Source organism: Hemitrygon akajei, unplaced genomic scaffold (genome assembly GCF_048418815.1).
Source record: "Hemitrygon akajei unplaced genomic scaffold, sHemAka1.3 Scf000037, whole genome shotgun sequence".
Classification (NCBI taxonomy): Eukaryota; Metazoa; Chordata; class Chondrichthyes; order Myliobatiformes; family Dasyatidae; genus Hemitrygon; species Hemitrygon akajei.
This window is the reverse complement of record NW_027331923.1, coordinates 5,978,470-6,050,558: the sequence shown is the minus strand read 5'-3', so window position 1 is coordinate 6,050,558 and position 72,089 is coordinate 5,978,470.

Sequence of the window (72,089 nt, the reverse complement as noted above, 5' to 3'; positions counted from 1 at the left end):
AAACTCTGACTAATCAAGAAGTTTACTTATCAACTTCTGCTTTAAAAATCAAACAGGAGTAAATCTGCAGATGCCGGTAATCCAAGCTACACAGGTCCTGATGAAGGGTCTCGCCAGATCTCTCTGACACCTGTCTGGAGAGAGTTGATGTTGGGGGGATGTGGGTGGGTAGAGAAGGGTAAGCACAGCCTCCGACTATAGGGATGTCCATTTAGGACAGAGATGAGGATGAATTCCTTTATCCACAGGATAGTGAATCTGCCACAGGCAGCTGTGGAGGCCAAATAATTGAGTATATTTGAAGAAGAGTAACACACACAAATTGTTGTGGGAACAGCAGGCCGGGAAGTTTCTACGGAAAAGAGTAAACTGTCGACGATTCAGACTGAAACTCTTCATCAAGACCTGTGTTGCTTAAGGGTTCCTGCAAATCCATCCCCTGTCCTAGTGAGGGGCTGCCGGTGATGGGGTTTTGGGAAAGGGGACAAAGGGATCCTCATCTCCCATCTTTGTCTCCTGCAGCTTCTCATTACGTCTACACACACAGTTCACCCACAGGCTTTCCACCCATCCCCCTCCTTGTTCAATCTGCCATTCATCTCTCCACTACTGGTTTCCATGATCACCTCCTTTACTCTCTCGAAGCCTCCACACTCCCGCACTTTCCACTCACAAATGAAAGTGAACATTGTATGACGGGCCTGTTCCTGTGCTGTATTGTTCTTTGTTCTGTGTTCCCTATTTAGAAGAACGAGAGGAGATCTCAGGGAAACACAAAATTCTTTCAGGGGTCAACAGGCAGGAGTGAGGGAGGATGTCCAGCGGAAAATCCACGGGGAGACATTAGTTGTCCATCCGCTTTCGTCGGGTCAAATCACGGGAAAGGTTCGTGTCGGCCACCCGACCGCGCCTGAGGCCCAGCGGCCTTTCCCTCGAACCCGAGTCTCCCCACGATCCCCGGGGACTCTCTGATTCTCTGCTTCTCCCCCCAGTCTCTGTCACCCTGGATGTGGAGACGGCGCATCCGTGTCTCGAGGTGTCTGAGGATCGGAAGAGTGTGAGATGTACCGAGACCTGGAGGAATCTCACTGACGCCGGGAAGAGATTCACATTCTGGGAATGTGTGCTGGGATCGGAGGGATTCACATCGGGGAGACATTACTGGGAGGTGAATGTGACGGGGAATCGGTTCTGGGGTCTGGGAGTCGCCGCAGAGTCTGTGGACAGGAAGGGAGGGGTCAGTCTGAGTCCAGAGACCGGATTGTGGGTCATCGGGCGGTATTATGACGTGTTATATCGGGATTGTGACGTGTTCGGTGATCTCAACTCCCCCGTGTCCCGTCTCCCTGCCCGTCCCATCCCCGGGAGGGTGGGATTTTATCTCAGTTACGAGTCCGGGACAGTTTCATTTTACAACGCGGAGACCAAGTCCCATCTCCACACCTTCACTGGGAATAAATTCACGGGGAAAATTTATCCTCTCTTCGCGACCTGGGACGTAAACCAGTGGCTGAGAATCTGCTCCGGTTCCCCTCCGGGTCTGTAAAAGGGTCGGGTCCCGGGACCGGCGTCAGGAGTAAAGTCCCTGTAAATATAAATGTGCGGAGAGTGCAGCTAAATACGTGGCTAAGGAGACGGTGCAGGAGGGAGGGCTTCATGATTCTGGACAAATGGGCTTTGTTCCCGGGAAGGTGGGACCTGTTCCGAAGGGACGGTTTGCCCCTGAATTGGAGGGGAACTAACAACCTTGCGGGTAGATTCGCCAGTGCTGCTGCGGGGTGGTGGGAGTTGGCCGGGAGAGTTTAAACTAGATTTGCAGGGGGAGGGGAACCAGAGTGTTAGAGAAGATAGTGAAGTAGAGGAGGATAAAGGTCATGCGAGGATTGCATGTATAGACAGAAATCAAAGGTTTATACATGATAGAAATGTCCTCAGGTGCATCTATTTCAATGCACGGAGTATTTTAGGTAAGGATTAGGGCGTTGATTGACACGTGGAATTACGACATTATTGCTATTAGTGAGACCTGGTTGCAGGAGGGGCAGGACTGGCAGCTTAATGTTCCGGGGTTCCGTTGTTTCAGACGTGATAGAGGGAGAGGGATGAAAGGGGGAGGAGTGGCATTACTAGTCAGGGAAAATATCACAGCTGTGCGTAGACAGGACAGCCGGGAGGCTTGTCTACAGATGTCATATGGGTGGAGCTGAGGAACGGAAGAGGTGTGACCACACTAATAGGGTTGTATTTTCGACCGCTCAATAGTCAGAGAGAATTGGAGGAGCAAATCTGTAGAGAGATAGTAGACCGATGTATGAAACAGAAAGCTGTAAAAGTAGGGGATTTTCACTTTACACATATTGACTGGGACTCCCACACTGTAAAAGGGCTAGATGGCTTGGAGTTTGTCAAATGTTTTCAGGAAAGTTTTCCAAATCAATATAGAGAAGTACCTAGGAGAGAGGATGCAATACTTGAATTCCTATTAGTAAACCAGACAGGTCGGGTGACAGAAGTATGTGTAGGCGAACATTATGGGTCCAGTGACCATAATGTCATCAGTTTCAAGTTAATTACGGATAAGGATAGGTCTGGTCCTCGAGTTGAGGTTCTAAATTGGAGAAGTGCCAATTTTGTGAAAATGAAAAGGGATCTAGGAGGAGTGGATTGGGATAAGATTTTTGTGGCAAGGATGTGTTCAGTAAGTGGAAGGCCTTCAAAGGCGAAATTTTGAGAGTGCAGAGTTTACATGTTCCTGCCAGGATTAAAGGCAAAGTTAAAAGGCATAGGGAACCTTGGTTTTCAAGGGATATTGGCGATCTGGTTCGGAACAAAAGAGAGAGGTGTATGGCAGGTATAGGCAACAAAGAACAAATTAGGCACTTGAAGAGTGTAGACAATGTAAGAAAATACTAAAGAAGGAAATCAGGAAGGCAAAAAGAAGACATGAGGTTGCTTTGGCAGATAATGTGAAGGAAAACCTGAAGGGTTTCTACAGGTATATTAAGAGTAAAAGGATAGTAAGGGACAAAATTGGTCCCCTAGAAGATCAGAGTGCTCGTCTATGTGTGGAGTCTCGCGCGATGGGGGATCTTAAACAGTTTTTTTGCATCAGTATTTACTCAGGAAACTGGCATAGTGTATATTGAAGGAAGGGAAACAAGGAGTAGTGTCATGGAACATTTAGAGATTAAAGAGGAGGAGGTGCTTGCTGCCTTACAGCGAATAAAGGTAGATAAATCCCCAGGGCCTGACTTGATATTTCCTCGGACCTTGAGAGAGGCCCTGACAGAAATATTTAAAATGTCCTCAGCCACGGGTGCGGTGCCGGAGGATTGGAGGGTAGCTCTTGTTATTCCATTGTTTAAAAAAGGCTCTAATAGTAAACCAGGTAATTACAGGCCGGTGAGCCTGACATCAGTGGTAGGTAAAGTATTGGAAGGTGTTCTGTGAGATAGGATATACAAGTATTTGGACAGCCAAGGGCTGATTAAGGATAGTCAATATGGCTTTGTGTGTGATAGTTCGTATTTAACGAAACTTGTAGAGTTTTTCGAGGAGGTTAGCAAGAAAGTAGATGAAGGAAAGGCTGTGGATGTTGTCTACATGAACTTTAGTAAGGCCTTTTACAAGGTCCCACATGGGAGGTTATTTCAGAAGTTTATACATTAAGTATCTATGGAGAGGTTGTAAACATGATTCAAAATTGGCTGTGTGGGAGAAGACAGAGAGTGGTAGTGGATGATTGCTTCTCAGACTGGAGGCCTGTGACTAGTGGTGTGCCTCAGGGATCTGTGCTGGGACCATTGTTGTCTGTTGTCTATATCAATGATATAGATGTGGTCAATTGGATCAGCAATTCTGCTGATGACAACAAGATTGGAGGCGTTGTGGACAGCGAGGAGGGCTTTCAGAGCTTGCAGAGGGATCTGAACCAACTGGAAAAATGGGCAAAAAAATGGCAGATGGAATTTAATGCAGAAAAGCGTGAAGTGTTGCATTTTGGAAGGAAAACCCGAGGTAGGACATACACAGTAAATGGTAGGGCAGTGAAGAGTACGGAGGAACAAAGGGATCTGGGAGTTGAAGTACCAAATTTCCTGAAAGTAGACAGGGTTGTAAAGAAGGCTTTTGCCATTCTGGCATTCATAAATCAATGTACTGAGCATAGGAGTTGGGATGTTATGGTGAGGTTGAAGAAGGCATTGGTGAGGCCAAATTTCGAGTCTTATTTGTTGTTCTGGTCACCTAACTATAGGAAGGATAGCAGTAAGATCGAAAGAGTTCAGAGAAGATTTACTAGGATGGTGCCAGGTCTTCAGGAGTTGAGTTACAGGGAAAGATTGAACAGGTTAGGACTTTATTCCGTGGAGCGCAGAAGAATGGCGCGGGGGGGTGGGGGATTTGATAGAGGTATATACAATTATGAGGGGAATAGACAGTAACTGCAAGTAGGTTCTTTCCACTTAGATTAGGAAGGATAAATATGAGAGGACATGGCTTTAGGGTGAAAGAGGAAAGAATTAGGGGGAACATTAGGAGGACTAGCGGAGTAAAGTTTCCGCAGAAACTCGAAACACCGAAGGGCCTGTTTTCTGTGCTGTCGTGTTCTATGGTTCTATGGAGTGAAATAAACAGGAGATGAGAATTAACGGTCAATTAATTTTAATTGACCGCATTCGTCAATCGAACAGAAACACCGGGGATTCAGCAGCAGCCGCAGGCGGCGGGTCCTGAGCTCCCCCTGGTCCTAAAGTCCACCCGTAATGAGACAGGTTAAATGGGACAAGTGGGGGCGGTGCTGACCGGAAAAGACAGTGCCGATTGTTCATTAAGTTCATTTGCCATTTCTTTGTTCCCCATTACTACTTCACCAGCATCATTTTCCAGTGGTCCAGTATCAACTCTCATCTCCCTTTCACTCTTCATGTAACTGAAAACTAAACTTTTAGTATCCTGATTTATATTATTGGCCAGTTTGCCCTCATATTTCCTCTTTACCATTCTTTTGGCTTTTTTCGTTGCCTTTTGTTGGATACTAAGAGCATCCCAATAATCCAACATCCCACTCACCTTTGCTACCTTATTTGCCATTTCTTTCGGTTTAACACAGCCCTTGACTTCCCTTGTCAGCCACGGATTCCTACCCCTGCCATTTCCTTCGGTTTAACACAGCCCTTGACTTCCCTTGTCAGCCACGGATTCCTACCCCTGTCATTTCCTTCGGTTTAACACAGCCCTTGACTTCCCTTGTCAGCCACGGATTCCTACCCCTGCCATTTCCTTCGGTTTAACACAGCCCTTGACTTCCCTTGTCAGCCACGGATTCCTACCCCTGCCATTTCCTTCGGTTTAACACAGCCCTTGACTTCCCTTGTCAGCCACGGATTCCTACCCCTGCCATTTCCTTCGGTTTAACACAGCCCTTGACTTCCCTTGTCAGCCACGGATTCCTACCCCTGCCATTTCCTTCGGTTTAACACAGCCCTTGACTTCCCTTGTCAGCCACGGATTCCTACCCCTGCCATTTCCTTCGGTTTAACACAGCCCTTGACTTCCCTTGTCAGCCACGGATTCCTACCCCTGCCATTTCCTTCGGTTTAACACAGCCCTTGACTTCCCTTGTCAGCCACGGATTCCTACCCCTGCCATTTCCATCGGTTTAACACAGCCCTTGACTTCCCTTGTCAGCCACGGATTCCTACCCCTGCCATTTCCTTCGGTTTAACACAGCCCTTGACATCCCTTGTCAGCCACGGATTCCTACCCCTGCCATCTGAGAACTTTTTTGTGGGACATGTCTATCCTGCGCCTTGTAATCTATTCCCAGATACTTCAGCCATCATCCCCGCAGAATACTTCTCCAATTCACTCGGGCAAGTTCCTCTCTCATGCCTGTTTAATTCCCTTTATTCCATTGCGAGACTGATACATGTGACTTAGGCTTCTCCCTCTCAAAGTGCAGTATGAATTCAATTATATTATGATCACTGCCTCCTATGGGTTCCTTTACTGTAAGCTCCCGAATAAGATCAGGGTTACTACACAACACCCAATCTAAGATAGCCTTTCCCTGAATAGGCCCAAACACAAGCTGCTCTAAAAAGCCGTTTCATAGGCTTTCAACAAATGCCTTCTTGTGATCTGACAACGTCTGATTTTCCCAATCCTCTTGCACATTGAAAACCACCAATGCAATTATGACACTGCAAATATGACATGACTTTTCCAGCTCAAACTGTGAATTAATTTAAAGTCAGTCCCATAATTTAATAAAGTTTTTATCTGAAAACTATCTACCCTCCCAAAGATTGTACTGAAGACTGCATTTGATTTTTCTTCAGCCTTATACACTTCACATTGAAATCAGAATCAGAATCAGACTTTAATTGCCAAGTACCTATGCACATACAAGGAATTTACTTCCGGCAGATGTTGTCTCTCTGCTCATAACAATAATAATGATAAATATAAATGAAAATATAGATTATACATACAGGTAGTGCAATCCAAGTAATAGTTAGCCGACAGTTAACCGGCAGTTAACTGTTCAGCAAAGTGACCGCAGTAGGGAAAAAACTTCTCCAGTGCCTATTAGTCTTAGTCTGGAGGGATCTGAAGCGCCTACCAGACGCAAACAGATCAAACAGTCCGTGCGCAGAATGGGAGGAGTCCTTTATGATGTTCCCCGCCCTCTTCTTCAACCTGGAAGAGTACAGGTCCACAATAGAGGGCAGGGAGGCTCCAATGATGCGCTCGGCAGTCCTCACTGTGCGCTGTAGTCTGGTTCTATCCTGCTTGGTGGCGGCTCCAAACCACACAATGGAGGTGCACAGGACAGACTCAATGACTGCAGTGTAGAACTGCAGCAGCAATTCCTGAGGCAGACCGTATTTCCTCAAGAGCCGCAGGAAATACATCCGATGCTGGGCCTTCTTCAGGATGGAGCTGATGTTTTGCTCCCACTTCAGATCCTGAGAGATGGTGGTTCCCAGGAACCTGAAGTTCTCCACGGTGGACACAGGGCTGCTGAGGACTGTGAGGGGAGACATAGCGGAGGGATGTCTCCTGAAATCCACTATCATCTCCTTTGTCTTGAGCGTGTTCAGCTCCAGATTGTTCCGACTGCACCAGAGCGCCAGTTGGTCCACCTGCTGTCGATATGCAGACTCATCACTATTCTGGATGAGTCCGATGACGGTAGTGTCGTCTGCAAACTTCAAAAGCTTCACATAGGGGTTGGAGGAGGTGCAGTCATTGGTGTAGAGGGAGAACAGCAGTGGAGAGAGGACACACCCCTGGGGGGTGCGGGGTTGGTGATTCGAATAGCCGAGGTGACCTGTCTCATCCTCACCTGCTGACTTCTGTTGGTCAGGAAGCTGTAAATCCAATCGCAGAGGTCAGGCGGCACAGTAAGGTGAGACAATGTGGAGCAGAGGGTATGAGGGACGATGGTGTTAAACGCCGAACTGAAATCCACAAACAGCATCCGAGTATAGGTCCTAGGTTGTATGTGTTTCGACAGTTTCATAATGCCAAAATGTACACGACACAGAATGACGTTTTCCAATTAGATACAAGGCATAATTAAGCATGCTGTGAGCATTTCTAAGTCGTGTCAATATCATTCCTTCCCTTGTTTAATGCACTTCTATAAACCGAACAGGTTTATGTATTCTGTAAAGATACCTGTCTTTATGTCCATTATCCTACAAGTCTTGCCATAAGCCTCAAATTCTTAACATTACCAACCCCTTAGCTTCTGATTTGCTAAGTGGAAGGTCTATACACAGCTTAAATTTAACAGCTTTTGTTGCTAAACAGTCAACCTCATCGTTTCCCTCAACAGTGTGATGTGCAGACATATAAATCAAACTTTATATATGAAATACCGTTTGACGAGTTTCCAACAGACAATCTGAACTACTGCCAGAATGACCTGTTTAAGACTCATCAAAACCGAAATGTATTCTGAGCAAATAATAAGGACCAATTTCCTCCACCCACTGTAAGCCTACACTGTTCGCAAAGAATCCTGCTTTCTATGCTGATAATTGGCTGTAAGTCATTTCTTTATCATTTACCTGCAGTTCAGGCACATCAAAACAGCCACACCAACCATCCCCAGTTAAATTATATTCTGATTCATCTATAAAAATGATTACTGTATGATAATAACTTTCATTAATATACTGATGAACCAACAGACTCTCAGGCAGAATCTAATCCGATCGTGTAACCTAAAATCAACTGAAGTCATTGGAAAAAACAAGGTGGGGTTACAGGGAAAGCTACAGTAGGACATATGGTATCATCAAATAGATAGATAGATAGATAGATAGATAGATAGATAGATAGATAGATAGATAGATAGATAGATAGATAGATAGATAGATAGATAGATAGATAGATACTTTATTCATCCCCATGGGGAAATTCAACATTTTTTCCAATGTCCCATACACTCGTTGTAGCAAAACTAATTACATACAATACTTAACTCAGTAAAAATATGATATGCATCTATGCATCTAAATCACTCTCTCAAAAAGCATTAATAATAGCTTTTAAAAAGTTCTTAAGTAGTTTACTTAAATACATTAAATACAATCAACCCCGGCACTTTAACATATCTTACTCCTGGCGGTTGAATTGTAAAGCCTAATGGCATTGGGGAGTATTGACCTCTTCATCCTGTCTGAGAAGCATTGCATCGATAGCAACCTGTCGCTGAAACTGCTTCTCTGTCTCTGGATGGTGCTATGTAGAGGATGTTCAGGGTTTTCCATAATTGACCGTAGCCTACTCAGCGCCCTTCGCGCAGCTACCGATGTTATACTCTCCAGTACTTTGCCCACGACAGAGCCCGCCTTCCTTACCAGCTTATTAAGACGTGAGGCGTCCCTCTTCTTAATGCTACCTCCCCAACACGCCAGCACAAAGAAGAGGGCGCTCTCCACAACTGACCTATAGAACATCTTCAGCATCTCACTACAGACATTGAATGACGCCAACCTTCTAAGGAAGTACAGTTGACTCTGTGCCTTCCTGCACAAGGCATCTGTGTTGGCAGTCCAGTCTAGCTTCTCGTCTAACTGTACTCCCAGATACATGTAGGTCTTAACCTGCTCCACCCATATTCCCAGTGTGATAAGAACCCAGCCACCCAAAACTTAAAACACTCTTCTTGTGATGTCCCCAACCGTCCTCCAGCACACCTTTAACAGGATGATCATTTCCTTGCCTTCTGAAAGTAATCCAACATGTTAAGATCAACCTCAACCTCTGTTACTGTGAGGGCAGTTGTCCCATTGCAATCAGTAAAGCCAAAACAGGAGACGACATTACTGCAGCAGAACACAATCTTAAAGGCTGTGATTGTAACACATACAAACATTTTTAATTTGAAGATGAAGCTGATCCATAAGCCACGCAGAAATAATCAAGAACAGATCAAATTAAACAAATATATTTGGTCAACAAAGATTTTCATGTTGCACCCAAGTATACCCACATAGATGTCAGAAGAAATTTAATGCTCCTTTACATTTACCAGTTATTTTACTGATAGGTGCTACCATTTTCATTTTCAATCTTTTTCTTAATTGTTTTTTTTAAAAAAGGATAAAGGCAAATCAGAGGAGAAGATATATCAAAGACATATTTCAATATGAATACAAACAATGAAAGGAATATACACTGTCAAAATCATGTATAATATTCAGCTAATATATAAAAGGAACCACAATTCCTCTGAACAATTCATAAAAAAAGACTCAAAGTTTCTATTATGAGAGTGAGAAAAAACATTAAACTGACCTAAAACAACAAAAAAAGACTGGGCTGACCATTTTAGGATATAATTACAAAAAAAGGGGGAAATCCTTCTGGTCAAATCTGAAACCACGGAGACGAAAAAAAAAAGATTACTAAAAAAGTAAAAAAAGAAGAAAATTCAAATCATGTGAAAATATTGAATGAAAGATCGCCAGGTTTGCTGAAATTTAAAAGATGTATCAAACATCCGACTTCTAATTTTCTCCAAGATTAAACACGACATAATGGAGGAGAGCTAAAAAAAAAAAAAAAGTGGATTTCGATCCTTCCAGTACAACAAAATAGCTCTCCTAGCCAATAAAGCTGAGAAAGCTAACATACGTTGAGCGGAAGCAGGAATATTTCTAATTGCAATTAGAAACAATTTGGTAGTAAATAGCAATTACTACCTCTAATCTATAAAGCTATATTATCTGCATATTGTCATTTACCCAGGGTATCCCATTTTCCCATCTCAGAGAAATTATCAGTAATCGTAATATTAAGTAATGAAGGGCTACAAATTCTGCCTTGTGGGATCCCATTCTCTATCTCATAGAAACACAAACATAACATGCCGAACAGTACTTGCACAGTTTGTCCAAATAAAAAAAACTCAGAAAAATTATACAATCTCCCCTCACTCCTAATTTCCATAATTTAATCAAAAGTCCTTTCTTCCATAACACATCACATTCCTTTTCCGTATCAAAAAATACTGCTATTACAGCATCTTTATTTGTGTTTTCCTAATATAATCTTCCAAACCTAAAACTGATTCTACTGTCATTTTACCCTTCCAAAATCCACTCTAATAGAACACTATATCACCACACTTTCCAAAATATAACTCAAGCGCTTGATTACCATACATTCCATCAGTTTACATAAATGAGACAATAACAATATAGGCCCTTAACTAGAAGGATCAGACGGGGATCTCCCAGGTTTTTGAATAGGCACTACTGCTGCTATTTTTCATGAGGAAAGTAGATGGCCTAACTTCCAAGCACGATTCAAACATTTAAGATTTTCACAAAAGAGAATTATATACAATTACAATTACATTTATTATACATAAATATACAATATATACAATTATTACAATTACAATTACAATTACAATTACCTTTCCCGGGGACACCTGGCCTGCATTATTAATAGACTTCTTAAATTCATACAAAGAAATCTCTACATCTGTGACACAACCATTGCTACAGCTGACTTCAGGGTATTCACTGAAAAATATTGTTTAACTTCTTCACTTCAATTATCCTGATTATGAATCTCAGCAAATGACCCAACCAGTAACACAACCTTCCCTGTTTCAGTAACAATCATTTTGCCCTCATTAATCAACACTGGATTATTATAATCCCCACAAATCCCCCCATTTTCTAAATCATATCCTAAACCTCTCCAACTGTAATATCCCTTCCTATATTATCTACATATAAGATCCAGAAAATCACCGCCTTCCACACCACGGCCTGTGCCCTTTTATTCTTAATAATGGCACTCGAAGACTGAGGCTTACAGTGGGTGGAGAAAATTGCTCAGACATCTCATCCTACGGTGGAAATTAAAATTATTGTTACAGCTGCAGAAAGGTATCTTGGTGTAACTGATGTTTTGTGGGAAGCTGTAAATGAAGTTTTGTTGAGTGGTGTATCGGTATCCTAGTCTACTTGGGAGCATAAATAATAGGATTAATATATTGCAATGAAATTCTGGAACTCTAATTTATAATGGTCAAGACTTTAAGGAGTTTTTTCTGATTTGCCAGATTCTTCCCATGTTATATCTGTTCAGGAAACCTGCACATTTTAAGTTTTCATTCCTGTGCAGGATTATATGTTCGTTAGGCTTGACAGGTTAGTTGGTAGAGGGGTGGTGTTGCCAGTTTTATAAGGAAAGGGGCAGAGTATAGAGTTGTGAATGGGAATAAAATGTGTGACACACGTAGCAGAAATTCGTGATTCAACAGGTATGTATGTAATTTTCTTTTGCGAAAAATAAACTTTTTATATCGTATTTAGATGTTTGGCCATCCACTTTCCTCATGAAAAATGGTTGTTGTCGTAATTATTCTAAAACCTGGATCTCCCCGTCTGATCCTCCTTGTGGTAGGCCAATGTCATTAACGTCTCATTTATGTAAACTTGTGGAATATATGGTAATCGAGTGTTTGGATTATATTTTAGATAAAAGAGGTAATTTCACGTTTCATCAGAGGGGAATACGGACACGCAAACAAACAGACACACAGAGACAGACAAACCCGCAGACAAACACACATACACACACACTTGCACTTTCTTCACCGCCTGTCTCGCTCTCCGTGTTCTTTGACACATCCGGGGTGATATGTTTAGAACATACTCACCACCCTCACTAGACCACTGAATCTGATGGCCATGTGCTGGAATTAAGAATGGTCCTGGAATATTCTGCCTGTGACTGAGTCATATAACCATATAACAATTACAGCACAGAAACAGGCCATGTCGGCCCTTCTAGTCCGTACTCACCTAGTCCCACTGACCCGCACTCTGCCCATAACCCTCCATTCCTTTCCTCTCCATATACTTATCCAATTTTTATTTAAATGACAATACCGAACCTGCCTCTACCACTGAGTCACTGAGAGGTTTTTGGGTTTCTTGGATATTGAAGTGTTTATTCATCATCACAAACGTACATTTTCTTGGGTCCTTCTCGGTTGAGTCCGGAACACAAACTACATCGAGAGCTTATACTCTTGAAGAGAATCATAACAGTAGGTGATTCAATACAATTTCACAAGCTACAATGACATAATTTACTTCAATATTCCATGTCTGACAAATAGTTCCCTTGAAGTGCATCTTTACATTGGAAGCACATTTAATTGATAAAACGTCTCAGAAGGTTCAATCAAAGTTTTTGGGACAGGCTATCTCCCACAAATGTTCTAAATATTAAATCATTAATTTCATCACATTCTGACACCGCAGGGATTACACCTGTCTGACTTAATCGATTTGTAAATAATTTAAACACGTTTATTTAAAAATCTTTCGAAATCAGTCCCTGTGGAGCCGCTGAATTGTATTTAAAAATCCCAGGCATGTGCTGCCTCAACAGTTCATTCCGAGAGATTGCCTGGAGCACAAAGGGACACATCCCTGGACAGAGAAAATGGCTGAAATGTTGGATAGGTACAAAAGTGTGGAGAGAATATTGTACGTGTTGATTGCTGTCGTTGGAGTTCCCGGTGAGTGAGCAGAATAATTCATATTTGCTATTTCTTTGTGCTTACTGGCGTGAAGCTGTTTATCATCATTTGACAAGCTTCCATCTTGATGATTATTGCAAAAATATCCGTCAGAGATATCGGTCCTGTCAGTTCAACACTCTGATATTGTTCATAGTTCATGACAAGCAGAACTAAACTTCTGTCTCTTCCCTAACTCATGGGACCGACTCTAATGTTTGTATTGCCTTGAATGGGACCTTGTCTGGAGTTTCTCCTGGGCCGGGAACAAGCAGCTCACCGGAAGGGTGTGTCTGGGAGGATTTCAATGGGACCTTGTCCGGAGTTGTCCCAGGGCGGGGAACAAGCAGCTCACCGGAAGGGTGTGTCTGGGAGGATTTCAATGGGACCTTGTCCGGAGTTGTTCCAGGGCGGGGAACAAGCAGCTCACCGGAAGGGTGTGTCTGGGAGGATTTCAATGGGACCTTGTCCGGAGTTGTCCCAGGGCGGGGAACAAGCAGCTCTCCGGAAGGGTGTGTCTGGGAGGATTTCAATGGGACCTTGTCCGGAGTTGTCCCAGGGCGGGGAACAAGCAGCTCTCCGGAAGGGTGTGTCTGGGAGGATTTCAATGGGACCTTGTCCGGAGTTGTCCCAGGGCGGGGAACAAGCAGCTCTCCGGAAGGGTGTGTCTGGGAGGATTTCAATGGGACCTTGTCCGGAGTTTCTCCAGGGCGGGGAACAAGCAGCTCTCGGGAAGGGTGTGTCTGGGAGGATTTCAATGGGAGCTTGTCCGGAGTTGTCCCAGGGCGGGGAACAAGCAGCTCTCCGGAATGGTGTGTCTGGGAGGATTTCAATGGGACCTTGTCCGGAGTTGTTCCAGGGCGGGGAACAAGCAGCTCTCCGGAAGGGTGTGTCTGGGAGGATTTAAATGGGACCTTGTCCGGAGTTGTCCCAGGGCGGGGAACAAGCAGCTCACCGGAAGGGTGTGTCTGGGAGGATTTCAATGGGACCTTGTCCGGAGTTGTTCCAGGGCGGGGAACAAGCAGCTCTCCGGAAGGGTGTGTCTGGGAGGATTTCAATGGGACCTTGTCCGGAGTTGTTCCAGGGCTGGGAACAAGCAGCTCTCCGGAAGGGTGTGTCTGGGAGGATTTCAATGGGACCTTGTCCGGAGTTGTCCCAGGGCGGGGAACAAGCAGCTCTCCGGAAGGGTGTGTCTGGGAGGATTTCAATGGGACCTTGTCCGGAGTTGTCCCAGGGCGGGGAACAAGCAGCTCTCCGGAAGGGTGTGTCTGGGAGGATTTCAATGGGACCTTGTCTGGAGTTGCTCCAGGGCGGGGAACAAGCAGCTCTCCGGAAGGGTGTGTCTGGGAGGATTTCAATGGGACCTTGTCCGGAGTTGTCCCAGGGCGGGGAACAAGCAGCTCTCCGGATGGGTGTGTCTGGGAGGATTTCAATGGGACCTTGTCTGGAGTTGCTCCAGGGCGGGGAACAAGCAGCTCTCCGGAAGGGTGTGTCTGGGAGGATTTCAATGGGACCTTGTCTGGAGTTGTCCCAGGGCGGGGAACAAGCATCTCTCCGGAAGGGTGTGTCTGGGAGGATTTCAATGGACCCTGTCCGGAGTTGTTCCAGGGCGGGGAACAAGCAGCTCTCCGGAAGGGTGTGTCTGGGAGGATTTCAATGGGACCTTGTCCGGAGTTGCTCCAGGGCGGGGAACAAGCAGCTCTCCGGAAGGGTGTGTCTGGGAGGATTTAAATGGGACCTTGTCCGGAGTTGTTCCAGGGCGGGGAACAAGCAGCTCTCCGGAAGGGTGTGTCTGGGAGGATTTCAATGGGACCTTGTCCGGAGTTGTCCCAGGGCGGGGAACAAGCAGCTCTCCGGAAGGGTGTGTCTGGGAGGATTTCAATGGGACCTTGTCCGGAGTTGTCCCGGGGCTGGGAACAAGCAGCTCTCCGGAAGGGAGTGTCTGGGAGGATTTCAATGGGACCTTGTCCGGAGTTGTCCCAGGGCGGGGAACAAGCAGCTCACCGGAAGGGTGTGTCTGGGAGGATTTCAATGGGACCCAGTCCGGAGTTGTTCCAGGGCGGGGAACAAGCAGCTCTCCGGAAGGGTGTGTCTGGGAGTATTTAAATGGGACCTTGTCCGGAGTTGTCCCAGGTCGGGTAACAAGCATCTCTCCGGAAGGGTGTGTCTGGGAGGATTTCAATGGGACCCTGTCCGGAGTTGTTCCAGTGCGGGGAACAAGCATCTCTCCCGAAGGGTGTGTCTGGGAGGATTTCAATGGGACCTTGTCCGGAGTTGTTCCAGGGCGAGGAACAAGCATCTCTCCGGAAGGGTGTGTCTGGGAGGATTTCAATGGGACCTTGTCCGGAGTTGTTCCAGGGCGGGGAACAAGCATCTCTCCGGAAGGGTGTGTCTGGGAGGATTACAATGGGACCTTGTCCGGAGTTGTTCCAGGGCGGGGAACAAGCAGCTCTCCGGAAGGGTGTGTCTGGGAGGATTTCAATGGGACCTTGTCCGGAGTTGTTCCAGGACGGGGAACAAGCAGCTCTCCGGAAGGGTGTGTCTGGGAGGATTACAATGGGACCTTGTCCGGAGTTGTTCCAGGACGGGGAACAAGCAGCTCTCCGGAAGGGTGTGTCTGGGAGGATTACAATGGGACCTTGTCCGGAGTTGTTCCAGGGCGGGGAACAAGCAGCTCTCCGGAAGGGTGTGTCTGGGAGGATTACAATGGGACCTTGTCCGAGTTGTTCCAGGACGGGGAACAAGCAGCTCTCCGGAAGGGTGTGTCTGGGAGGATTACAATGGGACCTTGTCCGGAGTTGTTCCAGGGCGGGGAACAAGCAGCTCTCCGGAAGGGTGTGTCTGGGAGGATTACAATGGGACCTTGTCCGGAGTTGTTCCAGGACGGGGAACAAGCAGCTCTCCGGAAGGGTGTGTCTGGGAGGATTACAATGGGACCTTGTCCGGAGTTGTTCCAGGGCGGGGAACAACCAGCTCTCCGGAAGGGTGTGTCTGGGAGGATTTCAATGGGACCTTGTCCGGAGTTGTCCCAGGGCGGTGAACAAGCAGCTCACCGGAAGGGTGTGTCTGGGAGGATTTCAATGGGACCTTGTCCGGAGTTGCTCCAGTGCTGGGAACAAGCAGCTCTCCGGAAGGGTGTGTCTGGGAGGATTTCAATGGGACCTTGTCCGGAGTTGTCCCAGGGCGGTGAACAAGCAGCTCTCCGGAAGGGTGTGTCTGGGAGGATTTCAATGGGACCTTGTCCGGAGTTGTCCCAGGGCGGGGAACAAGCAGCTCTCCGGAAGGGTGTGTCTGGGAGTATTTAAATGGGAAGTTGTCCGGAGTTGTTCCAGGGCTGGGAACAAGCAGCTCTCCGGAAGGGTGTGTCTGGGGGGATTTCAATGGGACCTTATCCGGAGTTGTTCAAGGGCGGGGAACAAGCAGCTCACCGGAAGGGTGTGTCTGGGAGGATTTCAATGGGACCTTGTCCGGAGTTGTCCCAGGGCGGGGAACAAGCAGCTCACCGGAAGGGTGTGTCTGGGAGGATTTCAATGGGACCTTGTCCGGAGTTGTCCCAGGGCGGGGAACAAGCAGCTCACCGGAAGGGTGTGTCTGGGAGGATTTCAATGGGACCTTGTCCGGAGTTGTCCCAGGGCGGGGAACAAACAGCTCTCCGGAAGGGTGTGTCTGGGAGGATTTCAATGGGACCTTGTCCGGAGTTGTTCCAGGGCGGGGAACAAGCAGCTCTCCGGAAGGGTGTGTCTGGGAGGATTTCAATGGGACCTTGTCCGGAGTTGTTCCAGGGCGGGGAACAAGCAGCTCTCCGGAAGGGTGTGTCTGGGAGGATTTCAATGGGACCTTGTCCGGAGTTTCTCCAGGGCGGGGAACAAGCAGCTCTCCGGAAGGGTGTGTCTGGGAGGATTTCAATGGGACCTTGTCCGGAGTTGTTCCAGGGCGGGGAACAAGCATCTCTCCGGAAGGGTGTGTCTGGGAGGATTTCAATGGGACCTTGTCCGGAGTTGTTCCAGGGCGGGGAACAAGCAGCTCTCCGGAAGGGTGTGTCTGGGAGGATTTCAATGGGACCTTGTCCGGAGTTGTTCCAGGGCGGGGAACAAGCAGCTCTCCGGAATGGTGTGTCTGGGAGGATTTCAATGGGACCTTGTCCGGAGTTGTTCCAGGGCGGGGAACAAGCACCTCACTGGAAGGGTGTGTCTGGGAGGATTTCAATGGGACCTTGCCCGGAGTTGTCCCAGGGCGGGGAACCAGCATCTCTCCGGAAGGGTGTGTCTGGGAGGATTTCAATGGGACCTTGTCCGGAGTTGTTCCAGGGCGGGGAACAAGCAGCTCTCCGGAAGGGTGTATCTGGGAGGATTTCAATGGGTCCTTGTCCGGAGTTGTCCCAGGGCGGGGAACAAGCAGCTCTCCGGAAGGGTGTGTCTGGGAGGATTTCAATGGGACCTTGTCCGGAGTTGTTCCAGGGCGGGGAACAAGCAGCTCACCGGAAGGGTGTGTCTGGGAGGATTTCAATGGGACCTTGTCCGGAGTTGTCCCAGGGAGGGGAACAAGCAGCTCTCCGGAAGGGTGTGTCTGGGAGGATTTCAATGGGACCTTGTCCGGAGTTGCTCCAGGGCGGGGAACAAGCAGCTCTCCGGAAGGGTGTGTCTGGGAGGATTTAAATGGGAACTTCTCCAGAGTTGTCCCAGCGTTGGGGGCAGGCAGCTCTCCAAGAAGGTGTGATTGGGTGGGTGTTCATGGGAATTTGTCGAGATTTTTCCCGTGTTGGGGACAGGCAGCTCGCTGGGAAGGTGCGCCTGGGAAGGGTTTACATTGCAAAGTAAACTGTTTCTCAGTTATTGATCAGAGGGAACCCCGGTCCTGTGGTTTTATGTCTCCCTCTGAAGTCTGTCACAGTCTGTTGGTCCATAACTGGGTCTGATCAACTGCACCCGTGTCCGCGGACCTGCTGCTGTGCATTGTCGGACTGAACTGCGCTGTAGATTTAATCCATTAAAGGAACCACGCAGTCTCAGGTCACTAACTTGTTCCTGCTTTCCCCCTGAGACCCGTCGTAAATCGGGGCACCACTTTGTCCTGATGAAGGGTCTCGATCCGAAACGGCGGCTTGTTGAATGTCATGGATGCAGCTCTCCGCGAAGGGGTGACTGGGAGGGTTTTAATGGGTATTTGTCCACATCTGTTTCAGTACTGGGGACAGGCAGCTCTCCAGGAAGGGGTGACTGGGAGGGGTTTAATGGGTATTTGTCCGGATCTGTTCCAGTGCTGGGGAAAGGCAGCTTTCCAGGAAGGAGTGACTGGGAGGGTTTTAATGGGAATTTGTCCAGATCTGTTCCGGTACTGGGGACAGGCAGCTTTCCAGGAACGGGTGACTGGGAGGGGTTTACATTGTAAAACTCAGTGTTTCTGAGTTATTGATCAGAGAGAATCCCTGGTCCCGTGCTTCACGTCTGCCTGTGGAGACTCTCACAGTCGGATTCCACTGTCTGTTGGTCAAATATTGGGACCGATCAACTGCACCAATCTGCTAACGTGTGTTATTGATCTGCCCTGTACGGAGCCACTCAGCCTCAGGTTGCCAAGTTGTTCCTGCTTCCCCTCTGAGACCCGTCGTAAATCCGTGCACTGTTCGCCCTCAATAAGGATCTGGCCCGAAAGGACAGTTTGTACAATTCCACGGATGCAGCCTGAACAGCTGAGTCCCTCCAGTATTTTATGTGCGTTGCTCCTGTCTGCGTCCGTTCTCGGCCGCATCAAATGCTGAGTTTCCAGAGGCCTGGTCAATCAGTGAAACCGGCCCCATTAGCGACTGGAAACGGCATGATCGTTGTTGTTCCTCCAGCTCGTTTTTATCGCCGATCATTGTTCACGCATCGACTTATCCCCATTCTGAGGAAAGCAGGTCAGAGACAGTGTAACCCGTGTCTGCTGTCATAGACAGCGAGCACTCCTGATCTTTACATGAAACCAGATCCGCTGTTAATTCCCGCAGAATATATGTTCAGTGATGCCCAGTGTCTGTTCTCTTTCACTCTGTCCCTCTCTCTCTCTCCAGTGAATTTAGTGGCGATGGTGATCTTGTCCCGGGGAAAGTGCGGACTCTCTACCTGCAGCACTCGCTACCTGGTGGCGATGGCAGGGGCCGATTTATTGGCCGTTGTCACCAACGTAATTTTGAATCGAATCAGAACATTTTACTTCCGGTGGAGTTTTCTGAGCATCACCCCAGTGTGCAGTGTTACTGAGGTACTGATGTTGACAGCCACAGACTGTTCTGTCTGGTTCACCGTCACTTTCACCTTTGATCGGTTTGTCGCCATTTGCTGCCAGAAGCTGAAAACAAAATATTGCACCGGGAAAACTGCGGCTGTGGTTCTGACAACAACCGGCGTACTGTTCAGTCTGAAAAACGTTCCACAATACTTCACAAGGGAACCCTGGATGATCATCGACAATGTACCGTGGTTCTGTAAACACGTGGACAATTATCTCACTCACCTCGGGTGGGTGGGATATGACTGGCTCAATACGGTTTTAACTCCGTCCCTCCCTTTCGCTGTGATCCTGCTGCTCAACGCTCTGACAGTCAGGCACATTTTAGTGGCCAGTCGGGTCCGTAAGGGGCTGAAGGGTCAGAGCAAGGGGGGAGAACCGCAGTGACCCGGAGATGGAGAGCAGGAGGAGGTCTGTGATTTTACTCTTCACCCTCTCCGGCAGCTTCATCCTCCTGTGGATGACGAACGTTGTAAATGTCATGTATTATCAGGTCTTAGGATTCGATTTCAATGATTCTGAATGGATCTTTTACTACGTCGGTGTTTTGCTGAAGAATTTTAGCTGCTGCACGAACACATTTATTTACGCGGTGACTCAGTCGAAATTCAGGGAGCAGCTGATCAGCGCGTTGAAATATCTGGTCGCTTCGGTGCTTCAGATCAGTCATAGGGCTTCGTGTTAAACCATAGAACCATAAAACATCACAGCACAGAAACAGTCCTTTTGTCCCTTCCTGGCTCTGCCGAACCATTATTCTGCCGAGCCCACTGACCTACACCTGGCCCATATCCCTCCGTACATCTCTCATCCATGTACCTGTCCAAATTTTTCTTAAATGTTAAAAGTGAGCCCGCACTTACCACTCCATCTGGCAGCTCGTTCCACACTCCCACCACTCTCTGTGTGAAGAAGCCCACCCTAATGTTCCCTTTAATCTTTTCCCCCTTCACCCTTAAGTCATGTCCTCTGTTTTTTTCCTTCTTCCGCAGCCTCAGTGGAAAAAAGCTTAATTGCATTCACTCTATCTATATCCATCATAATTTTATATACCTCTATAAAGTCTCCCCTCATTCATCTACGCTCCAGGGAAGAATGTCCTAGCCTATTCAACCTTTCTCTGTAACTCAGTTTCTCAAGTCCCGGCAACATCCTTGTAAGCCTTCTCTGCACTCTTTCAACCTTATTAATATCCTTCCTGTAATTCGGTGACCAAAACTGCATACAATACTCCAAATTCGGCCTCACCAATGCCTTATACAACCTCACCATAACATTCCAACTCTTATACTCAATACTTTGACTTATAAAGGACAATGTACCAAACGCTCTCTTTACTACCCTATCTACCTGTGACGCCACTTTTAGGGATTTTTGTATCTGTATTCCCAGATCCCTCTGTTCTACTGCACTCCTCAGTGCCCTACCATTTACCTTGTATGCTCTACCTTGGTTTTTTTTTTCCTTCCAAAGTGCAATACCTCACACTTGTCTGTATTAAACTCCATCTGCCTTTTTTCAGCCCATTTTTCCAGCTGGTCCAAATCCATCTGCAAGCTTTGAAAACCTTCCTCACTGTCCACTACACCTCCAATCTTTGTATCATCAGCAAATTTGCTGATCCAATTTACCACATTATCATCCAGATCATTGATATAGATGACAAATAACAATGAACCCAGCACTGATCCCTGTGGCACACCACTAGTCACAAGCCTCCACTCAGAGAAGCAATCCTCCACTACCACTCTCTGGCTTCTTCCATTGAGCCAATGTCTAATCCAATTTACTACCTCACCATGTATACCTAGCGACTGAATCTTCCTAACTAACCTCCCATGCGGGACCTTGTCAATGGCCTTACTGAAGTCCATGTAGACAACATCCACTGCCTTCCCTTCACCACTTTCCTTGTAACCTCCTCGAAAAACTCTAGTAGATTTGTTAAACATGACCTAGCACGCACAAAGCCGCGTTGACTCTCCCTAATAAGTCCCCGCGTATATAAATACTTGTAGAACCTATCTCCTAGTACTCCTTCCAATAATTTACCTAATACCGACATCAAACATAATTTCCTGGATTACTTTTACAGCCTTTTTAAACAACAGAACAATATCAGCTATCCTCTAATTCTCTGGAACCTCACCCGTAGATACCGTCATATTAAATATATCTGCTAGGGCCCCTGCAATTTTAACACTAGTCTCCTTCAAGGTCCGAGTGAATACCCTGTCAGGTCCTGGGGATTTATCTACTCTGATGTGCCTCAAGATAGCAAGCACCTCCTCCTCTTCAATCTGTATAGGTTTCATGACCTTGTTTGCCTTATTTCCATTGACTCCATGCCAGTTTCATTAGTAAATACAGACGCGAAAAAAAAACATTTAAGATCTCCCCCATTTATTTTGGTTCCATACATAGCCGACCACTCTGATACTCAAGAGGACCAATTTTATCCCTTACTGTCCTTTTGCTATTAATATACCTGTAGAAGCTCTTTGAATTACCTTGACTGCCAAAGCAACCTCATGTCTTCTTTTAGACCTCCTGATTTCTTTCTTAAGTATTTTTTGCACTTTTTATACTCCTCAAGTACCTTATTTGCTCCCTGTTTCCTATATATGTCATATATCTCTCTCTTCTTCTTTATCAGAGTTCCAATATCCCTCGAGAAACCAAGGTTGTTTATTTTTAATCACTTTGCCTTTCATCCTGACAGGAACATACAAACTCTGCACTCTCAAAATTTCTCCTTTGAAGGCCTCCCACTTACCAGCGTCATTCTTGCCAGAGAAGAACCTGTCCCAATCCACGTTTTTAAGATCCTTTTTCATTTCTTCAAATTTGGACTTTTTCCAGTTTAGAACCTCAACCCAAGGACCAGCTCTAACTTTATCCATGATCAAATTGAAACTAATGGTGTTATGATCACTGGAACCAATGTGTACCCCTACACACACTTCCGTCACCTGTCCTAACTCGTTTCCTAATAGGAGATTTACTATTGCATCCTCTCTAGTCGGTACCTCTTTTTATTGCCCTAGAAAACTTTCCTGAACACATCTTACAAACTCTATCCCGTCTAGACCTTTAACAGTATGGGAGTCCCAATCAATATGTGGAAAATTAAAATCTCCTGCTATTACAACTTCATGTTTCCTGCAGTTGTCTGCTATCTCTCTGCAGATTTGCTCCTCCAATTCTGACTATCGGATGATCTGTAATACAACCCCAGTAATGTGGTCATACCTTTCCTGTTTCTCAGCTCCACCCATATGGCCTCAGTAGACAAACCCTCTAATCTGTCCTGCCTGAGCACTGCTGTAACAATTTCCTGACTAGCAATGCCACCTACCCCCACCCACCCTTCATCCCTCTCCTTCTATCACGTCTGAAACATCGGAACCCTAGAATATTAAGCTGTCAGTCCTACCCCTCCTGTAGCCAGTTTCTCTAATGGCTACAATGCCATAATTCCACGTGTCAATCCACGCCCTCAGCTCGCCAGCCTTCCCCACATTACTCGTCTCATTGAAATAGACACACCTCTGATGATTATTACCACCACACCCAACCCTTCTATTTGTGACTTTGCATGAACCTTTAACATCATTTATTTTCACCCTCGCTCACTATCAACTGTGGCGCTCTGGTCCCCATCCCCCTGCAAATCTAGTTTAACCCCCCCCCCCACCCTCAATAGCACTAACCAACCTCCCTGCAAGGACATTGGTCTCCCTGTTGTTCAGGTGCAACCTGTCTGTTTTATACAGGTCCCACCTGCCCCAGAAGAGGTCCAATGATCCTGAAATCTGAATCCCAGCCCCTTGCACCAGTTCGTCAGCCACATGTTCATACCCTATAGCAACCTATTCTTACCCTCACTGGCACGTGGCACAGGTAGCAATCCTGAGATTACTACCCTCGAGGTCCTGCTTTTTAACCTCCTACCAAGCTCTCTATACTCACTCTTCAGGACCTGCTCACTCTTTCTTACTACGTCATTGGTACCGATGTGTACCGTGACATCTGGCTGCTCACCCTCCCATTTCAGAATGCTGTGCACGCGATCAGAGACATCCTTCACCCTGGCACCCGGGAGGCATCAAAGCGTCTCTGTCACGACCACAGAACCTCCTGTATGTACGTCTAACTATCGAGTCCCCTATCACTACCGCTCTCCTCTTCTTCCTCTCTCTCTTCCGCACTGCAGAACCAGACTCAGTACCAGAGATCCGGCTTCCGCAGCTTATCCCAGGTAATTCATTAACCTCCCCTCCCCAACAGTAACAATTTCGGTATACTTGCTGTTGAGGGAAATGGGCACAAGGGAGCCCTGCTCTGCCTGCCCTCTCCCCGTCCCTCGCCGGACGGTAACCCAATTACCTGTGCGCTGCTGCTTTGGTGTAACCGCCTCCCTGCAGCTACTATCTATAAACTCCTCATTCTCCCGAATGATCCGAATGTCATCCAGCTCCTGCTCCAGTTCCCTAACGCAGTTTGTTAAGAGCTGCAGCTGGAAGAACTTCCTGCTTGTGTCGTTGTCAGGGGCACCGGAGGTCTCCCCGATTTCCCACATCCTGCAAGAGGAAAATTGCAACCTCCTGCCTGACATTCTCTTTACTTTAAATAAACAAAACAAAGCTTACTGGAACCTACCCTCGCCTCTGCCTGTTCACGCCGAAGCCTATTAAGCCTATAAGGTTATTTTAATATTTGAAAGGAAACACACACACACACACACCCCTGCAATTTCTTATCCGGCTCTGCAGCTCTCCGCCGTGTTCTTTGACACATACGGGTGATATGATGAAAACATACTCATCACCCAGCAGACGGCCGAGTTTGAAGTCCGGGCCGTCGGGTTCGGGCTGCGTTCTGGACGAGCACCCAAATGGGAGTAGGTCAGTTAAGAATTGGAGTGTTCAGTGGATATTAAAGTGTTTATTCATCATTACAAACAGAAATGTTTTTGGAGACTCTCTCGTTAGCACCCCCCAAACAGAAACTGAATCATGAGTTTATACTTTTGAGGATAATGGTAACAATAGGTGATTCATTGCAATTTCACAAGCTGCAACGACATAATTTGCTTCAATATTCTGTGCCTGACAAATGGTACCTTTGAAGTACATATTTACAGTGGAAGTGCATTTAATTGATAAGACCTCGGAATATTTAGACGCCTTTGTTGGGGCAAGACAACTCCCACAAATGGTGCAAAATTAATTCACTAAATTAATAACAATCTGTCACAACGCCGATTGCACTTGTCCGACGTAACTGGTTTGTAAATAATTTTAAAAATCTTTAATACTAAAACTTCTTGAAATTTGTCCCTGCGGAGTTGCTAAATGGTATTAAATACCCGACACTTATGCTGCCAACATTCCATCCCCAGACATCACCTGTAACACAGGAGGAGAGATCACTGGGCAGAGAAAATGTCTGCAATGTTGTATCGGTACTTGAGTGTGGAGGAAATATTGTCCGTGTCCATTACTGTCATTGCAGTTCCTGGTGAGTTAGTGGAGCAATTCATATTTAGTTTTTCTGTGTATGAACAGGTGGGAACCTATTTATGATTATTTTGCAAACTTCCAAATGGATGATTACTTCAAAAATATCCGTCAGTGATATTGATCCTACTACTGGAACATTCTGATTTTTCATATTTAATGAGAAACGAAACTCAGCCTATGTCCCCTCTAATCACAGGATTGACTTGACTGTTTTCTTGTACCTTTTCTAGAGTAGTCCCATTGCTACGGACTGGCAGCTCTCCGGGAAGGTGTGACTGGAAGGGTTTTGATGGGACGTTATCCTGATTTGGACCGGTGCTGCTGAAAGGCAGCTTCCCCCGAAGATGAGTTTGGAAAGTTTTTATGCAGTGAAGTTCACTTTTTCTGAGTTATTGATCAGATTGAACACCTGGTCCTGTGTTTTCCCGACTCCCTGTGGTGTCTCTCCCAGTTGGATTCTACTGCCTGCTGGGCAATAATTGGGTCTGAGCCAGTGTCCACGGACCTGATATCGTGTATTATCGAACTGAACTGCCCTGTGCAATTTATCTATTATTGGAGCCTTGCAGCCTCTGGTTACTAAGTTGATGAAGAAGGGCCTTAACCTGAAACTTTCCGTATCCCTTGAAATCCAGAAATGCTTCTTGGACTGATGAGTCCCTCCAGTAATCGGTGTGCGTAGCGTTCCTCCGGATGCTACCTCAGCCCCCTCAAATGCAGAGTTTCCAGAGGCCTGGTCGGGCACCGGTAAATCAGCGAAACCGGCACCGTCAGTGGCCGCATCATGATTCGCACCGAGGCTTGGCAGTCATGCAGCTCTTTTTAACCCCTGTGATTAGCCACACATCGTCTTATCTCCACACTGAGGAAGGAGGTTCAGCCACCGTTTTCCCACGCTCGATCTTCAGCTGAAACTGATGCTGGATTAATTACTAGAGTATTTGTTCAATAATGTCCATTGTCTGCTCTCTCTCTCTCTCTCTCTCTCTCTCTCTCTCTCTCTCTCTCTCTCTCTCTCTCTCTCTCTCTCTCTCTCTCTCTCTCTCTCTCCTCCCTCTCTCTCTCTCTCTCTCTCTCCCTCTCCCTCTCCCTCTTTCTCTCCCCCTCCCCTCCCTCTTCAGTGAATTTTGTGGCGATTCTGATCCTGTCCCGGGAAAAGTGCGTCTTCTCTTCCTGCAACACTCGCTACCTGGTGGCCATGGCGGCGGCGGCGGAACTACGAATAAATATCGTGTATCGTGTCAGTGTTATCGAGGCACTGAGGTTCGTAGTCACACACTGTTCTGTCTGGTTCACCGTCACTTTCACCTTTGACCGGTTTGTCGCCATTTGATACCAGAAGCTGAAAACAAAATTTTGCACGGGAAGAAGCGCGTCTGTCGTTCTAACAACAACCAGTGCGCTGTCCTGTCTGAACAACGTCCCTCGGTACTTCATCTGGAAACTCAGAGTAATCATCAACAATGAACCGTGACTCTGTAAACACAAGGACAACTATTTCACTGACCCCGGGTGGGTCGGATACGACTGGCTCGATACAGTTTTAACTCCGTTCCTCCCTTTCGCTGGGATCCTGCTGCTCAACGCTCTGACAGTCAGACACATTTTAGTGACCAGTCGGGTCCGTAAGGGGCTGAAGGGTCAGAGCAAGGGGGAGAACCGCAGTGACCCGGAGATGGAGAGCAGGAGGAGGTCTGTGGTTTTACTCTTCACCCTCTCCGGCAGCTTCATCCTCCTGTGGATGACACTGGTTGCAAATGTCATATATTATTAGGTCAAAGCTCTTGGTTTCAATTACAATGATTCCGATTGGATATTTCATGAAGTCGGCGTTTTGATGAGGAATTTCAGCTTGTGCACGAACACATTTATTTACGCGGTGACTCAGTCGAAATTCAGGGAGCAGGCGATCAGCGCGGTGAAATAACCGATCACCTCGGTGCACCAATTGATTAATGAAGCTAATTAAAGAGCGCAACCCAGATGCAGGTCATTGAATCCAGTCCGGGCTCCAGATCTTCTCATTCACCGTCTAGTCTCCAAGCTGTTATTCCCAGGCAATTGTCCAATTAACAGGGGCATTGGGAGCAGCCGGGGTGTGGACCTTAAGAGGATAGAGGGAAATAGGAAAGTGCAGGCATACGTAAGAGATTGGGTGAGTGAGGTGCATGCTTGGGAGCTGTGAAAGGGGAGAATGGGAGAACGAGAAAATTTTGTGTGTGTGTCAGTGTGTGTGAGAGAGAGAGAGAGAGAGAGAGAGAGAGAGAGAGAGAGAGAGAGAGAGAGAGAGAGAGAGAGAGAGAGAGAGAGAGAGAGAGAGAGAGAGAGAGAGAGAGAGAGAGAGAGAGAGAGAGCTCACGCAGATGTTGCCAGGACAAGCTGGTCTGTGTTATCGGGAGAGGTTGGCCAGGCCTGAAATTTATGAGAATGAGAGGCAACCAGATGGAAACGATTAAAATCATCAGCCGTCGGATCGGCGATGCACAAGATGCTGGAGGAACTCAGCAGGTCAGGCATCATCTATGGAAAATGGTAAAACTTGGACATTTCGGTAAATGTCATCTATGCAAACTGGTAAATCTTCGACACATCCTCAGCCCGCAAACTCTAATCTGACCTCCAACTTCCCACAACACTGCCCCTAAATCTTAACATGACTTGTAACACCGCGCATCCCTGACCGTAAATCATAATCTGAACTTTACCTTCCCATATCTCGGCCCCCAAACCCTAAAGTGACGTATAACTCCACCAAGACATCTGTCCCTGAACCACATTCTGACCTCTCTCTCCACACATCTCTGTCTCACTACCCTAATCTGAACAACTCATACACATCCTTGTTACTAAACCCAGTCGGATCGCTAACCCCTTAACAAACTTGTCCCTCATCCTAACCGGACTGTTAACCCCCGTACCCCTGCCCTAAAACTAAATCTGACCATTGACAACATCGCATTCCAACCCCTGAATCGTAATCTCCACCGTAGTTTGCCACAACCCAGTCCCTAATCGTAATCTAATTTGATCATTAACACCCTCCATCCCGTAACAATAATTTGATCTAACTCTCCACATCCTTGTCTCTAAAGCGCAACCTGGCCTATGCTCACCACATCCCTGATCCCAAACGTAAATATGGATTCTCACAACTTCGCATCCCTACACCTTACCCTAATACGATCACTAAATCCCAACATCTCTCTCCCAAAATCCTGACTTGAACTCTAAATCCCCTCATCAGTCTCCCTGAACTTTAAACTGACCTCCAGCACCCCCACCTCCCTGAAACTAACTCATCTAATCTGACCACCAACACGCCACAGACTTGTCCCTAAACCCTAAACTGACTTCCAGCCCAAGATAACCATGTCCGTAAACGCCGGATTCACTTCAAGTTCTCCACATCCCTGACCCGAAACCCGAATCAGAGCTCTTGTTACATATTCAGGCAACAATGAATATATGTGAGTTAGGCATGGGTTTTTATAACAAATAACACGTTTATTAAAAACTGAAAACAAACCCCCCAAAAGTAAACAAACACTAACGTAACCGGAAATCAGCTGCTGTGCGGCAGCTTAAACAGTTCTTAAAGCGATGCAGCTCAAACAGTTCTTAAAGCGATGTTGCAAAAACAGTTCTTTAAAGTGGTATTGCCAAAAGTTCAAAATGCACACAGTCCAATTAAGAAGCAGAGACTTTTTAAGACGATTTAAATTCTCTTTCACGTCGTTTTTCTTCAGTCCCCGAAGTCGAACTTTTCCCACGAAGAATTTTATGAAACAAAACGGCTTAAAGGCACTGACGTTCTATTCCACACCATTCTCAATCTTTTCTGGTATTTCCCAGAGTTTAACACAAGAATAGTCAACGAAATCCTTCCGAATGAGGATCACACAAGGTCGAACCCGTTTCACCGTCGAAATTCGATTCTCCTCGATCTTTAACTCCCGAACTCCGATCTTCACTCTCCACTGATTCTTAACCAACAGTATTGTAAAGAAACTGCTGGCAATGACCTTTTAAACTTTAGGCATTAGATAAAACTTCATCTTTCAACGAAACTGCGTCATCACATTAAATCACGCAGTGGCATGAAGTCAACATGGCAAATCCAGCCACGAACTGCCCCACCTCACAGGGAGGGGTCCTCCTCTTATACCCTGTAAAAAAAAACCTGTCACATGATCTCTACTGGCGGGAAAATGACGACACTCCACCATCACAGGACCATTACCTCAAGTCCAGTATAGCTTCAACCCCAGTCACGTGACAAGGGTACCACTGTCACGTGTCACGAGTACGTAACACCTCCCTCCAAAAAAACATTTTTGGTCTGACAAGAACAAAAATTTTAACAATTACTTACAAGAAAAACAAATGTATAAATTTTATAACATACACAATATACAATACCATCACATAACATCTTACAACTCACAATACAGTAGGAGTGTTACAATTGGAAAAAAAACACTCCATAAGAAAAATTACATTGTACATTCAACATCGAGATAGACAATCAGCAACCACATTATCTTTACCTTTAATATGAGTTATCACAATATTGTACTCTTGTAACATCAAACTCCAATTTAATAATCTTCTGTTTTTGTTTTTCATCTTACTCAGAAAAACTAACGGATTATGATCAGTGTAAACAATTAGTGGTTTTTGAGTTGTTCCAACATATACCTCAAAATATTCTAAAGCTAAAACAAGAGATAACAATTCTTTCTCTATTGTCGAATAGTTTCTTTGATGCTGATTAAATTTCTTAGAAAAGTAAGCTACTGGATGATCAACCTCATCACCCTGATTCCTTTGCATTAATACTGCTCCCGCAGCCTCATCACTAGCATCTACAGCTAATGAAAAAGGCTTTTCAAAGTCAGGTGCCTTAAGCACAGGTTGTTGACATATCATTGTTTTCAATTTTTCAAATGCTTCTTGACAAGGCACTGTTCACACAAACTTCACATTCTTCTGCAAAAGATTAGTTAATGCAAGGGCAACATTCGCAAAATTCTTACAAAATTTTCGATAATATCCTACCGTTCCCAAGAATCTTCTGAGAGCTTTTTCCCCCGTTGGAGTGGGAATCTCAAAAATTGCCCGAACTTTTGCCTGAACAGGAGCAACCTTACCTTGACCCAGAACATAACCAAGGTAAGTCACAGTGGCATTTCCAAATTCACTCTTAGCTAAATTAATAGTTAAGTTAGCTTTTGAAAGCCTTTCAAACAATTTCTCCACCGCAATAATGTGTGCTTCCCAAGTATCATTTCCTGTCACTAAATCATCAATATCTTTCAATCCCTGAATCACACAGTTAATCATCCTCTGGAAAGTACCTGGGGCATTCTTCATCCCAAATGGAAGAACATTATATTCATATAGCCCAGATGGAGTTACAAATGCAGAAATCTCTCTACCTCTGTCCGTTAATGGAACACACCAATACCCTTTCAATAAATCAATCTTTGTAAGGAACTTTGCTTTTCCAACTTTATCTACACAATCATCTACTCTAGAAATTGGATATGCATCTGTTTTCGTTACAGCATTCACCTTCCTATAGTCCGTACAAAACCTAATACTACCATCTGGTTTTGGCACCGTAACACATGGCGAACTCCAATTCGAGTTAGAATGTCTAATAATATTATTCTCTAACATATATTTAATTTCTTTCTCAGCAAGTTCACATTTTTCCATGTTCATCCTATATGAGTGTCGTTTAATAGGATTGGCATCTCCAACATCTACATCATGTGAAGCTATAGTAGTCCTTCTCGGAACATCTGGAAACAAATCCTGATATTTAAAAATTAATTCCTTCACCTGTTGTTTCTGCTGTAGCTGTAAATGTGCTAATTACTCATCAATATTTTCCAGAATGGTTGAATTTGGTAACCTAACAGAAACAATGTTGGATTTAGAATGAAAGTCAGATGAATCATCTATCATGTTCCTAGTTAAATCAAACTCATTCTCACTAACTACAACAGTCACAGTATCAGATTGTTTCCCAAAATATGGTTTAATCATATTTATATGGCAAAGTTGTGTTGACCTTCTATGATCTGGAGTTTTTATTGCGTAATCCACATCATTGATTTTAGACACAATTTCATAAGGACCATGAAATCTAGCTTGTAAAGGATTTGTCTGCACTGGGAAAAGAACCAACACCTTATCTCCAGACTTAAACATCCTCATCCTAGCTTCTTTATCATACGAAGTTTTCATTTTCTCCTGCACCAATTTTAAATTTTCCTTGGCTAAGCTATAAGCTCTATGTAACCTGTCCTTAAATTTCAAAACATAGTCCAACAAATTAGTGTGTACTTCCTTACTAATCCACTGTTCTTTCAATAAAGCTAAAGGTCCTCTAACTCTATGCCCAAACACAAGTTCAAATGGACTAAAACCTATAGAATACTGTACCGATTCCCTTACTGCAAACAAAAGTAAATTTATACCCTCATCCCAGTCACTTTCATTTCCCACACAATATGTCCTAATCATATTCTTGAGGGTAGAATTAAACCTCTCCAAGGCACCTTGCGACTCTGGAAGGTATGCAGACGAAGTGATTTCCTTACCTCTCAATTTATAAACTATCTGTTGAAACAATCCAGACATAAAATTACTACCTTGATCAGTTTGTATTTCCTTAGGCAATCCAAAATAAGTAAAGAATTTTATAAGAGCCTTCGTCACAGTTTTAGCTTTTATATTCCTAAGTGGTACTGCCTCTGGAAACCTAGACGAAGTACACATGATAGTCAACAAATACTGATAACCAGTTTTTGTCTTTGGTAATGGACAAACACAATCTACAATAACTTTAGAGAACGGTTCACCAAATGCTGGAATAGGTTGTAATGGAGCTACTGGTGTAACTTGATTTGGTTTACCCACAATTTGACAAGTATGGCACGTTTTACAAAACATCGCCACATCTTTTCTTAGAGCAGGCCAGTAAAAATGTTTTAAAATCTTGTCCACAGTTTTCCTTACCCCTTTATGTCCACCTAAAGGCACACTATGAGCTAAAGTCAAAATCTCATTCCGATAAACTTTAGGAACAACTACCTGGTAAACAACATTCCATTCCTCATTTACAAAAATTGTAGGCGACCTCCACTTCCTCATCAACACTCCTTTTTGCAAGTAATATCCTACTGGCACCTTCTCAATTTCACGATCTGGTAAAGCTTGTTCCCTTAATTTTATAATCTCAGGGTCTCTGTTCTGCTCTGCTATCATCTCCTTCCGAGACAGAGATAAATCTTCATAGTCAGACATACTCCCAGAATCTTGTTCAAACAACGAAGGTAAGAAAGTCTCTGACACATCCTCAAAACTCGAATCCTGAGTTGAACAGTCGTGAGTAACAACCTCATTCTGCACATCAATCTTTTTAGCCATAGCTCTAGTCACAACACAGGAAGAATCTGTGTTAGAATTCTTCTCTGGTTCCTTAGACTCCATTGTCAAATGCACTTCAGGAAAAACTTGTCCACCTGCCAAGTCCTTACCTAACAATAATGAAATACCCTTCACAGGTAAGCTATGCTGTAATCCTACTTTAGCAAATCCTGTAACTAACCCTGACTTTAAATTTACTTTATGTAAATTTACAGGCATAAAATCACTCCCAACATCTCTTATGTAATTTACCTCACCAGTATCAGTCTCTTCATTAAACTTCAACACACTGTCTAACATCAGTGTTTGAGAAGCTCCAGTATCCCCAAGGATTTTTATTGGCACCACAGTAGATCCTTCTTTCAAGGATACAAACCCTTCAGTTATAAAATGATCATATCCCTTTTTAACTTGGTCAGACTCTAACAAAACCTCATTTTTGTTTATCAAACCCTGTAATTTTACAGGTGCTTCAGTATGTTGCACACAAGCATCTGGAACTGCTTCATTCTCTTTCTTTTTCAGTTTGAAACAGTTAGCTATTATGGCCAGGCTTCTTACAACAGTTACAAATAAGACCAAACTGTCTTTCCATCACAGGTTTTCCTTCCTCCTTACCTTTCTCATGAACATCTGATTTAATTTCTGATTTACCTTGAGTCTCCATGTTATTTTTCCTCTTAAAAATTCTGCCCTGAGGAAATTTATTCTTATGGATTAAAACATACTCATCAGCTAATCTAGCACGGTCCTGCAATTTATCAGCATCCCTCTCATTTAAGTAGGTCCTTACTTCAACAGGAATGCTTCTTTTAAATTCCTCCATTAAAATCAGCTCTCTCAATGTATCATAGTCCCCATTTACATTTTTAGAAGAAACCCATCTCTCAAAACACACAGCTTTATCATAGGCAAATTCCACATGTCTTTTCCACAGACTTCTTCAAACTTCTGAATATTTCTCTATATGCTTCTGGGACTAATTCGTATGCTTTGAAATTATGCATTTTCACAATATCAAAATGTAATGCTTGCGCAGCAGTTAAAACTGTGTAAACTTGTTGTGCTTTGCCTTTAATTACACTCTGTAACAACACTGACCATTTATCTCTCGGCCACTCTGACATCCGAGCAATAGTTTCAAAATGTTGAAAATATCTTTCCACTTCTGTTTCACTCAATGGAGGGACCAATTTAATTTCTTGACTAGCAACAAACGGCTTTCTAGAACCAGAAGACTGATTCCCAGACCTTAACTCTTCTTTTGAACAGCTTCTAACTTACAACGCTCCAATTCTGCTTTACTTTGTTCCAACTTCATTTGTTCAATTTGCAACTGCATCTCTAGATTACTTATTGAAAACAACTCTAAAATCGATTCATCAAAAACACCCGAATCCACAAAGTGTGACGCAATTTTTCTCTGTATTACAGCCTTTGACGTAGTCTGCAAAATACCTTTAAGATGCAATTTACTCGCTATCATAGAGACCTCAGTTTTTTTCGCCTTCGCTAACAACTCCGCGCCTGGTGAAGCCAGAAACTCATCAATATTCATCGTTGCCGAATACCACTCACAAGCCAATCAAACAAAAGAATCGAGTATTCCCCGTTTCCAAAACACCGATTCAAAAGTTAACAAGCATATAAACACAAACGATCCAATCCCGGACGAGCCCCCATAATTATGTTACGTTTTCAGGCAACAATAAATATATGTGAGTTAGGCATGGGTTTTTATAACAAATAACACGTTTATTAAACACTGAAAACAAACCCCCCAAAAGTAAACAAACACTAACGTAACCGGAAATCAGCTGCTGTGCGGCAGCTTAAACAGTTCTTAAAGCGATGCAGCTCAAACAGTTCTTAAAGCGATGTTGCAAAAACAGTTCTTTAAAGTGGTATTGCCAAAAGTTCAAAATGCTCACAGTCCATTTAAGAAGGAGAGACTTTTTAAGACGATTTAAATTCCCTTTCACGTCGTTTTTCTTCAGTCCCTGAAGTCGAACTTTTCCCATGAAGAATTTTATGAAACAAAACGGCTTAAAGGCACTGACCTTCTCTTCCACACCATTCTCAATCTTTTCTGGTATTTCACAGAGATTAACACAAGAATAGTCAACGAAATCCTTCCGAATGAGGATCACACAAGGTCGAACCCGTTTCACCGTCGAAATTCGATTCCCCTCGATCTTTAACTCCCGAACTCCGATCTTCACTCTCCACTGATTCTTAACCAACAGTATTGTAGAGAAACTGCTGGCAATGACCTTTTAAACTTTAGGCTTTAGATAAAACTTCATCTTTCAACTAAACTGCGTCGTCACATTAAATCACGCAGTGGCATGAAGTCAACATGGCAAATCCAGCCACGAACTGCCCCACCTCACAGGGAGGGGTCCTCCTCTTATACCCTGTAAAAAAAAACCTGTCACATGATCTCTACTGGCGGGAAAATTACGTCACTCCACCATCACAGCACCATTACCTCAAGTCCAGTATAGCTTCAACCCCAGTCACGTGACAAGGGTACAACTGTCACGTGTCACGAGTACGTAACACTCTAAATTCCCAAATCACTGTCCCGAAAGTTTAATGTGACCTCGGAAACCCCACATAATTTAACGTAAACTCGAATCTAATCTGACCTCTAATACGCGACATACCTGTCCCTAAACCCAAACCTGAACTCTAACCCACCACAACCATGTCTCAAAACGCTAATATGACCTTTGACTTCCCACATGCTGACCCTGGACGTAATCGGACCTCTAACCTCCCATATCCCCGTCCCTGAACGCTAATCAGACCCGAAACACTTTGCATCTCTGACTCTGAATCATAATTGGAACTCTAAATCCCCATCCCTGTCCCTAAATCCTCATCTGAATAAGTCTAATGCATGGGCCAGAGCAAGGTTACAGGGTTGTGTGACACGGAATCTCGAGAGAGGAGATCAAGAAGGACAATGGGGATGCTTTTCCCACTGCCAGCTTAATCACAACCGAGACAAACAGAGGCACGCTTTTCATCGCCCGGCTCACGAAATAGCAATCAAAAAGACGTGATACCAAGGAACAATAGGGAACCAGATAGTTAAACCCAATTTGGGAGCTCACAAAACTATTCACCACTATGCTCAAAGTGACTGGGTGGAAAGTAAACTCTGTTAATTTAACCAATGCGAACCCACCCACCCCGGTGCAAAATAAAAACCAGTGTAAATTTAAACCAGGGAAGTTACATCTCACTTTGAAATTAAGCCTAATAACTAGGCCTCAAAACATTCCACTCCCCATACGGTAAAAAAAAAACTCATAAAGAGGTCTAGGATATGTGAAACCTCGAACAGGCATTGTCTTTATTACCTTGGTCCACGGGAGTAACACAAGCTGGGCGATCAGTTCTGGCTGGGTCGCCTGCCCAAGGGTGTTTAGTGATTAAAAAACCCGAAAGACACAAAGACCCCAGGTTACAGACTTCTGGTTATAGAACCCAAGTGGTGCTTGACCATGTGAATGAAAGGGGAAGATTAATGTGGCTCCACAACCCTATCTACCACAGACACACATATAGATCGCCCAACCCTACCCTTAAACAGAATCCTAACATTCTATTACACCTACTGCTCCCTGACTAACCTTGGCATCACAAACAAACATATTTAACACCATGTCCCATTTTCCCCTCTCTCTGCCAATGGGGAGGCCTGCATCTCCATCTCACAACCCTAACACCTTCTCGCCTCCTGCAAATCCTATCAACACTAACCCACACATAAGGGCTCATTCTCTACAATCCAATATCAACCCATATCAATCATAAGTCGTAGTCTCATCGCATCAGCATATTCATGACCATATTTTATAAAATTTGTGTTAAGGCGGAAGGATATCCCAATAAAGGCAAGTATTGGTCCAATTTAAAGGAGGCGTGGGCCAGAGCAAAATGAGAGTGTTGCATGATAGTGAATTTCGACTGACGTGATCAAGAAACACAAGAGAGATGATCTTCCCACTCCCGTGTAATCACAGCCTACACCCCATCCTACAAATCCCATAAAAGCTAGACAGTACAGTGCACACCGGTTAATTAAGCCAAGTGATATTCGACAAGGTTAGTGAAAGGCACGGGCCAGATTAAAGTGGCTACACAACCCTATCTGCCACAGCCACACACATCTTCCGACACTGAACTCCAACACGCTCTTTCCTCCAGCCTCATATAGACATCCACAAACTTACCCTTAAAACTAATCCTGAAGGCTAACGGTCCACAACACAACGTGCCCGGACCGCACCCCGACTATGCCTGACCACAGCCCCACGAACAAGCTTAGTTAACACCAGGACCGTTCAACGCCCCTCTCTCTCCATGGGGAGGGCGGCATTTCCATTTACCTATAGACACTAACCCAGTTGTCATTCACTACAATCCAACATCACCCCCACATCAATCACAAGTAGCAACCTCATCACCGTAGCATATTAACAACCATAAAGCTTAACATTTGTGTTAGGAGGAGGAAGACCCCAGTTAAAGCAAATATTGAACCGAGTTAATGAAGATGTCTACCAGAGCAAAGGGTCAGGGTTTATTGACACTGAATCTCTGTGACGAAATCAAGAAGCGCAAGAGGCATGTTTTTTCCCACTGCCCGCGTAATCACAACATAACTATTACTTTGTGGTGAGGAGGTAGGAAAAGGCAAACTTTTATTTTGCATTACTGGAAACATGGAATAGGCTATTCAGTCCTCAGTGTTGTGACATGTCAGCTAAAAATCAAAACAAAAACACACAAATATTACTCCTTCCAACCTACACTGTACCCACCCAAATTGTCTGTTCAAAACCTCTATTATATTTCCCTCCACCACTAAACCCAGGCAGCGCCTTCCAGGCATCTATGACTCACTGAGTAAAATAACTGCCTTCACATGCCCCTTGAGCCTACCCGCTCTCACCGTCAATGCCTGCCCTATGGTATTAACCATTTCAACCTCGGGAAACAGGGTCACTCTGTCCACTGTATCTGTGCCTCTCGTAATCTTATAGACCTCTAACGGATCTTCCATCAGCCTGCAACTCTCTAGAAGAAAGAACACAAGTTTATCCAGACTTTAATGATAGCACATGCCCTCTAAACCAGGCAGCATCCTGGTAAATCTCCTCTGCACCCTTTCCCAAATATCAGCATCCTTTCTATAGTGGGATGAACAGAACTGTATGAAATACTCGAGATGTGGGCGAGCCAGAGTTTTAAAATTTTGCAGCTTAATCTCCTGACTTTTGACCTCAATGCCTCATATGGTGAAAACAAGCATTCCATGAGTCTTATTAACAACCTCATCGATCTGCATAGCCACTTGCAAAAAGTAATGGCTTTCGATCCCAAGATCTCTCTGCTCAGTAGCACTGAAAAGGATCTTGCCTTTAAAGGTGTATTGTCTCCTTGTATTTATCGTAGATAACCTCCATCTGCCATTTCTCAACCCTTATCTGCAACTGATCTACAACATGTTGCATTCTTTGCAAATCTTCTACACTAATCCAGTGCTCCACAAATCTTGGCTAAGTTACTAACCCACCTATATGCATCTTCATCCAGGTCATTTTTATACATGTCAGCACCTCCAGTGTTTCCCCCTAGCTGTCAGTCTGTGGTTTTGTATTGCCATGTGTTCCTGCTATACTCGGGCCCCTGTATTACTGAGTACTCCGTCCCTCATCTGTTTCTCATTGTTACCTGTGTTGCTGCCACCTGTGTCTCAGTGTGCTCCACCTATCACCTGCCGCTCTGTTTATTGCTCAGTGTATTTCAGTCCGGTGTTTTCACCTGAAGCCATGAATAAGTACATTCAAGAGTCTCTGGCTGGAGGCCTCATCCTGCCGTCTTCCTCCCCGGCTGGTTCCGGATTTTGTCTTGTTGACAAGAAGGACGGCTCCTCGCGTCCATGCATTGATTACCGAGGACTGAATGAACTCACTGTTTAGAACCGTTACCCTCTTCCGCTAATGACCTCGGCAGCTGAACTACCACAAGGAGCCTCAGTTTTCACCAGTCTTGATCTCCGTAACGCCTTCCATTTTGTCCGCATCCATGAAGGCGACGAGTGGAAGACGGCCTTCAACACCGGCTCAGGCCGTTACGAGTAGCTGAGCATGCCGCTCTGTCTGGCCGTCTTCCAAGCCCTGGTGAATGATATTCTCAGGGACATGCTGAAACAATTACTTTTTGTGATCTCGACGACATTTTGATTTGTTCCAAGTCCCTTGCCGAACACACAGGTCACTTCCGCAGATTTCTCCAGCGCCTTCTGGAGAGCCAAATGGTTTTGAAGTTTGAGAAATGTAAGTTTCATCGCAATACAGTCTCTTTCCTGGAGTATATGGTTTCAGCCGGTTCCACTCAGATGGACCAACAGAAGGACAAGGCGGTGGTCGAATGGCCCAGACACTCGGCTCGTCGGGAGTTTTCCTGTGCGTTTCCAGCATTCGTATCTGTACCCTGTCCGTCTGAATATCGACTCTGCCTGTTTCCCGATTCTGGTGTTTGGATTTCTCTGGATGTTTTGATTTCTACCTGAATTTTGACGCTGACTTTGTTTGCACCTCGGGATTTGTGACTCAGTATCACTGTGTGCACTGTACTGGGTCTGCGATTGGATCCCTGCTCCAGAGCTTTGACAGAAATAGCAAACATGAATTGCTCTGCTCACTCACCAGGAACTCCAATGACCGCAATGAACACGTACAATATTTTCCCCTCACTCAAGTACCTATCCAAAACTGAAGACATTTTCTCTGTCCAGTGGTTTGTCCTCCTGAGCTACAGACGATCTCTTGGAATGAGATGTTGAGATTACACATGCCTGAGGTTTTTAATATCATTTAGCGACTCCACGGAGAAAGATTTCTACAGATTTAAAAGTAATTTTTAATTTACTTACAAACCAATTACGTCAAGCAGGTGCAATCCTCGCTGTGACAGATTCAGAATAAACTGATGAATTTATATTTAAACCATTTGTGGGAGTTAGTTTGTCCCAACAATGATGGCTGAACCTTCCGAGCTGTCTTGTCAGCTAAAGGTGCTTCGACTGTACATATGCACAATTTGTCAGACACAGAACATGGAAGTAATGACATAGCAGCTTGTGAAACTGTATTGAATGCCCTACTCTTACCAATCTCCTCAAGAACATAAACTCTTGATGAACGTTATGTTTAGGGGTTTCCAAAATAATGTCTGTCTGTGGTGATGGATAAACACTTTCCTATCCATGAAAAGCTCAAAGACTTCAACGACGCAGTGATACTCAGAACATTTGGGGGCTCGTCCAGGACCCACCCCTAAACTGACATATCGCCATGAAACTCACCAGTCTAGAGTGGGGGAGCATGCTTTACTCATAAAACCCTGTATGTGTCGAAGAACACGGCTGAGAGCCGAAGAGGCGGTAAGAAAGTTTTGTGTGTGTGTGTGTGTGTGTGTGTGTGTGTGTGTGTGTGTGTGTGAGTGTGTGTGTGTGTGTGTGTGTGTGTGTGTGTGTGTAGACCCATTGTCTCTGCCTGACCCTGGATGACTATACGCGTGTCCGTCTCCAATTCAGTTTCTCTCCCTTGGTTCATGCCACTAATTTAATCTCCCTAGGCATTTGATAAGGTACCGCATGCAAAACTTATTGAGAAAATAATGAGGCATGGGATCCAAGGAGACATTGCTTTGTGGATCCAGAACTGGCTTGCCCACAGTCGGCAAAGAGTGGTTATAGACGGGTCATATTCTCCATGGACGCCGGTGACCAAAGTCAAAGTCCATATTGCATTTATTATTGAAGTCTGTGTAAACGGAACAACCTTGACATTCGATACACCTCAAAATCCAACGGCTCCCACAGGTCAGTGTGTACCGCCGAATCCGCCGACACACCCAACTCTGTGCAAATCAGTGCGAGCTCACAAATCTGTGCTCACTGGTAAACGCGCATTCAACGCAGTGTGCAACCCGAAGGCAACGGACACCTCAAAATCAGTGCATCCACCCATTCGCTCCCATACCCCTAAATCTTAGCACATCCGTAAAGCAAGATCTGCCGCCGAATCACTCCTGCCTCCCCGGGTCTCCACTGTGTCCCGTTCCCAGTGCTTTCAATATTCAATAGCTTTTAAACTGATTTCTCCCTCATTTATCGCCCAGAACCATCAAACGCTCCTCAAATGTTACCTGTTTCATTCCCTGTTCAACCTCCTCAGAGTTAAGCCCATGATATTGCTGTATCCCTTACAAACAATGCAATGCTGTATAGTTCCCCGAACCAGTGTACACACATCCCTCTGTTGTCCTCGCCAAGTGTTCTCAGGAGTCAAGCCGACATGATAAGATGCCAGCGCTGTCTGCCAGCTACTCTCTGACACAAAGACACACACGCGAACTCATATAAACACTCATAGATGCAGACACACAAAGATACAGTAATAATGAACACATTTTGAATTTTGAACTTTTTAACATGGAGGCAGCTATTTCGAGAACTGTTTGAAATGAGTTTACTCTAGGAAAATTTAATGTGTCTGTGGCGATGACAGCGGGTTTGGGGGTGCACATGGAAGTGGGCTGCACATTGATTTGCTGATGTACGGACGTTTCAGGGTATGTTGGCGAATGCGGGTATGCACACTGATTTCGGAGCGTCAGTGAATTTCGGGGTGAACACAGCTTTGGGCGAGTGAGGGTGCACAGGGATTTGGGAGTGCAAATCTATTTGAGGCACCGCACAGTACTGAGTGTGTTGGCGGATTTGGGGATATACACAGGTTGTGGTGACCTTGAATTTAGGGATGTGATGAAACTCATGAACATTTAATAACAAATGCATTTTGAACTTTGAACTTTGTTCTTGCTATTTGATTTAAGGTGGAGGCAGCTATTGTGTGATTTGTTTGAAATTATTCTTGCTCTGGGTTAATCTAATGAGCAGGTGGGAACGTCAGCAGGTTTGCGGTGCGCACAGATCTGGGTATGTCGGTGAATTTAGGGTTGTCGGCGGGTTCGTCGTGGGCACGGATTTGGGGGTGCACACAGATCTGCGGAATGCTCTGACTTAGGGATGTTTGGTGAATATGGGGGTGCACAGGGATTTGTGGATGTGAGCAGACATAGGGATTTGTCAGCGAATATGGGGGTCGGTGGATTTGGGAAGCCCACTGATGAAGGGATACAGATAAGTTTGATGAGGTGCGAAGATTTAAAGGGATGTCAATGATTACAAGAAGTATATGCATGTGGGCGAGTGTTTGCAATTTATATTTTGTTCTTGCAATTTTTAAGGTGGACGCAGCTATTTTGTAAAGTAGTTGAAGTGAATCTTGCTCTGTGATAGTGTAATGTGTAGGTGTGCGCACGGATTTGGGGTGCACATGGATTTGCGGATGTGCGCATATTTCGAGAACAGTTGGCAAATCGGGCAGTGCTACGGATTTATTCATTAATTTAATCACAATCTGTCATCGCAGCTGTCTGACGTAATTTAAAAACCATTATTTTCATATCTGTTGAAATCTGTCCCTGTGGAATTGCAAAATGGCTTTAAAAACCCCAGGCATGTGCTGCCTTAACATTTCATTCCGAGAGATCGCCTGTCGCACAAAGAGACAAATCACTGGCCAGAGAAAATGTCTGCAATGTTGGATAGGTATATCAGTGTGGAGAACCTATTGTACGTTTTTATTGTCGTCACTGGAGTTCCTGGTGAGTGAGCAGAGCATTTCAAGTTCAGTATTTCTGTGTGTTAACCGGTGTGAACCTGTTTAAGATAATGTTACAAGCTTACAGCCTGATCATTGCAAATATATCCATCAGAGGGATCGATCCTGTCAATTTCACATTTTTAATGTTCATATTTAATAACAAGTGGTACTAAGCCTATGTTTCCGCTCTAACTCACGGGATCGAATAGAACGCTGTTCTTGCCTTGAATGACACCTTGTCCAGAGATGTCCCAGTGCTGGGGCCAGGGATCTCTCCGGGAAGTTGTGACTAGGAGATGTTTGCATTCTGAAGTACACTTTTCCTAAGTTATTGATCAGAGGGAAACCCTGGTCCTGTGCTTCACGTCTCCCTGTGCAGTCTGTCACAGTCGGATCCCACTGTCTGTTGGTCAATTATTGGGGCAGATCACCTGAACCAGCGTTCACGGATCTGCTGCCGTGTGTTATCGAACTAAACTGCGCTGCAGAATTAATCCATTAACGGAGCAACTCAGCCACAGGTCACTAAGTGGTTCCTTCTTTCCCTCTGAAACTCGTCATAAATCGGGGCAGCGCTTCGTCCTGAAGGAGGGTCTCGACCCGAAACGAAATTCAATTCCATGGATGCTGCCTGACCTGCTGAGTTCCTCCAGTTTTGTGTGTGTTGCTCCTCTCTGTATCCCTTCTCGGCCTCATCAGATGCTGATTTTCCAGAGTCCTGGTCAGTCACAGTAATTTCAGTAAAACCGGCCCCATCAGCGACTGGAACGGGGATCAGCATCGATCGTTGTTGTTCATGCAGATCGCTTTTATCGACAACGATTCTCCACATATCGTCTTATCTGCACACTGAAGAAGACAGGCCAGACACTGGACTCGATCTCCCAGGCGAGGGCAGCCACTACACCGGATGGTGGAAGGATGGACTCGGGGTTGGGAAGGTCCTTCTCGGAAACGTATTAACGGGAGAGAGCATCGGGCTTCCCGTTCTTGGACCCCGGACGATAGGTGAGGGTAAACCTGCACCGGCCAAAAAATAATGACCAACGGGCCTGGCGGGAATTCAGACGTTCGGCGGTCTGGAGTTATTCAAGGTTCTTGTGGTCTGTAGAATGAGGGTTGGCCCGATTGAAACCTACCGAATGGTGAATGCCTCTGACAGAGTTGTTGTGGAGAGGATCATACCTCTGCTGGGAGAGTGTAAGACTAGAGGACACAGTCTCAGAATGGAGGGAAATCCATTTAGAATCAGAGCAAGAGGAATGCCTTTAGCTAGAGAATGGCGAATCTGTGGAATTCATTGTCACAGGCAGCAGTGGGTGCAGTCCTTACGTATATTTAAGGGAGAGGTTGACAGATTCTCGACTGCTCAGGGCATGAACGGATATGGAGAGAAGGATGGAGATGGGGGCCAGTAGCGTACAGTAAACGGATCAGCCATGATGAAATGGCGGAGCAGACGCTATGGGACAAATGGCCTAATTGTGATCCTGTATCTTATAGTTTAATGGGCTCAATCAGGCAGATCAATTTTCAATTAGTGACAAGGCATCGCATCGACCCTTGTGGAAGTCGAGTACGGAAACCGCAGGGGCCTTAGCCTGTCTCCAGGAGTATTTAAAATGTCTTTAGACACCTGTGAGGTGATGTAGATTAGCTTCCATTGTTCAAGAAAGGCTCTGACGATGAGCCGGGAAAGTAGAGGCGAATGAGCCTGACACCAGGGGTTAACTTATTGGCAGACATTTTAAGGGACAGGATATATAAATATTTCAAAGGTATCAAATGTTTCAAATGTGTAGTTAATGTAAGACAAATGGAAACAATATACGTCCTGAAATTCTTCTCTTCGCAACCATGCACAAAAACAGAGGAGAGCCCCAATGAATGAATGAGAGATAAATGCTAGCACCCCAAATTCCCCCCAATTCACCCCACCCACGCGTAAGCATAGTAATGCAACCATCTCCCCCCCCCCACCTACCAGTTAACGAAAGCATCAGCGCCCTCCACCGAGCACTGAAACGTGCAGCAAAGCGTCAGTAGAGACACTGACTTGCAGAACCCCGAAAACGACACTTTTACCCGGTAATTCAACATACCACAGCCTCTCCCCCCCACGCCCATCTCTCTCTCTCTCTCTCTCTCTCTCTCTCTCTCTCTCTCTCTCTCTCTCTCTCTCTCTCTCTCTCTGTCTCTCTCTCTCTCTCTCTCTCTCTCTCTCTCTCTCTCTCTCTCTCTCTCTCTCTCTCTCTCTCTCTCTCTCTCTCTCTCTCTCTCTCTCTCTCATAAGGGAAAAACGTCCCCGTTTTACAGCGAGAGGGGGACATAACAAACAGCTCGCTGATATAAGATTTTCAATATCTGTTGTGTCGCTTTATTCGACCTCTGTGCCCGGGTACAGGGCCAGCAGCCGGCTCGCTGCTTTCGATCTTCCGTCTCCCACGACGCACCGATTTCCTGCAACGGCACCGACCTCGACTCCACCCGCCTCCAGAGCCACGAAATCCCGGAATACTGAAGGCGCGCTGGTGATTTAGCCCTCGTCCTTGGTATATCGAATAACGGCCAGTCGTCAGACTCCGAGAACGGATCCCATTCCCGCAGAGAACCAAAGTCAGTTTGTAATTCCAGGTCGGGGTCTTCAAAAGAAATATGAAAGGGAAAATAGAGATATTAAAATAGAACTAGAGCTCTTTCCGAAGTTGCAAACAAGGAGTCGCCGTTAGGCGCCATCTTCCTCCTCAGCTCCACGTAACTTTGGATTTCAATGGGAATATGTTAAACTGGATTTGCAGATGACACCCGGATACAGAGCAGGAGTGCCAGTGAGGCAGATTATCAAAACTTGGAGATGAGTTTAGCAGCTGGATAAATGGGCTGACGGTTTTGCAGCTGGAATGTAATGAGGACCGATGTGAGGTGTTGCGCTTTGCCGGGAACAACAGGGTCGGACTCAGACAGTGACTGGTCGGGGATTGTGGTCTGCGGGGAGCAGAGGGATCCGGGAATACAGTTCCATAGTTCAGGGCAGGGTCATGAAGAGAGCCTTTGGCACATTGGCTTTCATGAATTAAAGTACTGAGTACACGAATTGCAATGTTATGTTGAAGTTGTAAAGGACGTTACTGAGGACAATCCTGGAGTATTGTGTGCAGTTTGGATCAGAGGAAACCTACATTATACTGAAGGTCCTTCGGCCCACATAGCTGTGCTGAACCTGTCCTTACAATTGAACTGCCTAGGCTTACCCATAGCCCTCTATTTTTCTAAGCTCCGTGTATCTATCCAGGGTCACCCATCTACACGAAAAATAACATCAAGGAACTTGAACGATTAGAGCGAATATTTATAATGATGTTTCCAGGAGCTGAGGGCCCGATTTGGAGAGGAAGATTCAAAGGGTTTTGTCGCACCTAAGCTGGGGCTTTCCCCCCTCAGGTTGGGTGAGAAGTGAATAAGAGGTCATAAGTTCGGGGTAAATGGAAAAGGGTTTAAGCGTAAAATGTGAAGGAACTTCTTTACTCAGAGGACAGTGTGAGTGTGGAATGAGACGCCAGTGGAAGGTGTGAAATGAGGTTCCATTGAGACACTTGGACAGGTACATGGACGGGAGGGATGGTCCTGGTGCCGGCCGAAAGGGCCGTCGGAAAACAGACTATCACACTCTGGAGGAGACGATGGGTATGTTGATGTGTGAGGAGTTTGATAACTCTACATGCAGTCCCTATGAATCTTCTCCAAAAACGTCTCTACCCCTAACGTGAGTCTATATTTTCCAGGATTATCCATCTCCGTTCGTAAATAACAGTATAAGATTGGTCAGCGCTTTTCTGAGATCTTACTCGTGGCTACAGAGAACACAAATATATTGGACAAGTCACTAGTGATGTCATTTCCTGCCTCTCTCAATAATCTGCAGTATATCCTACCAGGCTCTGAGTAAACAATCCACCTCACTGCTCGATAAGAGACTAAACACTACCTCCTTTGTGGTCCTGTACTGAGACAAATTTAAAAGGCATTGTGATTATGTACAGAATAGGAAAGGTTTAGTCAAAGACTCCTGCAGCAGAGAAAATAACCTTTCAGCACCTGTGCCCATGTGACAATTCAAGCTAACTCATGCCCAGAGGAAATGGCTCACACGCAGGCAGATGGGACAATTTTGGTGGGCACCAGTGCAGCCTGGAAGGGCCACTCTCAATGCTGAAACTGGAGGGTTTCATCCGAAACTTCGACAGTATTCCTCTCAACAGATTGTGCCTGACCTGATAAGTTTCTTAAACTGTTGAATTCTAAACAAAGTATATTTTGTGCAGATCTCCAGAGGTGATTCACCAGGAGTGTGGAGGATCGTAGTTCATAACTCCCAGAGTGCCTGCTGCCGGCTGGTGGAGCAATTTTCTCTGCATCGGCGGAGGCTGAGGGAGGTCTGACAAACATCGCCGGAACAGACACTCGGAGGTGTGGACGGAGAGCCACGCCCGTCCCTGTAGAGGCCGCGGCCGACGGCCACCGACAGCAGTATCGCTGAACTCCGCCATAGCGATAGAGCAGACAAGGAGGGTCTGAGTTTGGGGCAGATTTCCACCAGGCCTATCGTAGTTCAGACCCTTCACTGTCCCCTGCTGTCACTGGCAGAGGAACCTGTCAGTCAAATGAGATGATTAGTTAATGTGAATTTCAGTCATGGAGAAAGGTGGGAATGTGGAAACAGCAACTATGTTGCCTTAGGAAAATAGAGGCGGATCAGTTCAACAGGTTAAAGTACAGTTGGGTGTGTCTTATGCAGAGACCTTGCAAAAAGTTAAATCTGACTCTGACTCTGCTAAACTTAATAAAGTGTTCCCAGTCAGAGAATAGACTAGAGGGTCAGTGGATATATGTCGGCATCACAGTTCTCTCAGGAAAGATACTGTACTGGAGGATACAATGGAGTTTGTGATGTTAATAATGGATGTGGTGAATTGTACTGATCAGACATCTCGTCCTACGGGCAAAAACATAAAATGATTGTGAAAGCTGCAGAAAGGTATCTCGGTGTAACCGGTGTTATGTTGGAAGCTGTAAATGAAGATCTGATGGGTGGAGTATCTGCATCCTAGTCTATCCCAGCCTGATTTTTCATCGTCAACACATGAAGAAGTCTGTTTCTCATTTGTCAGAATCCCCCGATGTTTTGAGTATTCAGGAAAAGAGTTTATCTTCACAGTTAAGTTTTTTTTCTGTGCAGGATTATATTGTCGTTTGGCGTGATTGGTCATTTGATAGAGAGGTAGTGCTGACAGTTTTATAAGAAAGGAGGCAGGGTGTAGAGTTGTGAATGTGAATGGACCGTATGTGGGATTTGCTGTAGAAATATTTGATTCAGCAGGTAGTTGAATAAAACTGATTATGGTTTACAACGCTTGTGGAGAACTTCCTACTGAGTTGTGAGAAAGTATATTTTGTTCTCGCTCACGAAGAGCTGTCCGCTGCTGAGATTTTAACGCAGTTCACTGAGGGTTTGTTTGCGGAATGATGGTAATGGTTTGATTAAAGAACAGTTTTTCAACTTGTGTGTCTGAAAGGGTACGAGATTTAATATTCACTGTAGCTTTAGAACCGCTGCAGAATATTGACGAAGATGTGTATTTTTACAATGAAAGGTTATGTCACGTTATTCAGCAAACTGCGATGGAAGTGATTCCCATTACAAACAGAATTAATAGGAGAAAGGCTGTATCACTGTGGACTGAGGAGTGTGCAGAGGCGATTAGGGACTGGAACAAGGCGTTTAGGAAAGTGAAGAAGTATCAGTGTCCCAGTAACCTTATTAAGTATAAATGGGCAGAAGCCGTGGTGAGGAAAGTGGTGAAGATTGCGAAAAAGATTTTCTGGGGACATACTGTGACAATATTGCAGGGGATTGGCAGGTCAGACGTCACCAGGACAGGATGATACATGTTATTGTTTGGTCAGATAAATGGGGATACAGGCATATTTCGGGATTTGCCAGTGAATCGAGTGGTGCGGACGGGTTTGGCGGAGCATCCAGCTTTGCGGATGTGCTCAGCTTCAGGGGTATGTCAGCGAATGTGTGAGTGCACAAGGATTTCGTGGTGTCGGAAGCTTTGGGGTGGACACTGATTTAAAGGTTCATTGAGGATTTTCTGGTGAGCACAGATTTCTGGGTGCAGACTGATTTGCACAAAGTTGGGTGTGTTGGCGGATTTGGAGGTGAACAATAACCTGGGTGAGGCGGGGCATCTGGAGGGGTGTCGAATCTCGAGGTTTTACCGTTTATCCATACTTTAATAATAAATGCAATATCAACCTTCACCCTTGTTCTTGCTATGTTTTGAATGGAGAAGAACTTTTTGTGAACTGTTTGAAATGATTCTTTATCTGGCACAATCTAATGTGCATGTGGGGGTGCCTCCTGATTTGGAGCTGCGAAAAGTTTCAAAGTTATTCCATTTGTACATACATTACTAATAAATACAATTTGAATTATGCCCTCCGTTCTTATCTCTTTTATTGTTCAGACAGCCATTTTGTGAAGTTTGTTGAACTGTGCAGTTTGAAGAGACAGATGAGAAGGGACTAAACCAAGGGGGATAAAGTGAATTGGAGATGGACACGTGTATAGCCCGGCAGGGTCAGGCAGAGACAGTCAGTCTATCCACACACTGAGAGACACACACAAACACACAGACACACACACACACACACACACACACACACACACACACACACACACACACACACACACACACACACACACACACACACACGTGGAGTCGTCGGGGCACTGTCACAAGCGTTTAACACCGATCTTTTTGGTGATTGCTCATCACACGACGTGACTTGGGCATCTGAAACCTGGCGGAGCCCATCCCTGTCCAGGCGTTTTTGGAGCCGGCTGGATTGGAACTCGGGAGCCCGGCGCTGATGCCACTACGTCACCAGCCGGTGTAGTGTCCGTGATTCAGTACATTTTCACAAGCTACAATGCATAATTTACTTCAATATTTTGTTAAATGGCTACTTTGAAGTGCATATTTTACACTGGAAGCACATTTAGTTGATAAGATAACTCGGACGGTTCAGTCACCTGCGTTGGGACAAATTAACTCCCAATGGTCTTCATATTAATTGAATAGTTTAATCGGTATCCGTCACCGCGGAAATTTCACCTGTCTGATGTAATCGATTTGTAAATAATTTAAACTTTTTATTTTTAAATCTGTTGAAATCTGTCCCTGTGGAGTCACTGAATTGTATTAAAAACCCGAGGCATGTGCTGCCTCAACATTTCATTCCGAGAGATCGCGTGTAACACAGGGGGGCCAAATCACTGGACAGAGAAAATGTCTGCATTGTTGGAAATGTACATGAGTGTGGAGAAAATATTGTACGTGTTCATTGCCGTTGTTGGAGTTCCCAGTGCGTGAGCAGAGGGATTCATGTTTGGAATTTCTGATTGTTACCGGTGTGAACCTATTCATGATCATTTTACAATCTTCCAACTTGATGATCACTGTACAAATATTCGTCAGAGATATCGATCCTGTCAATTCCACTTTCCGATTTTTCATATTCAACGACAAAGGGAACTAATCCTCTGTCTCTCCTCTAACTCACGGGATCGACTCAAACGCTGTTCTTGCCTTTAATGATACCTTGTCCAGATTTGTCCCAGTGCTGAGGACAGGTAGCTCTCCGAGAAGGTGTGACTGGGGGGGAGGGGTTTCATTGACAGATTCACTGTTTCTGAGTTATTGATCAAAGAGAGCCCCTGGTGCTGTGTTTCGTGTCTCCCTGTGGAGTCTGTCACAATCTTATCACGCTGCCTTTTGTCAATAATTTGGTCTGATCACCCGATCCGGTGTCCAGGGATCTGATCACGAGTGTTATCGAATTGAACTGCGGTGTAGAATTAATGCGTTAACTGAGCCACTCAGTCTCTGTTTGCTAATACTGTTTCCACTGTTTTCAGTGTGTTTCTCCCCTCCGTATCTCATCTTAAAAACATCAGATGCTGATTGTCCAGAGTCCTGCTGAGTCACGGTTAAGTCAGTGAAACCAGCTTCATCAGCGACTGGAATCGGGATCAGCAGCGATCGTTGTTGCTCATTCAGCTCGTTTATATCGCCGACGATTCCCCACACATTGCTTTATCTCCACACTGAAGAAAACAGTTCAGAGATAGTGTGACCCGTCTGGTGCTAGATTAGCAGCCGTTCACAGACATCTTTAGCTGCAACTCGACCCAGTGTGAATTCCCGGAGAATGTGTCAAGTAATGCCCAGTGTCTGTTTCTCTCCCTCTCTCTCTCCAGTGAATGTAGTGGCGATTGTGATCCTGTCCCGGGGAAACTGCGGCCTCTCTACCTGCACCACTCGCTACCTGGTGGCCATGGCAGCGACCGATCTACTGACCATTGTCACCAACGTCATTTTGACTCAAATCACATTCTATTACTTCCGGTGGAGTTTTCTGGACATCACCCCTGTGTGCAGTGTTATCGATGTTCTGAGCTTCATAGCCACACACTGTTCTGTCTGGTTCACCGTCACTTTCACCTTTGACCGGTTTGTCGCCATTTGCTGCCAGAAACTGAAAACAAAATATTGCACCGGGAAAACTGCAGCTGTGGTTCAAACAGCAACCGGCGTGCTGTCGTGTCTGAGAAACGTTCCCCGATACTTCACATGGGAACCCTGGATGATCATCGACAATGTACCGTGGTTCTGTATAACCAAGGACAGTTATTTCACTGACCCCTGGTGGGTTGGATATGACTGGCTCGATACGTTTTTAACCCCGTTTCTCCCTTTCGCTGGGATCCTGCTGCTCAACGCTCTGACGGTCAAACACATTTTAGTGGCCAGTCGGGTCCGTAAGGGGCTGAAGGGTCAGAGCAAGGGGGAGAACCGCAGTGACCCGGAGATGGAGAGCAGGAGGAGGTCTGTGGTTTTACTCTTCACCCTCTCCGGCAGCTTCATCCTCCTGTGGATGACACATTTTGTAAATGTCATATATTATCAGGTCTCAGGAAAAGGATTCGAATTCAATCATTCTGAATCGATCTTTCACTACGTCGGGGTTTTGCTGATGAATTTCAGCTGCTGCACGAACACATTTATTTACGCGGTGACTCAGTCGAAATTCAGGGAGCAGGTGATCAGCGCGGTGAAATATCCGGTCACCTCGGTGCTTCAGTTCATTAATAAAGCCGCGTCCTGAGCACAAGCCAAAGGCGGTTGCAGTGAGAGTTCCAGCTCCTCACATTCACCCCCTGATCACCCAGGTGTTATTCCCGGCAGGTTGTCGCATCGACCGGCAGCTCTGGAACGTTAGGACAGTGTGTGTTTTGTGAGGGGCTAGGCACCGTCCTGGAGACTCAGTACCGCATTGGACCTGCCAGATGACAGTCAAAGACCTGCACCGAAACGCTGTCCAGCCATTGGTCTGTGCATATGTCCATCTGTTCTTTTTGCGGCCCATCAACCTTACAGACCACAAAACGGCAGGGATCTAGTCGATTACTGGCTGCCTAATCCAATGTCAATCACTCTACTCTCCGCCTTCCCCTTGAATGATTTGCTAATGTAACGAAATGGGGCAGGGTTTGGTTAAAAGATCAAATTAAAGTCGGATTCCCGCCACTAACTGGACTGGAGTGTGGTGCAGAGAATGAGAAAAAAAAACCTTCACTGCTTCTTTTTTGAATAAAATTCTCTCACTTCTTGTTTTATTCCGTTCCCCCATTAAGCTAACAGTTACGCATTCTGCAGTGGTGTTTCCTTTATGCTCATTATCCCAACAGTCTTGCTATAATTCTCAATACCACCAACCCCTTAGCTTCTGATTTGCCGGGTGGAAGGTCTTTATCCACGGCTGGAATTGTATCAGCTTTTGTAACTCAACCTCCCCGTGCAGGTTGAGACCCATAAGAAGCCCCATAAAACTCATAAGAAGTTTCCAACAGTAAATCTGACCGACCGCTGGAATAAATTGTGTTAAGAATCATCAAAACCGAAAAGGCATGTGAATAAATTAGTGCTTTACACGGACAAATTTCCTCCACCCAGTGTAAGCCTAAAATGATGGCAACAAATTCTTCTCTATGTACTGATATCATGGTTAGTAAGTTGTGTCTTTGTCGTTACCTGTAATTAAGGCACAGAAACAGCCAGAGGAACGTCTCAGTTGTTAGCTTTTGATTCTTCTGCAACAGTTAATATATCATAATAGTTTTCCAAAATATACTGATGAACCAACAGACTCTCGGACATTGCAGAATTCTTAGACTTATTAAGCTCTGTGACCTAAAATCAGCTAGTCAGAGGCAAAACAAGATGGGGTTTCAGAGAACGTGACATTGGGGAATATTGCGTAATCCCACAATCCCACCTTCCCAGCGCGATAAGATCCCAGCCACCTAAACTTGAAAACACTCTTCGTGTGATGTTGCCAACCGTCCTCGAACACAACTTCAACAGGATGGTAATTTATTTCTCCCATCTAATCAGTCCAGTTTGTTAATGTCAACTGCAATCTCCGCAGTTATACTTGGCTCATTTCAACCAGTAAAGCTGAAACAGGGGACCACCTTATTGCGCCAGAACTCTTCCGAACACTTTAAAATTGAAGATGACGCTGATCTCCAAGTCACACAGCCATAATCAAGAACAGATCCAATTAAACAAATGAACATGGTCGACAATGATATTCATGTAGCTCCCCAGAATACCCATATAGACAACTGAGAATATTTAATGTTATTTTTTTCTGATATGACGCTTCCATGCCAGCTGATTATCCATCCACATGCCTGGAAATCTTACCGTTATAACGTCTTGAAGAGTATGACTATATCATTTCAAATCAACTGCATGCCTATTAATCACATTTATAAAACACAGAACTAGTTCATGAGCGACTGAAAGCTTAAATTCTCATATATTTGCCGACTGTTCCAAATTATTAGCTGCTAATTTGATCAAATATTCAGTATAATTGCAATATATGCCTCTAAGCCATAGAGCTCCATCATCTGCATATAGAGATTTACACACCTCAGTGCCTGTCTCAGAGAGAATATCATTAATCATAACATTAGATAATAAAGGGTTACAAATACGGCGTTGTAGGTTCCCACCCGTACCAGCACCGACCGTCCTAATATAAAACTCAGACAAAGTCTCGCAGTCTCTTGTTCAATCCTCATTTCCATAAAGCCATAAGACATGGAAGCAGAGTCAGGCCATCCGGCCCATCGAGTCTGCTCCACCATTCACTCATGGTTGATCCTTTCTTTCCCTGCTCCTCAACCCCAGCTACCGGCCTTCTCCCCTGAACCTTTGATGCCATGTCCAATCAAGAAACTATCAATGTCTGCCTGAAATGCACCCAACGCCGTGGGCTCTGCAGCTGCATGTGGCAAGAAATTCCACAAATTCACCACCCTTTCTCTGAAAGATTTCCTGCATCTCTGTTTTGAAACGGCGCCCCTCTCTCCTGAGGCTATGCCCTCTTATCCTAAACTCTCCCACCATGGGAAACATCCTTTCCATAATTCAATCCAAAGTCCTTCCGGACTCCACCTCCCGCTACGGACATGTAAGACTTAGTTGCTTATTGTCCGTCTTTAATCTCTCCCTTTTCCGATTTAAACTTTGAAATTTTAACTCTATTCATTCGAATTTGTATAACAATAGTTATAATTATGGCTACTTCAAAGAGCACCAGACGAAATCCCGACCCCTCTAATGGAAAATCTAAAAAAAAGCTGACGAGTTCTCGAAAGAAGCCCCTTGAGTCATGAGATTGGAATCTCGAATCACCGGTATCTGCACTGAAATAACTCAACTAAAAGAGAAATTTGAAGAAAAAATTGACTCTCAGAGCCTCGATCTTAAAGAAGTTAATCGAAATGCGGCTGACCTTTCTTCTCGTTTGGAAAAGGCAAAACAACGGATCGTGGGTTTGGAAGCTCAATCGCGTCGGAATAATATTCGAATTGTTGGATTACAAGAGAAGTCTGAATCTGCCGACACACTGGATTATTTTGATTAAATGTTTCGGTCTTTATTTCCGGAGGTTTGTTCGCAACCCCCGGAGCTTGAATAGGCTCACAGAACGGGTGCTTTAAAATCTTTTGATGAAGGTCAAAACAGACATGTCGTTGTGCGTTTTCTCCGTCTTAGAGACAGGGACTATTGCATTATTACAATAGCCAGCCAAATTAAGGCTTTTTGTTAAAAATTCTGGAGCTCGTATTTTTGATGATCCAGCCGAAGCATTGCGTTTTATTAACTCTTTGTCTGACGAGTCTGATGACGAATCTGAAGTTTGAATAATTTATAATAATTTGATTGTCTCGTGGTGTAAAGCGATGAAATTGGAAGATTTGATGGTAATAGAAAGTTTTTACCTTAAAATATATTCTTAGCTTCGAAAAAGACTGGGTTTGGTGGTTTTAACCTTCGAAGATATAGCAGGAGGACTGTTGAAAGACTGTAGATAATTCTGAACCATCTAGCTTTTTTTTGTCTGCAGCATTTAAAAAAAAACAACTGTTTTTTTTTTGTTCTGTATGCTTTTCTAAAGTTTTTTTGTGAAGTAATTGCTTGGATTTCTTTACGTTTTAAAGAAAGACTGGATATTTCAAAGATGGTGATTGTTTTTCCTTTTGTGCAAATATTTCAACCACGACGAGTCTGAAACCTGAAGTTTGAATGATTTATAATGTCTTGAGTCTCGCGGTGTAAAGACTGATAAGACTGGAAGGTCTGGTGTCACAGAAAGTTTTTAGCTTAAAATTCTTTTTTATTTCTGCAAACGACTGGTTTGGACGGTTTTAACCTCAGAAGATATAGTGGGAGAGCTGTTGATAGGCTGTAGTTAAGTTTGTACTATCTGGAACTTTTTTTTCTTTTTGCAGCATTTAAATGAATTAATTGTTTGTTTTTATTCCGTATGCTTTATTGAAGATCTTTTAAGTAATTATTTAGTTTTTCTTATGTTTTAAAGATAGATTGGATACTTTAAAGATGGCGATTGTTTTCTTTTGTGCAAATATTTCAAGAATTGTTTTGGATGTGTTTTTCTTCCCTTATCTAATACTATGAAGGTTACTTTCAAATTGAAGGTCGTTTTGTTTTATAGGAAAAACACTATCCTTTCAAGTTAACTATACTGAGATATATGTCGTCTGTAATGAGATTTATGCCCGGGAGAGGGAGACAGAGATTACTTTTTTTAAATTCATGTAGGCGGAGCTATAACAGCATCAATGTTTTTCCTGGGGCTTGCGTCGATAGATATTGACTTTTTTTCTGGGCTTTGTAATTTGGTTGTTTTCTTTTTCTTTTTTTACCCCCATTATGGAATCCCGGATTATTTTTATTGTTGATCATCTCCGCCATTTTCGATCCCTTTATCCTGAAAATATTTTAACTAAAATCATCTCTATGAATCAAACGGGCTTTATTAAAGGCCGTTCTCCACTTCCCCCACCACCACTCTGCAATCCCCTCTCTCTCAGATCCCATCGTCAACTCCTGGGCCCTCAGAGGCTCCATCTTCATCTCACCTCAACCCTTCCCTCTCCACTGACAATACCAGCCTCCCTCCCCCCTCTGATCCCATCTCTCATCCGTGCCGGGTCTTTACCACTCCCTCCGACGTTCAACTCTCTGAGGCAGAGCGCTCTGTCCTCAGTAAGGGCCTCAGCTTTATCCCTCTTCACCCACACCTCAACGAGTTCTGCGTACGCCATGACGCTGAAGTCATCTTCCGCCGGCTCTGTCTCCGAGCTTACTTCTTTGGCAAGGACTCTCCTACCTCCACCGATGACCCCTTTTCCCGTCTTCAGCCCGCCTTGTCTTCATGGACACCCCGCTCTGGTCTTCTGCCTGCTCTGGATCTCTTTATTGCTAATCGCCGACGGGATATCAACCGTTTTGACTGCACCACACCCTGTTCCAATTCCAACCTGACTCCTTCCGAATGCTCTGCTCTCCGCTCCCTCCGCACCAATCCCAACCTCACTATAAGACCCTCTGATAAGAGGGGAGCTGTTGTTGTCTGGCGGACTGACCTCTACCTGGCCGAGGTACAGCGAAAACTCTCTGATATCTCCTCTTATTTACCCCTTGATCATGACCCCACTAAGGAGCACCAGGTTACTGTCTCCTATACCATCACCAACCTTATCAGCTCTGGGGATCTCCCATCCACTGCCACCAACCTCAAAGTTCCCACACCCCGCACTTCCCGTTTCTACCTCCTACCCAAGATCCACAAACCTGCCTGTGCAGGTAGACCTATTGTCTCAGCTTGCTCCTGCCCCACTGAAATCATTTCTGCATAACTTGACACTGTCTTATCCCCCCTTGTTCAATCTCTTCCCGTCTATGTTCGTGACACTTCTCACGCTTTGAATTTTGTCAATGATTTTAAGTTCCCTGGACCCCACCGCCTTGTTTTCACCATGGACGTCCAGTCCCTATATACCTCCATCCTCCACCCGCTTCTTTTTGGATTCCAGACCTAATCAATTCTCCTCTACACCACTCTCCTCCGTCCAGCGGAATTAGTTCTTACTCTCAATAATTTCTCCTTTGGTTCCTCCCAGTTCCTCCAAACCAAGGGTGTAGCCATGACCACCCGCATGGGTCCCAGTTATGCCTGCCTTTTTGTTGGCTTTGTGGAACAGTCCAAGTTCCAAGTCTATACGGGTATCCGTCTCCCTCTTTTCCTTCGCTACATCGACGACTGCATTGGCGCTGCCTCCTGCACACATGCTGAGCTCGTTGACTTCATTAACTTTGCCTCCAACTTTCACCCTGCCCTCAAATTTACCTGGTCCATTTCCGACACATCCCTTCCCTTTCTTGATCTTTCTGTCTCCATTTCTGGAGACGGCCTATCTACTGATATCTACTATAAGCCTACAGACTCTAACATCTACCTGGACTATTCCTCTTCGCTCCCTGCCTCTTGCAAAAATGCTATCCCCTTCTCACAATTCCTCCGTCTCCGCCGCATCTGCTTTTCATTCCAGGACGAAGGAGATGTCTTTCTTTTTTAAACAAAGGGGCTTCCCTTCTTCCACCATCAACTCTGTTCTGAAACGCATCTCTCCCATTTCCCGCACATTTCCCCTCACCCCATCCGCCCTCCACCCCACTCGGGATAGGGTTCCCCTTGTACTCACCTACCATCCCACCAGCCTCCAGATCCAACGTATAATTCTCCGTAACTTACGCCACCTCCAACAGGATCCCACTATCAAGCACATCTTTCCCTTCCCCCTCTTTCTGCTTTCCGCAGGGTTCGCTCCCTACGCGTTGTACTCGTCCTCCCCCCCCCCCACCCCCCCATCCCTTCCCACCGATCTCTCTCCTGGCACTTATCCTTGCAAGCGGTACAAGTACTACACCTGCCCTTACACTTCCTCCCTCACTACCATTCAGGGCCCCAGACAGTCCTTCCAGATGAGGCGACACTTCACCTGTGAGTCGGCTGGTGTTGTATACTGCGTCCGGTGCTCCCAGTGTGGCCTTTTATATATTGGTCAGACCCGACGCAGACTCGGAGACCGTTTCGCTGAACACATATGCTCTGTCCGCCTGAGAAAGCAGGATCTCCCAGTGGCCACACATTTTAATTCCACGCCCCATTCCCATTCTGATATGTCTATCCATGGCCTCCTCTGCTATCAAGATGAATCCAAACTCAGGTTGGAGGAACAACATCTTATATACCGGCTGAGTAGCCTCCAACCTGATGGCATGAACATTGACATCTCTAACTTCCGTTAATGCCCCTCCTCCCCGTCTTACTCCTTCCCTGATATATTTAGGTTTTTTTTTTCTCTCTGTCCATCACTCTGCCTGTTTTCCATTTCCCTCTGGTGCTCCCCTCCCACTTTCTTTCTCCCTAGGCCTCCCGTCCCATGATCCTTTCCCTTCTCTACCTCTGTATCCCTTTTGCCAATCACCTGTCTGGCTCTCAGCTTCCCCCCACCCCCTCCGGTCTTCTCCTATCATTTCGCATTTTCCCCTCCCCTCCTACTTTCAAATCTCTTACTATCTTTCCTTTCAGTTAGTCCTGACGAAGGGTCTCGGCCCGAAACGTCGACAGTGATTCTCCTTGTGTGTATTGATTTTGTGTGTATTGATTAATTTTCTAGAATCTGCAGATTTCCTCGCGTTTGCATACTATTGGGTTTCGCTTTGCAGGAAGTAAACCCTGACAGAGCTGCTGTACATCCGATGTTGCCTCCATACTCGTTCGAAATAGTCTTTTCTCGCTTTAAGTAGCCCTGCGCAAGACATACCCGGTTTTCTGGTACAGACCTGTGTCGGCGGTTTTGAATGCCACAGATTTAGGCTTCAGCAGAGGATATACCTCATGGTGCATCCACAGATTTTGGTTTGGGAATGCACAGCAAGTCTTTGCTCTTTGCACTTTGAACTTTCTTCTTGCTATTGTTTCATGCGGAGGACGATATTTTGTGAACTCTGAAATGATTCTTGTCCTGGGATTAACTGTTGTGCATGTAGGGATGCCCTCGGCTTTGGGGGTTGCACAAAGATTTGGGGATGGGCATGGCGAGAATGGATTAAATTAGAATTTCATTGTCGAGGCAGCCATTTTCTGAACTGTGACACGATTCTGGTTCTGAGATAATCTAAAGTGCATTTGGAGTGTTAGCGGATTTGGGGCGCGCACTGAAATGGGGAGAGCGCACATTTAGGGATTTGGGGTGCGCACTGACATGGGGATAGCGTACATTTAGGGATTTGGGGTGCGCACTGAAATGCGGATAGCGCACATTTAGGGATTTGGGGTGCGCACTGAAATGGGGATAGCGCACATTTAGGGATTTCGGGTGCGCACTGAAATGGGGATAGCGCACATTTAGGGATTGGGGGTTGTGCACGGACACAGAGTGTATTCATTCTCCAATATGACGGTGCGCACTGATTCGCGAATTGTGCAAACTTAGGGCTGTGTCGTCCATTATGGAGGTGCACATGTGGCTGTACACGGATATTGAGTGACACCCAGAATTGGATGTGTCGGCCGATCTGGAGTGGGGATTTTTAATACTGAGACCGCCATTTCCTGAACTGTTTGAAATAATTCCTGCTCTGAGGGTTCTGTTTGCGGGGGGGTGTCAGCATGTGTGGGTGCGCACTGAGTTGGTGATTGAGCTATGGATTGGTGGTTTGTAGGCACATGACTTTGGGGGATGCATGTGGATTTGGGGGTTTGCGCAGAATAAGGGGTTGTGTCGTCGAACATGAGGCCTCTCCACTCAGCCTTAGATTAGCTGCACAATAGCAATACACAAGTCAGGCTGCTGATTACAGCTCAGCGTTCAACACAATCAGACCCTCAATTGTAATCAACAAGCTCCAAAACCTGGGCCTCTGTACCTCCTTCTGCAACTGGATACTCACCAGGGGACCACAGTCTGTGTGGATCAGAAATAACATCTCCTCCTTGCTGACAATCAACACTGGCACACCTCAACGATGCGTGCTCAGCCCACTGCTCTACTCTCTCTACACCACGTCTGTGTGTCTAGGCTCATCTATAAACTTGCCGACGACACAACTATTGTTGCTGGAATTTCAGATGGTGATGAGGAGGAGTACAGGAGTGAGATAGATCAGCAAGTTCTTGCAACAACCTTGCACTCAACATCATGAAGAGAAAGGAATTGATTGTGGATTCAGAAAGGGGAAGTCGAGGGAACCCACACCAGTCCTCATCGTGGGATCAGAAGTGAAAAGGGTGAGCAGTTTCTATTTCCTGCTTGTCAACATCTCTGAGGAACTATCCTGGGCCCAACATATTGATGCAGTTACAATGAAGGCACAACATCTGCTATATTTCATTCGGAGATTGAGGGGAATCGGTCTGTCACTAAAGACACTTGCAAATTTCTACAGATGTACTGTGGAGAGCATTCTAACTGGTTGCATCACTGCCTGGTGTGGAGACGCCACTGCACAGGATCGGAAAATGCTGCAGAAAGTTGTAAACTCAGCCAGCTCCTTCATGGGCACTGGACTCCACAGCATTCAGGACACATTCAAAAGATGATGCCACAAAAAGGTGGCATCCATCATTAAGGACTCCCATCACCCAGGACATGCCTTCGTCTCATTGCTACCATAAAGGAGGATGTACAGGACCCTGAAGAGACACTCAACGTCTCAGGAACAGCTTCTTCACCTCAACCATCAGATTTCTGAATGGACAATGAACCCACGAACACTTCCTCAGTATTTTCCCTCTCGTTTTGCACTAACATTTAAATTTAATTTTATACATACTGTAATTTATAATTTCTATTTCTTTGTATTTCAATGTACTGCTGTCACAAACAACAAATTCCACCACATTTGCCGGTGATATTAAACCTGATTCTGATACACAAACACACACAGCTGGGCTCAGACATACAACACTCCCACATTCCTTACTTTGTGACACCCTGCTTGCTTCGTGGCCCCCGGTATGAAGCTCAAACTGTTGCAACAACTGCCCTTTAAATTCATGTCTGACGGTGTGCTGTATCTGTTCACTGCATGAGTTCGATATTAAATGAAGAGCATTGTCAGTTTCTGGAGTAGGTTACATGGTCGGCCCAACATTGTGGCTCGAGGGGCTTGTGTTGTGCTGTACATTTATATGTTCTATATCAAGGGCAGAAAAAGGGATTAGTTTAAATAGACACCGGGACAGGCTGGAAAGGTTGGGCCGAAGGGCCTGTGTCAGAGCCGTAAGGGAGGGGTTCTGTCCCAAACATCGACTCTATTCCCCTCAACAGATGCTGCCTGACTTGCCAACATTCTTGAAAAGTTGCATTCAGTTCTGCTGAGCATTCTGTACGAAGGATGTTTTGTTCTGGAAGACAGCAGAGGAGATTCATCATGAATGAGGGTGCTTGTGTCCAGAGACCTTCAGTGATAGGAACAGACGCAGGCCATTCATCCCATCGAGTCTGCCGCATTTCCATCATGGCTGATCCTCGATCGCACTAAAATCAATACACCTGTTTTATCACCATATCCTTTGATGACTTGACTGATTAGGAAACGATCACATTCCACCTTGAATATCACGTTTGGCCTCTGCCGCAGTGTGTGGCACAGTATTCCACAGATCCATTACTGCCTGGCTAATAATAAAAAAAACAATCCTGCTTACATCTGTTTGAAAAGGTGGCCCCTAAACTTTGTGGCTGTGCCCCACCACAGGAAATACCTTCTCCATATCCACCTTACCCAGTCCTTTCAACATTCGGTAGGTTTCAATGAGATGCCCCCGCATTTTTCTGAGTTCCAGTGAGCACAGGGTCAAAGCTGCAAAGCGCTTCTCATATTTTAACCCCTTCGTTCCCGATATCATCCTTGTGAACCTCCTCTGGACTCTCTCCAATGACATCTTTCAGATGACATATCAAATTTCAGAAAGATGACCTTCCATCTTTCAGATCACTCTGCTAACTGGCCTAAATCTCTCTGCACGTTTTGAAAACCTACTTCATTATCCATAATGCCGTCTATCTTAGTATCATTTGCATACTTACTAATCTAATTTACCACCCCATCATCCAGATAATTAACGTATATGACAAGCAACATTGGAACCAGTACAGATCCCTGAGGCACACCACTAGTCACCGGCCTCCAACCTGACAAACAGTTATCCACCACTACCCTCTGGCACCTCTCATCCAGCCACCGGCTGAATCCATTTTACTATTTCAATATTAATACCTAACGATTGAACCTTCCTAACTAACCTTCCATGTGGAACTTTGTCAAAGGCCTTACTGAAGTCCATATAGCCAACATCGACTGCTTTACCATCGTCAAGTTTCCTCGTAACCTCTTCAAAAAGTTCAGTAAGGTTTGTCAAACATGACCTTCCACCCACAAATCCACGTTGACTGTTCCTGATCATGCCCGACATCAGATAACATGGCGAGTCCCGGTAGTTTCTATACTTGTACAGTTGTAGCAGTGTATGCTCATAAGCCTACTCTCCAAACTCCAACCTGATTACTATGGATCAGCCTGGGGAGGCCATAATAAATGAAATACCGCTCCCATGAAAATTTGGCCACCGTGGACGCCCTCTGATCCTTGGTAGGGAAAGCCTGCGCATATCTGGTGTGGTGGTCCGTGATGACTAATACATTGGCCGCGTTGCTGCATCGGGGTCTATCAACAGGAAATCCATACACACCAGGTCCAGAGGCCCTGCACTCTGCAAATGTGACAAGGGAGCTGCCCGCGTAGACAGTCTCTTCCGTCTTATGGATTGAATGCACCACTTGCTGTATTCTTCGCCCTCCAGCTTCATTAGCGGCCGGTAGAACCAATCTCTGAGCAATCGATTGGTCTTTTCAAACACCAAATGGCCAGAATCATCAGGAAGTGACTTCAACACTGTCCTCCGATCCTTCTCAGGCTGAATCGGCTGAGAAGGCCGAGGCTGATCCGAAGGCGACATGACCCGGTATAAACACCACAGCAGAGACAAAAGAGTCACAGGCCTTCAGTTAATCTGCTCTACTGGTCTATAAATGATAAAAATATGATTCCAGACACAGTCATTTCTAATGGTTTCATTTATTTTCACTCACACGGTTACCGCAGTTTGTAGACAGTAGAATGGCCCCCAAAGATCCGAGGGACCGTCTGGGGTGTCCTGAAATAACACCTGGGTTAGTGGGGTAAGGTGACCCACACCTTGCACAGGTAACACCGCTAGTGGAAACGGAGGTTTGAAATCCGAGTTTTCCCTCTCCCAGATGAGCTACCATCCGTGGTTAACGAGCCCCATCCGCCCGGGGCAACTGGTTTCAAGGCGCCAGTGGCCCTCCTTTGCCTCTTCTCCTGTCAGTGAGAACAGCTCCGCCACGTGAAGGCCAGGAGTCGGATCTGGTTGTCAGAAGCTGTTTGAAACGCGCGCCATGAAGAGCATTTGTTTAGCAGTGGGAACTCCTCCCCACTACCACCCTTCGGCTGTGACCACCTTTGCAGCCTAGAGAAGTTATATCGGATAGTAAAAAAAAACAAAGTTTTTGTTGTTGTGCAAGCCACTGTATATTTGTATTTTTTCCCCACATAAGAATGTTTTCATTCGTTTCTTTGTAAAGACTTTTCTTCAGTAAAACCTTTTGGCAGCTTTCGTACGTTTTCCATTTTGCATTAAATAAAACCCCTTGCACAAACGTGCTGGTGAGGACTGATATCGGTTCAGAAGATATTTCTTGCCATCTTATCAGGTAGCTCTGGTAAAATATTGTGATGTATCGTGTGAATAGAATACAAATCAAAATGAAACAGATTTTCAACTGGTGACCCTTGTCGTGTACACTTTCCCACACCTGATAGCGAGGTGTGAGACCCCCAAATACACATTAGATTTTCCCAGAGCAAAAAGTTCACAAATTAGCTGCCTCCACCTTACAGAATAGCAAAATCAAAGTTCAAAATTCAAACTGTATTTATTAGAAAAGTACCGTGAGATTCATCACACTCCAATCCGTGTGTACCCCAAATCTACAGACACACCCCAAATCTACCCTCTCACCCAAATCTACAGACACACCCCCAAATCTGCCCACTGACCCAAATCTACAGGCACACCCCCAAATCTACCCACACACCATATCTGTCCAGACAATCAAATTCGAGTGTACGCGCTCATTCGATAATACACCCATGAATTTACGCACATCCCCATGTCAGTATATATTCCCATATTAGCCAACTTATCCCGAGATCTGTGCCCATCACAAGATCAATGTACAGCTCCAAATCCCAATGCATCCCACAAATCTGTGTGCACCGTCAAATCCACCGACATCCCTAAATCTGTGTGCAAACACAAATCCATCTGCACCCTCAAATCCGTGTGCAGCCCAACCCCGCTGACACCCCCACCTGAAAATTAGATTATCCCAGAGCAAGAACAATATCAAACAGTTCACAAAATAGCTTGCTCCACCTTACAAAAGTAGCAAGAACAAAGTTCAAAGTTCAAAATGTATTTGTCAGTGAAGTATCTATGAATGAAACAACGCTGAGATTCATCACACCTCAAATCGACCTGCACCCCAATCCCCCACATTCGCTGCCACACCCCTACGTCTGTATACTTCCCCAAACCTGTGCGCACTCCTGAGCCCACTGACACCCCACATACATATTAGATTATCCCACAGCAAGAATCATTTCAAACTGTTCAGTGAATAGCTGCCTTCAACTTAAACTAACATCAAGAACAAAGTTCAAAGTGCATTTGTTGTTAAGGTATGAAAAATGAAAAGCGTTCTTTTTCATCACGACCCCAAATCTGTGAGTACCCCCAAATCGGTGTGCACCCACTTAACTATGCGCATCCCCTAAATCTGTGTACATTCCCAAATCCGTGCTCACCCCAAACCAACTGACACCTTCAAAGTGCAAGAATCATTTCAAACATTTCCCAAATACCTACCCCACCATAAAAAAGTATCAAGAACAAAGTTCAAACTTCGAAGTGTATTTGTTGATAAAGTATCTATAAATGTAACAACCTTGCTCACTCTCACGGGACAGGAACGACACGCTGATGGGTCGAAGCGTTTGTTTCTGCACTGCGGTTTCTTTGACTGTCTCTCGCGTGAGAGGACCAACAGGGTGACGGGCCGAAGGGTAGTCTATGTGCTGTCCTGTTTGTGACTGACTCTAACATTGGGAAATTATATGCACAATTAAAAGAGTTAAAACCTGACTGAGTTATTGGCAGCCTGACAAGTCGTGCTGTGAGAATAAAGTTTGAACAAAGAAGTGTTTGTTCCATGAGAAGCTGCACAGTGTCCCTTATCAGAGTGTGTGTGTGATACTCGGGGACTTGCTTGACTGGCAGATTTTCACAAGGTCTCTGTGGGTCAACTGAGCAACCCAAGCTTGCTAATAAACAGTATGTACTTTTAAGTAAACTATTTAGTATGTATGTGATAAGGAATATTTTTAACAGCTGCGGACTCTGTACTCAGAAACAGACCCTTCGTACATCATCCTGGCTGTGAGAGTCAATTACAGACACAACACCACGTAGACCATTAGGCCCATTATCCTGCTGCTCATGTCACATTAGGGTCAGGCACAAACGTGTGTGTGTGTGAGAGAGAGAGAGAGAGAGAAAAGAAGATGAAAGGCCACTCGGCCCATCATCCTGCAGATTCTGTCCCATTACAGTGAATCACAGACACGACAGCGCAAAAACACTCTTTCAGCCCATCTCCCTATTAATTTTATCCCGTTGTCCACAGACACTGTAACACTGGCAGAGACGCTTCAGCCCATCAAGATACCCATTCTGTCCCATTATCAGTAGAAACTATAGCACAGGAAGAGGCATTTCGGCCCATCCTCCCTCCGCATCTCCCACATTCCAGTCAGTCACGGACACTATGGCATCGAAACAAACTCTCCGGCCCATTTCTCTGTTGTTCCTGTCATGTTTGCGTCAGTCACAGACACAGTACAGCAACGAAACAGACTGTGACTGAACAGGTTGGTAATGATAATTCTCCGCTAACCTTGACCCTTTGCCCGGTTAGTAACTCCCTCTCCTTCTGTCCATGGTCTAGTTTCCCCAGTGTTTCACGCCCTTTTCCCTCCCGTTCCGTAGCTCTTGGGAGTTCATCGTTTACACACCCCGCAGTGAAACAATGGCTAGCTTGGCTAATCAAAACAATCCTTTCATTTAACTTGCACTGCTGGTCTATAACTCAGAAAAATAAGGATTCTAGACACAGTAAATTCCAAACAGTTTTATTTGTTTTCACTCACACCGTTATAGGGGTTTGTAGGCAGCAGAACGACTCAAAAAGACCAGAAGGACTTTTTGAAGCGACCTGGGTTAGTGGTGTCAGGTGCCCCACAGGTAACATCACTGATGGGGAGTGCATTATTACTTTATATTCATCTGGATCTGTGTGCATCCCAAAATCCATATGCACCCCTAAATCCCAATGCACACCACACATCACTGTGCACAGTGAAATCCACCGACACCCCCAAAACAGTGTGCAACCCCTGTTTAAGGACACCCATAAACCTGTGTGCACAAAATTGGTCTGCACCCCCATATCAGTGTGCAGCCCCAACACTCTGACACCCCACCTGCACATTAGATTACCCCAGAGCAAGAACAATTTCAAACCGTTTACAAAATACCTGCCTCCACCTGACAAAAACAGCAAGAACAAAGTTCAGAATTCAAACTGTATTTATCAGTAAAGTAACTTTGAATGAAACAACCTTGAGATTCGTCACACCCCGAATCGACCTACACCCCCTAATTCCCCATGTTTGCTGACACACCCCTGAATCTGCGCTTATCCCCAAATCTGAGCGCACTCCTCAGCCCAGTAACACCCGTCCTACATGGAATATTATCTCAGAGCAATAATCATGTCAAACTGTTCAGTAAATAGCGGCCTCCACCTTAAACTGATAGCGAAGAAAGTCGAAGGTGCATTTATCATTGGTTTTCAAAAATGAAACAATCTTGGGTTTTGTCAAAGTACCAATTCCGCAGACACGCCAAATCCGTGTGCACCCACATATCAGTGAGCACCTCCAAATCTATGTGCACTGCCGAATCCGTGTGCATCCCACATATCAGTGTGCACCTCCAAATCTATGTGCACTGCCGAATCCGTGTGTACCCACATATCAGTGAGCACCTCCAAATCTATGTGCACTGCCGAATCCGTGTGCATCCCACATATCAGTGTGCACCTCCAAATCTATGTGCACTGCCGAATCCGTGTGCACCCACATATCAGTGAGCACCTCCAAATCTATGTGCACTGCCGAATCCGTGTGCATCCCAAACCCGCTGACACTCTCCACATGCCCATTAGATTATCCCAGAGCAAGAATGATTTCAAGCACTTCACAAATAGCTGCCCCACCCTAAAAGATAGCAAGAACAAAGTTCAAACTTCGAAGTGCATTCATTATTAAGGTATCTATAAATGAAACAACCTGAGATTACTCATACCCTCAGATCCGCCGACGCTGCCACATTTGCTTTGTGTGAGAAGCCAGAGTGTGGTATTAGATGGTCTCCTCTCTGAATAAAGGCCTGTGACCAGTGGAGTGCCGCAGCGATCGGTGCTGGGTCCGTTGTTGTTTACCATCGATATCAACGATCTGGGTGATAATATGATACAGTACATCAGCAAGTTTCTGAATGCCACCAGGATTGGGGGGTGTAGTGAACAGTGAAGAAGGTTTTCATGTTTTTTTTTTCAGCATGATCTGATCCAGCTGGAAAAACGGGCTGAAAAATAACAGATCGAATTCAGTGCAGACAAGAGAGAGGTGTTGCTCTTCCATAGAACCAAACAGGGTCGGTCTTACCAAGTGAACGGAAGGGCACTGAGGAGTGTAGAAGATCAAACGGATCTGGCAATACAGGTCTATAATTCATTCAAAGTGGCTTCAAAAGTATACAGCTTGTTCGGAACATTGGCCTTCATAAATCAATGTATCGATTGTCGGAGATGGGATGTAACGTGTGAGATACTGATGAGGCCTTGCTACGAGATCTGTGTTCAGTTATCGTCACCTAGCTACAGGAAAGCTGTACCTAAGGTTGAAAGAGCACAGGGGAAATTTACAAGGATGTTGCCAGGTCTGGATTATCTGAGTTAAAAACTGAATAGCTTAAAACTTTATCCTTGCAAAGTGCAAGATTGAGAGTAGATTTGATAGAGGTATACAGAATTAAGGGGGTATTGATCGGCAAGGTTTTTCTGCTGACGTTGTGTGGGACTACAACCAAAAATCATGGGCTAATGGTGAAAAGTGAGAAGCTTCAGCGGAACATGCAGGTAGCCTCTTCGCTCAATAGTTGAAATAGTTGCCAGCAGCTGGTCATTGTGAGCTCGATTACAAGGTTTAAGCTAAGTGTGGATAGGTACACATATGATAGAGGTAGAGAAGACTATTTAATGGTTCAGCGTGGCCTGCACGTTGCAAATGGCCTGATTCTTTGCGGTACTTCTCTATGATTCTAATTCTACTGTTTGTCCCTAATTAGGCCATACGTTTCCAAATCATTACAAATGGTTACACATCCTTTCAGCAGTACTAAGCGGGAATTCACCAATTCGGGGGACAGACTGTGGGTTCTGTTGGCGAGAATGAAACTCCGGAAAGGTATGTTGAATCTCACATGCCAGGGTGAGAAACACCTCGGATCGAGGAAGTAGTGTTCCTCAGTGAGTGGATGAGATGCTGGAGGTCGTAGTTTACAAGTGACAGAAATGTGTGCCCGGGAAACCTCTGTATCTAGTGATCATAATTCTATCAGTTTCAAGATAATTGTGAAGATTGATATAACTGGTCCTCGGAATCTGACTGTAGTTTGGAAACACTACAATTTCGATGTCATCGGCAGAGTTCAGGCCGGTGTAGATTGGGTCACAATGCTTTCTAAGTTGAAAACATTCAGCAGTGCAGAGTTTATATGTTCCTGTTGGAATAAAGGCCAAGGCTTCAGGGATCTTGAGTTTAGAGACATACTGAGAGTCTGATTAAGACGACGAAAGAGGCATAGACAGCTCGTATGAAATGAGTCACTCGGGAAGCATAAGAAAACATGAACTACTTCACAGGGAGTTCAGCAGGAATCAAAGGAGGCATGAGTTTTCTCGAGCAGACAAGCTGAAGGAGAATCCCAAGGGTCTCTGGAGATATACGGAGAGGATGAGGATAGCAAGGGACAAAAATGGTGTCCATTGGCGATCAGAACAGTCTTCCAAGAGACGGGGGAAGATATTTTAAATGTTTTTTGTATCTGTAGGTGCTTCAGAAACAGGTACATGGACAAAGGAAATGGGACAGAACAGCACTGAGTTCATGGACCATATACGGATTATGGGGAAAGGGGTCTTTGCCGACTTGCGACAAATTATGGTGGATGAATGCCCAGGTCCAGATAGGGTGTCCTCTCCGGTTCATGTCGGTGGCTAATGCGAAAATTGCAGTGACCTTGGCAGAGGGATTTCAAATGTCCTCAGCCACGGGTGAGGTGCTGGAGATTAGCTTCCGTTGATCAAGGTAAGTTCCAAGAATAAGCCTGTAAATTAGAGACAGTTGCGTCTGACATCAGTCGTGGGTAACTTATTGGAAGACGTTTCAAGGGACAGGATATAGAAACTTCTGAATATCAATAGTATTCTGTTAAACTGGTTTTGCAGATGACACCTAAATTCAGAGCGTGAGTAGGTAGCGAAGTAGGTGATCAAAACTTTCAGCATGAATTAAGCAGCTGGAAAGAATTTCTAAAAATGACAGATGGAATTTAATGCAGATTAGTGAGAGGTGTTGCACTTTGGGAAGACCAAGCAGAGAAGGACATGCACAGTGAATGGTCGGCAATTGAGGAGTATGGGAGAATGGAGGAATCTGGGAATACAGGTCCATAATTCCGAGACAGGTCGTAGATTGGGTCATAAATTGAGCTTTTGTCACATTGACCATCATAAGAGCAGATGATTCTACACGTGATAAAACCAAATGAAGATTCACATTGGCTCTTAATACGACAAGGGGATCGATCCAGGAACCATTTATGTGAACATCCTGTGAGCCCTCTCCAACGTCAGCCCATCCTTCCTAAGATAAGGGGCACAAAACTGCTCACAATACTCCAAGTGAGGCTTCACCAGTTGTTTATAAAGTCTCAACATTCCCTCCTCGCTTTTATATTCTAGTCTTCTCGAGGTGAATGCCAACACCGCACTTGCCTTCCTCATCACCGACTCAACCTGCAAATTAGTCTTCATGTAATCCTGAAGGAAGACTCCTCATTTTTAAAAAAACCAATCACCTAATAAATAGTCTACCCTTTTATTTATTCTACCAAAGTACATTATCAGAAACTGCTTGACAATATATTCCATCTGTTACATTCTGCCCTTTCTTCGGATCTGCCTAACACCTTCTGTAGCCTCTCTACTTCCTCAAATCTATCTGCGCTTTCACCTATCTTTGTATCATCCGCAAACTTGGCCACAAATCGCTCAATTCTGCCATCCAAGCCATTGACATATAATGTGAAAAGAAGCGGCCCCAACACAGCCCGCTGTGGAACACCACTAGTTACCGGCAGCCAACCAGAAAAGGTTCCCTTTATTCCCACGCTTCGTAACCCGCCAAACAGCCAATGTTTTCTACATACCAGCAGCTTTTGTGTAATACCATGTGCTCTTAATTTGTTTTGCAGAGTCATGTGTGGCACCTTGTCAAAGGCCTTTTGAAAATCCAAGCAGACAAATTCCTCTGTTTCTCTTTCGTCTACCCTGATTGTTATTTCCTCAAAGAATTCCAACAAAGTTTCAGGCAAGATTTTCCACTGACAAACGATGCTGACTACGGGCTATTCTATCATGTGCCTCCAGGAACCCCGAAACCACCTACTTAATAATCGACTGCAAACCACCGAGTAATACGATAATGTTTAACCTGACTCGGAATGTTTAAAGGAGATGTGCGATGCAAGTTTTCTTTTCACACTCATAGTGGTGGGTGCCTGGAATGAATGCCTGGGGAGGTGGTGGAGGCATCAGACGTGATAGAGGCTATTAGATACCACGTGAGTGTGAGGCGAATGAGGGATGTGGACCTTGTGCAGGCAGGAGAGTTTGGTATAGTAAGGCATTGAATGACCAGTTCAATTGGTTCAGAACAACACAGTGAGCAGAAGGGCCCGTACTGCTCCAAGTTGGTGAGATCACAGCTGGAGGACCGTGCGCACCTCTGGGTGGTCACCTCTGGAAGGACGTGATTAACCCGGAACGGCGGAGTAGGGATTCACGGCTTTTGCCGCCGGGACTGCAGGACTGGAGTCAGAAGGAGACTGGACAGTGACTGTCGCAGACAAGAGAAAATCTGCAGTAATCAAGGAGGTATCCTCCTTTTTCAAAGAAAGAGGCTACCTTTCTACCATAAACGCTGCCCTCAACCGCATCTCTTCCATTTCACGCACGTCTCCATCGCCTCTCTCTGCTCCTCTTTCCTCTTTTTCTTTCTTTCATGGCCTTCTGTCCCTTTCACCAACCAACTTCCCGATGAAACTCCCCCTCCCACTTTTACCTATCACCTAGTGTTTCGCACTCTCCTCCGCTCACTTTTTAAATCTACTCCTCAGTATTTTTCTCCAGTCCTGCCGAAGGGTTTCGGCCACAAACGTCACTGGGCATTTTCCATAGAGGCTGCCTGGCCTGCTGAGTTCTTCCAGTACTTCGTGTGTGTTGCTTGGATAGTGACAGCATCCCGCACACTGACACTCCTCAGCCAATGAGGGCAATCTACTCACAGCGCTGGTCGCTGTGTGTGTGTGTGTGTGTGTGTGTGTGTGTGTGTGTGTGTGTGTGTGTGTGTGTGTGTGTGTGTGTGTGTGTGTGTGTGTGTGTGTGTGTTTGTTTGTGTGTGTGTTTGTGTGTGTGTGTGTGTGTGTGTGTGTGTGTGTGTGTGTGTGTGTGTGTGTGTGTGTGTGTCTGTTTCTCAGGACGGGCGGAGGCAGGGAGCTGGAGATGTCAGTCACAGTTTGTTATCAGAATCAAAGGAGTTTCCCGAGATTCAAAACTTCAAAGTAAATTTTATTATCAGAGGACAGATAAGTCGCAAATTGACCACCGAGATTTATTGTCCTGCGAATATACACAGAAAATCTATAAACAGTAACTATACCAGGATCAGAGAAAAATCAGCCAGAATGCAGAAGACAACAAACTATGCAAAAGCAAATATGCAGAGATAGCGATAAATAACGAGACATGAAATAAACGCAACGGCTGCTGATAGATCTCTGGAGCTCTCTGGAGCAATCCGACAGGCTGAAGGCCAAGGGAGAACAGGGCGCAAAGGTCAACACGTGTTTTACAAAACAAGAAACTGCAGCAGGGGTCTGCTTTGGCCCTCACTCAGAACA